Source organism: Clarias gariepinus, chromosome 23, assembly GCF_024256425.1.
Source record: "Clarias gariepinus isolate MV-2021 ecotype Netherlands chromosome 23, CGAR_prim_01v2, whole genome shotgun sequence".
NCBI lineage: Eukaryota > Metazoa > Chordata > Actinopteri > Siluriformes > Clariidae > Clarias > Clarias gariepinus.
In genome coordinates, this window is record NC_071122.1 from 6,776,707 (window position 1) to 6,848,795 (window position 72,089).

Genomic DNA, 72,089 nt, shown 5'->3' on the forward strand with positions numbered 1-72,089 from the left:
AATACCCTCGGTTAATTATAATTAACCATGGTCAACAGAATTCTGTGAAGGAAGGAAGCATAAGACGAACGGGATAAAACTGAGATTTTTATTTTATATTTAATAAAAACCCTGTTTTACACCAGCAGCAACTTACAAATGAGGTCTTAATTTGAAAAGATGTACAAAACATAAAACACAACAAATAAGTATTAATCATAGAAAAAAATATATACACCAACAGAAACGTTTTGTACTTTAACTGTACGTTATGACTTTTAAATATGACCGTTAGATACAGTTGGTCAGGAAACTCCTGAAGTCAGATGCAGACAGGACACTTTTCAGTCACAAACTGCTGTGAAAAAATATAGAGATAGATTTAATTAAAATTCATGATACTTAATTTATCAAATGAACAATATTTATACAACTCATGAGAACAGTCCGAAACCAGAACCGAACCACATATTAAGCACGTGCATATAACTGTCGGTATTTTAAGTGTGATTAAAAATACAAGAAATAGCTTAAACCAAAAAAACGTGACTAAACATCGCTAAACAGCAGTGACATTTATGTTCGGTATTTCCTTTTCCACACGCCCACTAAACGTTTGTCTTCTCAACAAACTGTTTTTCTTTTTCTTCTTTGGAGTTTAACGGCGGCTTGCATCCGTAAGTGTTGCACTACCGCCACCCTCTGGTTGATTCTCCTTTGGTGTTTCTCCACTCTTTTAACAGATTATTTAGAAATACAGTATACTGTATTTCCCGTCCACATACCAGCAAATTCCGGATGATAAAGATACGTCGTATAGACGTTGTATAGATGTAATAGACTGCATCATCTACAGACGATCAAAATACGACTATAAACGCTCTTTAGCAGATGACTCCGCGACGTACCTGTGCTATCTGGGCTAAGTCTCCTGGGATAGGCTTCAGGCACCTGACCCTGTATACAGAATAACACGGTATAGATGATGAGAGTGGGTAAGTGAGTAATATTTTGTTTTGTTTAATAGTTTATTAATTACATTTAATTTGATTAGAATAATTCAAATTTTAAACCTGTGTCTTGTGTTATACTTTAATATTTTGATTTTGTTATTTTAATTCTTATTAAGAAAAATCCACATATATCTTTATTTTTTAATTTATTATTACTTAACTCTTAAAAAAACAAACAATAAATGACCATTAAATGAATGAACTGAAAATTATTTTAAAAAATTCATGCTATGGTTCTTAGTGCTCAGCCCAAACCGAACCTGTGTATGGCTCACTCCGAAATGCTGGTATGCTTCAAAGCGTAGTCAACCTACATAGTGCAGTTTGAGTTATTCTAAACTTGTCCTCCGCAGAAAGCGCCTTACTACAAAATAAAGGTCCCGAATGCGTTTAGTTAATACCAGATAAAATAGGTAGCGAAACATTATCCTAACGTGGTTATATATGTACATGTGCAATGTGTATTATTTTTTTTGTAAAAGTTATAAACGCAAATACGAAATATATAAGTGAAGACGTTTTAGATTATGAAGCCTAGTATTAACTTTTATTTTGGAAAACAGACCTGCTTAGGCATGGCTGTACCATTCATATAGCGGGGTTATAGGTTTCCATTTTTAATATATATATTTTACATTTCACATTTCATTCACACAATAAGTTGCTCTGTGATAGCTCAGTTGGAAATGTAACTAGTTTAACTGGACTTTTGTGACGGGTCCATTTATTAAAGCTTAGGAACACGCTAGAATTTTGTTAGCATCTTTGCTAAGTGTTTAACCTTTTAGCTAGGTCAGTACAAGTTCCGGTTCAGAAACGGGTTTATTAAAAATAAAAAATACTGTATAATTGTATTACTATATTTAATTCAGAAATGAACTCTGCATGGAGTTTGAGACTCCTTATATTTAGCGTTCGTAAAGGTTTATATCGACGAGTGCGCGACTGCAACCAAGGCTACTGCTCAGCGCATGCGACTCCAACAGTTACCGCAACCGAGTTTAAAAGCAAACTGAGTTCCGGTCCGGGTTTAACACACTTTATTAAACATTCTGCTTCACACAAGAGTAAAGTTCCTGAGGTTTATGAACATGAAGAGCCGTATCTCCCAGTACACTCCGCTGATGAGTATCCACGTAAAGGTGAGAGACCTCACTCGCTAACACACGTGTCCACGGCCCTGACAGTGCTCCGCACTCGCCTACTAAGTGGTGTGAAAGAATAGTGCGCGTACGTTCGTTACCGTAAAAACCCGTGTACTTGTTTAGAGCGCAAATGCGCACGCGTGCGATACTGTAGAAAACTGTGTACTGTTTAAAACGCTAGTGCGGGTCAGAGCGGCTCTGTTTAAACTTTAAAGCTGCAGTATGTAACTCTGTACACTTTTGTCAAATTGTTTTTTAAAATCTGTTTTAATGATTTACAACAAAGTAGATGCCCCAGTGTTCTTTTCTCTTCTGATTTGCTGTCAAATAAATAATGCCTGATTGTTTTATAATAAAAAAAGATTAATGTTTCTTTAGCCTGAGAAACTGAAGTGTCTTTCTTGCTTATTTCTTTTAGCTTTTTTGTAAGTAAAGTGCAGTTTAAAACAGTTGTATGCTGTTTGAGACCTGCAGACTTTGTGCAAAAGTCTTTGACATACCCTGTTTATCATTATTATAAAAACTTTATTATATATGTTTATGTCATCATTATTAAGTGAGTGCAAAACAAAGAAAACATGATTATTTCAGAAAAAAAAAAAAATCTTTCGAGTGGGTATCAAAAGGTTTTAAGGCTAGTTTTGTAACATGCCTACTGATAGCAGTACAAGACTGCACGCACAGTCACAGGGAGTACCAAACTTACCCAATGTTTGTTAGTCCGCTGTAGATGCTCTTCAACGAGAGTATCCAAAAGACAAACTACAACACAAGTCTTCAAATACACCGAGCGCAAAATAGTCGAAAATTGCGTTTAACTTAAAGTGTTAAAACTTGACAGTGAACATCAGGCAGGCTTTTAACATGCAGTGCGCAGATCAGAAACTTTTAACATGCATTTGATATTGCCGTGAAAATGCGTTTTTATTGCACCACTCAACGGTCACGGGCAATCAAACTGAAAACTAGTTAGTTCTGGTCATTGGTTGATCGACCTCTGCATATTTATTAGAAATTTAAAAATAGTTTAGAAAAAAAAAATCTATTTTGGAGTCATTTTGATTTTTGTGGATTCATGTATTTTGCAATACACACAAAAGAATCATGATTGATAACTGAATAGTTTTTCCCCATTTCGACTAGATATTTCATCTGTTAGCTTCAGGGGCCGCTCAGTTACTCTAATTATTGCATACTTTGCCATTACACACAGACTAAATTTCATTGTCACTTTCATGCTTCTTATTGCACAATTACTTTGGTTTTTGCATACTTAATACTGTTTGCACTGTTGTCACTTTTCCACATATAAAATTGTGCATCATGTGTTAAACTGCAATTAACCTAATTTCTCTTATTCGTTTTTTTTGTTTTTTGTATATGCATTATTTATATACTCCTTATATATCTTGTAGTGCTTATTCTTAGATTTTCATTGCACTAGTAACTCACATTACCCTGTGTGCACTGACTATATGTAAGCGCATGTGAACGCTCACAAATCGGGTTATTTGCAATTCGAGGTTTCACTGTATTTATAATAGGGGTTCAGTTATTTCTGGTTTTATTTGTTTTGAAAAATGTGTAGGTGTAGTATCTAATACACAAGTTTATGATTTTGTAGAAGAGATGAGTAAAAGTGTGATAGAGCAAAGTGGCTTGCAATGTCATATGCATACCAGAGGTAATCCAAATCCCAGCAAGCTTAAAAGTTACCTACTGCAACCTTAAATGTGCTTCAAAAAATCAGTAGCACTTCTAAACACCGTCTGTCTTTTTCACTTTCCTTACAGTGTATTTTGAAACATATGGCTGTCAAATGAACGTGAATGACACAGAAATTGCATGGTCGATTCTCCAGAAAGGAGGTTATCAGAGGACAGCCGAGCTCTCAGAGGTACTCTCAGTCCTTTTAACTCTTTCTCATAAGTGTAAAGTGTGCTTCGGTTTAAATCATTTTTCATTTGTTTTTTATTTAAATTCTCTTAGGCCGATGTTGTGCTGCTTGTTACCTGCTCTGTAAGGTAAGATTTCAGCTACAGAAAAAAGAATTCAAATGTGTTATACATTTTTATATTTATACATTTATATGATTGCAATAATTGTTCTAAAATATGACAAAAAGCCGATAATACAGTATATTTTTTATTTAAAAATTTTTAAATCTAATTTTACTAGTTTCTTTATTTTTTTCCACTTTGGGATATATAAAAATGTAGCCATGAATTAAAAGTAACATCATGTTCAGTGCTAATGCAGTACTTCTGTTTTGTTGGCAGTACCAGTCAAAAGTTTGGACACACCTTCTAATGTTATGGTCTTTCCTGATTTTTATTTCTTTCTACATTGTAAATTAACCAGGGGAGCATCCAAAATAAGCAGTGATCTTTGAAAAGTTGATATTGTCTATGATGTATCTGCTACTTAAGCTATGTAAAGCCTTTATATCTACTTTAATCTGTGCTGTTAATTAGTGATATCCGAGGCTGGTGCCTCATTGTACCATTGCAGGTGAACTGCTCGTCTGCAGCAGAGGTACGTTTCAGTCTTGGTTTCATGGGGAGGTCTTCATGAGAGTCAGTTTCATCATAGAGCTTGATGGGTTTTTACAAATGCACTTGACAATAATTCTTGACAACTGACTGTTGCTGTTGCTTAATTATCTAATTTAATATGTGTGTTATTTTATAGTATTGTTCTGGAATGTAGAAAATAAATCCAAACTTGTGTCCAAACATTTGACTGGTACTGTATATTAGTACTTAGTCAGTCTTAATCCACAACATATCACAAGTGCACCATTTCGTTTTAGTATCTTACATTATCAGGATCAGAATGTATAGCTTTACACAGTCAATGTAACACAGTGATGTAACTTCAAAGATTGATTTACTATATAAGCACACAATAAATAAGACACATGTATCTATAAAAATGTTTTGTGCAGCCTGTACTTTAATATAGTAATTAGGCTCAACCTCAATTCCGTGACACTGAGATCACGTGACCTGAGACCTCAGTATAATTTTCTTCACAACAACCTTCATGCCGGACACAGAGCTAACTCGCAAAAAAAAGATGTAAGATTTTTACGGAATCTGCCAAAAAAATAATAACCCTGTTTTATTTGCATACTCAAGATGGGTTAGGGTTATTGTCACTTTTCAATTGCTATGGGGAACCACTTGGTGGTTCTAGTCTGAGAAGAACGAAATAGTACTTATTTACTCATAATAACATATTTAGGCTCATACATTTCATAATAAAAAAAGTCTCCGTTGTAGACATTTTCAAGTTTGTTTTATGCTTTTGGTAGATAGCATTTATTTCTAGAAATAACAAAACAAATAAGAAAATTCAAAGATTGAAAAAAGTAAAATATCTTACTGTATATTGCCTCCTAAAATATCTAAAATGTCCTGTTTTGCAGTTCAGAACTGTTCATCATGGATGCGTGATGACTCAGGAGCTTTAAATTTAGTTCTGTTTTACGCAGGGACAAAGCAGAGCAGACCATCTGGAACAGACTCAAACAGCTTGGAGTCCTCAGAAAGAAGCGGCCTAAGACCGATGTCCCTTTGAAAATCGGAGTGTTGGGTAAGTCTTGTGTGTTTTTCTGTTTGTGGATGATGGGTTTGAACTTCTTTTTAACTGTGTGGGTGTGTTCCACTTATCCAGGCTGCATGGCAGAGCGACTAAAAACCGAGCTGTTAGAAAGAGAGCAGCTGGTGGACGTCATAGCAGGACCAGACGCTTATAGAGACCTACCACGTCTCCTGTCTCTCGCTCACGGAGGACAGAGAGCCAGCAACGTCCTGCTTTCTCTGGAGGAGACCTACGCTGATGTCATGCCAGTCCATCATGCAGGACACAGTGCTTTTGTGTGAGAAGAGAACGTTCCTGTGCTTCAGTTTCTTTTAAGAAAGAAAGATCTTTCTTCTATTAAATGTGGCTCTATTTGTCATAGGAGCATTTAAAACTAATTTCTAGATGTTACTAACAGGTGTGAGGTGAAAAACATTAACACAGTGAGAGACCAGATTAGTAATGTTAGTCAGATGATGGGGTTTGATGACTTAGAAAGTCTTCAGCTAAACCTAAAAGAGTCACGATCCTTTGAAAGCACTGGCTGTATATTTTTTCTCCCATATTGTTAAAAGTCATAACATCTCCTCTTTTTGCTTGTCCCTCAGGTCCGTAATGCGTGGCTGTGACAACATGTGCAGCTACTGTATCGTCCCCTTTACTCGTGGAAGAGAGCGGAGCAGACCCGTGTCCTCCATACTGGAAGAAGTGCGCAGACTCTCTGACCAGGTGGCTTCTCATCCTGTGCACTATTTGTTGTGTTTTATTTTATAAAACTTTTACCTAACATTTGTATGTATAATTCCTCTATAAAGGGTGTAAAGGAGGTGACTCTGCTAGGGCAGAACGTGAACAGCTACAGGGACGTATCAGAGATGCAGATCAGCACCTCAGGGGTTGTTTCAGGTCTCAGTCGGGGTTTCAGCACGGTGTACCGTGAGAAGCAGGGAGGTCTACGCTTCGCTGACCTTCTGGACAGAGTCTCCGTGATCGATCCTGACATGAGGATACGCTTCACCTCTCCACATCCCAAGGATTTTCCAGATGAGGTACCACAGTTATTGATACTCTAGGACCTTATTGGACTGTAATTCCTGTTTTTATACATATATGTATAGTGTATGTTAATAAATAATTATATATATATATATATATATATATATATATTTTTTTTTTTTTTATGGGCGGTCATAAAATAGTTTTCATTGCTAAGAAAAAATAAGGTAATAAAAACGAATGTTGGTCGTGAGATTAGTCCTTCTCAACATATCTTTGACCTAAGGCGACACACTTTTTCAAATAATAGATGTACTTGTAATGGATGTAAAAAACATTCTTTTTTGCCTCTTGAGAAAAAGTTATACCTCGGTAATCCCCTTGTCAAACACCTGCCATCGTCAAACACCTGCCATAAAGTTGTTTCTTCTAGTGATGGAAGAGGAGAAAGTCACTGGGTCTGAGGTCAGGGGTGGGGGTTTGGGTAGGACGAATGAGGCAGAATTTCTCCAAGTATTCTCAGAAGTACTCCAAGTTTGAAATTTTTTTTAACCTGATTTACCATTTTAGTTTTGACGTTTAGCGGCATCGCACAGATTGTTTTTTCTTATGATAGAATTTTTTTTTTATGACCACCCCTTATGTGTAAACGAACCGAGTGGAAGCTGATGTTTTTCTGATAAATGAGAATAATTAATATACCAATGATCTAGTGCTTTTGCCCTGAAGATGGGCATGTTTATACGCGTCACCTAACAGAGCCAATCAACGTGATAGCTTACTGTGTATAAATATTCAGACATTTAAATTATTATACATTTATTGTTATACTTTAAGGGACAATAGAGTATCTGACCAAGCAGTTTAATTGGACAAGTGGCATTCCATGAGTGCTGATATAGAATATAACAGTACTGAGACGTTATATGTGAGACTATTTGTATCACAGTCATTAACCTCTAATCAAGGGCACCCCTGTGGTGTTTTAAACAAGGGATTCGCCACTCTACATAGCGCACTGCTGATATTCAGTACAACGGCACAGCCTTGAGTGTCGAATATAAGCTGCACACAGCTTTGACATCAAGTGAGAGAAATAAGGGAGGTTGCTGAGGGGTTTGAGAGTTTATAACTTCTATAACACATGTGATAACATGAACTAGATGTAACTAGAATTGTATTTCACTGAGGTATAAGAGAAGTAATGTTTTGAAGTAGGCTGAAATTTAATACAGTTGCGTCTTATTCTTCTGAAAGAGATTATGCCTTCCTTCACTCAAAAAACAAAAATGTTTTTACTTACTTAATACATTGTCCCATTGCCACAATATTTAGTTTTATGTCCAATTATGTCTCAGATTTACTTTTTTACATGGTACAAACCAGTTTGATTTCTATTTAGTCTTACTCTTTTTTTGTGTAACAATTTTTTTAACTTGCAGTTTTGCAGTGCCTGTACAGCATTCTCTGTTGATTCTCTTTTGTGTTAACAACAATAACATGTATTATGTATGATGTTTGATGAAGTAATAAAGCAACCATGAATTTGGAAATGTTGTTATATGAATAAATCTACAGAGACTGCAAATAAAGCAAATAAACAAACTTTTATTAAATTAAAACTGATTACTTAATTAAACTAATTATGATAAAAAACTTACTGTTTGACTAAAAGACTTGAGTATATTTTAAGCATGTGTCTGTGTATGTGTTTTATGTAGGTGTTGGATTTGATCCAGGAGAGGAATAACATCTGTAAGCAGATCCATCTCCCAGCTCAGAGTGGCAGCAGTCAGGTTTTACAATCCATGAGACGTGGGTAAGACTCCAAAAATAATTCTCAGTATTAACATAACCAGGAATGTGATGCCTTTACATTAAGACTTTCCGCTCTGTATTTTTACAGCTACACCCGGGAGGCGTACCTCGAGCTAGTGGAGAACATTCGAAGGATAATCCCAGGTCTTCCTCCTTTCATTGTTAACCAGTCCGAATGTAATCTAGTAATCCTCTATGATTTAAGTGCTATAGAGACACCTTGTTTCTACACTCAGGTGTCAGTCTGAGCAGCGACTTCATCACCGGCTTCTGTGGCGAGACGGAGGAGGACCACCAGCAGACGCTGTCTCTGATCAGGGAGGTTGGCTACAATGTAGGCTTCCTGTTCGCCTACAGCATGAGGAAGGTCAGCAGTCTCATCCCTCTTGCAACCGAGTTTTATTCTTAGTAAGCACTAAAACCTGATTTAATTTGTTTTTCTATAGAAAACGCATGCATACCACCGCCTCCAAGACGACGTCCCTGCTGAGGTGAAGCAGAGGCGCCTGGAGGAGCTCATATCTGTGTTCCGTGAGGAAGCCACTAAACTGAACTCGGGTCTCATCGGGAGCACGCAGCTCGTCCTAGTGGAGGGAGTGAGTACTGAACGGAAGAAAATTTTAAAGATTTGTTTTTGGCTCCTCTGAGATAGCTTGCTTTCTGTTCAAAAACCAAAAGCTTATGACCTAGCAACTATCTTGCCAGCTTATACAGCGATACCAATGATAGTTTTATATGTATTTTTACAGTGGAACCTTGGATTGCGAGTAACATGGTCTGCAAATGTGTTTGGCAAGATGAGCAAAAATTTAACTTAATGAATGAGCGATTGCTTGCTATACGAGTAGTACACAGAGTCTTTATTTACCAAGCGTCATGTGATCACAAATGAGCCAATGGTGTGTCATTAGAGGTTCCTTGTTAAATATCCAGACTCTCTCTCTGTCAGAAAGCAGTGATTCCGTCAGTGTGCACACAGGCGTGGGTATCATTAGTCAAGTCAAGTCAAATTTATTTTTAGAGCACAGGTTTAACACAACCGTAGTTGATCCAAAGTGCTTTACAATAGAAATAAACAGCAAAAAAATAAAACAAATATAAAAGGAATTAAAAAGAAAATTCACAAAACACAAATTTATTATGCAAAATACATGCACAACATCACCCAAACGCTAATGAGTAAAAATGTGTCTTTAAGCTTGATTTAAAAACGTCCAATGATGTAGAAGCTCTGATATGTAGTGGTACTACTGAAAAGGCCTGATCACCCTTCGTTTTACAACGTGAACGGGGGACGGATAATAGTAGCTGATCATTATATCTTAAAGACCTAGAAGCTACATAGGGTGTGATAAGATTGCAGATATAGGCTGGAGCAGAATTATGCAATGCCTTATATGCAAAAAGAAGAATCTTAAAATCAACTCTGAATTTTACAGGAAGCCAGTGCAATGAAGCAAGAATTGGGGTGATGTGATCCCTTTTCTTAGTACCTGTTAAGAATCTGGCTGCCGCATTTTAAACCATTTGTAACCGAGAGAGTGTAGATTGAGGTAGGCCAACATACAGAGAGTTACAGTAATCCAGAAATGAACGCATGAATTACAATTTCAAGGTCTTTACTGGATAAAAAGTGTTTCACCTTAGCCAATGATCTGTGATGAAAAAAAAAATACTCTTTACAACTGCATTTATATGCTTGTCAAAATGAAGAAAAGGATCAAGATGGACTCCAAGATTCTTTACGTAGTCATGTAGGTTGTTACTTAGAGAACCTAGCTGTGTTTTGATAGAGTTATTAATAACAGTAGGGCCCAATAGCAGCACCTCGGTTTTATTTTCATTAAATTGCAAAGAGTTTTTGGCCATCCAGGTCTTGACTTCACTAAGACATGACAAAAGATGATCAAATGAAGAGTCATTTCCTGATTTGAGTGGAAAATATAACTGGAGGTCATCAGCGTAAAAATGATAATTAATATTATATTTCCGAAGAATTGAACCCAGAGGAATCATATAAATGGAGAACAAAAGAGGCCCAAGAATGGATCCCTGTGGATCATCATTAGAGAGGTTCCTTGTTAAAAAAAGTTTGCCTACAGAGCTGTGTTTCCGTTAGTGTGTGTACATGTGCGCGCGTTTGAAAGTCGTCCGAGACAATAGCCCTCTGCTCTTCTCCTCTCGTCTTACTTGTGTGACAGATAAACACAAACACACACACTAATGGAAACACTGCTCTGTCAGGATTCTTTTCAAAGGTAAAGTGCAGGTTAATTTGTTTGATTTTTACTTTACATTTTGTATTAATTATTCTTACGTGAATATTTTTGGGTTTGTGTTTATTCTAGGGCTGGACAATAATTCGATATCAATATATATCGCGATATAGATTTCAGTTTAGTTTCAATAACGGTGATATGATTTTTAAACACATTTCCGATATTTTGATATACATTTGAATATATATGTATATATATATATATATATATATATATATATATAGTGGCGGAAGCGCCATCTGGGGTACCGGGAGTTTTCCCGGTACACACTCATATGGATGAGTGCGTCGATCGCACAGGCGCCGCCGACAAAGAGCGTGTTGTTGCGGGAGAGAGAGATTGATTTATGACAGCTGTTTACGGGAGTGTAGTCCAGTGCGGGAGATGCATTGTGGGTAATGAGGTCCGGTGTGTGAATAAACGCGAATGCGAGATGTAAGCTGGGATATAGAGCCTGAGTTTTGTTTTCTTTTCAGTAGTTTTTAGTTGGATTTAAGTGCAGGACCCACCCAAGAGGTTGTACTATAACCAGCAAATAAAAGAACGGACACCGACTAGTATGTCCATCTCATCAAAACACGAGCATGAATTAACGGGCTGTTACGCTGCCGCGAGCAACAAAAAAATATAGCAGAAAAACTAACAGTGTGTTTATGTTACGAATGTATCGCTCTCCCTCAATATTAATTAGACACCTTTACTCTTAATTTACGGAGGTAGGGATATTGATCCTTTCTCGATGCAGCGAATTTCTTTGAGCAAATTAATAATAATTTTAATGAATGAAAAGGAGGAAGAAGAAAAGGTGGAGCTGAAAGTTACATGAAAAGAAAAAAAATCTTTAGAGGTAAATGCTGTGAAATGCTTCAAATGAACAGATTCTGCCTTTGGTGTAAAGGAAAGTTACAGTTCCGCTCTGACACCTTTAACATTTGTCAGGGACAGCGAGGCTGGATCCAGCAGCTCACCACGTAAAGTGTATTAGTGTATCATAATACACTGGCTCATTAAAGTGGAGATTTATTTTTAAAATCACATACTAGTATAAAAATATAACAAACAAAAACGTAAATAAGAAAGTATCACTGAACATATATTGGGTCATATTTGTAAAACAAAAAAACAAAGGAAAAAACAATAAGTTTATTATTTAAAGTTATTTATATCAATGTAAAGTTAGTATGATTTTGAAAGTGCTATAACTCCACCTGGTACAGTTTCACCCCAGTGGAACAATCTGACTACATGTGCAGTGCCATGGAAAAGTATTTGCCTCTTTCTAGAAACCTCTAGAGCCTGTCATAGGTTGTCATTAACACTGTCCGGCCAAATCAATGTGTTTTTGTTGTTGCTCACTCTTTATTTATTTTATTATTTTTGTTTCTTTATCCTGGCTGAAGCAGTTTGTTTGTTGTTTCAATTTATATGAATAATCAGTCTGTTCTAGTTTAAATGGGAATATATTATTGTTAGAAAGCTGAGTCTGAGAGTTTTATTTATTGATAGTTAATTTCACATTTCTTGTTTGTAAAGGCTAAATACAAATAAAAAGTGAACCTTATTTTTTGTACTGTTTTTATAAAAACAAAATTATATAATTTTAATAGGATGAGCCTGGAGGTATTATGGACTTTGCAAATTCAGTTTGCAGACATCCATTGTGTGGGTCCTCGGCAGTTTTTTCCTTAGGCTTTTTAATAATGTCCATATCGATATCAGAATTATATTGTGTCAACCAAAATTAAGAAATATATCGTGATATAAATTTTTGCCATATCGTCCAGCCCTAGTTCATTCGATTATTTCTTATGGGGAAATTTGATTTGATATACAAGCACGCTTCCCAAATGAATTATGCTTGCAATCCAAGGTTTAACTGCACTTATTTATCAGTGAAAGTAGCTATGCTAATATCATGTTCATATGCTGAGGAATTGGAAGATGCTAATTTTTATCAAAATACAGTGTAAAAGTGAATGTAAGTTCATTACGTTGCAGTAAGCCTGATCTCTCTAATTATATTTTGAGCTTATAAGCTTTCCGTTCATAAATCTCCAAGATGTAGTGTGTTTGCTGTAAATATAAAAATCCCCAGTATTGATTTAACACTTTCAGAGGTTGTTTGCAACCCCAGTGTTGTTCAACACTCGTAACATTGCTGTGTGTTTTCTTTATGTTGCAGGAGAGTAAACGATCATCTGAGGATCTTTGTGGTCGGAGCGACGGTAATGTCAGAGTTATTTTTCCCAGAAAGGATTTGCACACCACAGACATTAACACTGCCCCTGTTAAAGCGGGAGACTATGTCCTAGTAGAGGTGAGGTTTTACATTGGGGTCTGGTCTTTTTTTTGGCTGTGTAAATTACACTATGTTGCTATAAAGCCTAATTTATGCTTCTGCGTCATCCAAGGCCATAGATCTCACATGGCCATGTGCAACAACTGTGATTGGTCCTTCTGGTAGCAACGCATATCTGGCTTCTTCTATGCTTCCATATCTGAGCTAAGTTAAGCGTACTACTCCCGATCTTCTCCGACTCCTTCCCTCTTTTTCTGTGTTTCAGGCATTCAGTAAAACTAACTGTTGTTTGTCATTTATTAGCTCCAACCCCCACTGCCAACTAGAGGTTTGGTATGAAAAAAGTTACACAGACACCTCAGTATACAAGTATAAATGCTCACAATGCCATAGGGCATCGGCGTACCCCTGTGTAGACTTGACGTAGAAGCATAAATCAGGCTTAATGCTGTTGTAATAATTTACATTTCTGTTTTTCCCCTTTATAGATAACTTCAGCAAACTCACAGAGCCTCCGAGGCCATGCCTTCAGTCACACCAGCCTGACTGCCAACCGACAATAAACCTGTGAGGAGCATCGTAATGAACAGGCGGCTGTACTTTAATAATGCCTTTTCCAAAAAAAGGATTTATGACCCCATGTGGGAGTCATTTGATTTACAAAAGAAGGTTATGATAAAAATCATTTTGTTGTTGTTTGTTTTTGTTAATTTATTTGACAAATTATTATTAAAATATTGCTGTAACTGTGAAGACAGATTTTGGGCTGCTATTTTGAAAGCGTTATGGAAGTCACATTTAAAAAAAGATACATAAATGAAAAGCATCTGTGCCTTTTTATTTATTCATTTTAATTTTTTATTTATCATCTTGGCATGCTGCACTAGCTTAGAAATTCAACGTCCACATTGATCCACCTCTATTAAAGAAGCAAGAATCTTAAACATCAAACTTATTTACATTTCAAGAGCATAAATTGAGTTTTGTATTACAGTTGTTTAAAAACTCTCAGCCCGCCTCCAAACCTACCAGAATGTCTGTTTTATATGCTTGTCATCTGTAATGGCTACATTGCTAAGTATTTTTTTATTTTATCATTTGTTTGTCACATTTGTTGTACAGTATGTTCTTCAGGCCTTCTTTTGGTCTTGTTTGCAGGACTCATAAAAATCTGTTAAATATAAAACAAGAATATAGATCTGACTAATGTATATATAATTACCTTATAAAAAGGCCTAAATTGTTATAAAGAAAGGACAGTGTTCATTGAAGAATGTTCAGTATCAGGAAATTAAAAAAAGAAAGTTGGTGTCACAGGACGTCAAATAAGTTCACTCCCACGAGCTGAACATCTGTCCCGATCAACACATAATCCTGAAATAACATTAGACATAGATTTAGTCAAAAAGATCATACAATATAAGCTGACTAAATAGATTTTTGATACCTTGAGGATTTGAAGCTGAGTGTTGAGCAGATTGATTTTTCCGATGGCAGGTAAAGGATAACCTTTCTGTAGGAGAGCTGCGGAAGTTAATTCAGAGAATTGAAGAAATTATTATTCTCAAAACAGCAACAAAAAAAAAACCCAGTTGATTAGATAATTTACTTACTGTTAACCTCAGGTATCAAAGCAACATTCAAGACAGTCTTAAAGGCATTGTCAAGTAATTCCACCTATTTAGAATATATTTATTATATAATTTAAAGCTGCATGAAAATTATTGAAATTTAAATATTAAATATGAAAAGAATTATTGATGTCTGTGTTCAGTAAACAAATTCAGTATCTAATCGGTCGAATTGTCCTTTACCTGAAATAGTCCCACATTGCTCTTCTTTAATGTCATGTCAATTCTATAGAAGTGATAAATATATTAAGATAAAATATACACACATTAAACATTTAATTTGGTTTTACTATTTTTAATAAAATGTTTATTACGTTCTAAGGCTTACTTGTTAAGAGTTACATTTCCAGACACTTTGAGGTCTTTGATGTAAATCGTTGCACTTACACTGGCATTCTGCAGCACAAAACAAAAGTGCATCATGTGTTAACAAATATTTAACTCCTCCCACAGAATCACATCACATCTGTTACTCACCAAGTTAAGAACGAAGAGAGGAGTCAGCGGGGCATTGGGTTAAACAGCGTAGGCTGTAACAGTGCTGCTTGCCTGCATTGTCACATTGTTAGGCTCGAATGAGAAGTGCGGCTCCTTCACAGGCTTCACGAGGAGCTTCATCTTCAGGCCAGGGTACTGTTTAGCAATCTGGAGGTATATATTAAATAGGTACTTCAAGAAAAAATGCTAAGGATAAATTGAGACCTTAAAATTATGAGATTGGGAAAAAATGTATCTTATCTGTGTTTGTCAGAGAGGAAGTAAGAAAAAAGTTTATTTTTCATACTTGTGGAATTAAGGTTCCAAAGGTTTTTGTATCGAGTCGAAACGGAGATCCAGAAGGGATCTGGAAGGAGAAAAGGTATTTGTAGAAGATCTTAGACCCTTTTAAAGCTCCATTTCAATTTGGTTTTAATTCTCATATTTGTGCAGGCCACTTTTCAAGGGCTTACTAACTATTGTTGCAAAACATTGACTTAGTCTCATGTAGTCATTCATTTTAGTGTGTTTGGGGTTTACAGTCTAAAGCCAAGATGCTTACCCCTTGCCAAGGAAATCAGGTCTTGAGCGCAATTTCAATTTAAATATTTCTGTGTAGCATCTTTTAAAATAGATTGCTTGTAACTCACCATGTTGTCTGTTACGTACTGACTGAGCACTCCGGCTCTGTTGTACACAAAGCTGGCTGAATTTAGGGTGAAAGCTGATAATGCCATATACAGCATTTTGCTGTCCTGATGGGGCAGTGAGAAGGGTGTTGGGGAGAACGGGGGCTCCATATGATTTCCAATGTTGTAGATCTTGCCCTGCAGAAAGAGAGAGAGAGAAAGTGAGTGATGTGATGAATTAAAAATATAAATAAAACAATTAAGTTTTTCAAAGAGACTTTATCTTCAGCTCACCTTTAAACCAAGATCAATTGCAGAAGAAGAAACAAGCGGCAACTCCACCATGGACAATTCAATTTCAGCGTACTCGTCAACTTGTGCAAGAACTAAAACAGGTCAGTATCAGACTTTATTCCTAATATAATTGTGGCTCTGTAGAAGTATAATTGATCTATTTTAACATATAGTGCCAAACCCCTTCCTAAATTTATGCATATTTGTCAGACTTAAATAATAACCCAAGTGAATTTAAAATGCAGTTTTTAAATCATGATTTTATTTATTAAGGGAAAAAAGCTGTCTGAACCTAACTGGCACCATGTGAAAAAGTAATGCCCCCTTCATGAAGAAACTGTGATTTTTGGAAAACTGAGTCAAATTTCACTTGCCACACCCATGCCTGATTACTGCCAGACTTGCTGAATCAAGAAATCAGTCGTATAGAGAGATAAGTGAAGCACACTAAAAGATCTAAAAAGCAGCATGACCTAAGGAAATTCAAGAACAGATGAGAAACAAAGTAATTGACATGTATAAGTCTGAAAAGGGGTACCAAACCATTTTAAAGGCTTTCTAAGGCTTAAAGCTCAAAACACACCAGCAAGTCCACCTCTAAATGGCTAAAAAAAATACTAATTTAAGGTTTTTGTAAAGGTCTAGTCAAAGTTGGGTTTCAATCATATTAAGATGAACTTAAACAGGGTGTTCATGCTTAAACCTTCCAATGTGGCTGTCAAGGGTGACACAACCATTATTATGTTATTAGATTTGGGGGCAATTACTTTTACACATTGGGCCAGGTAGGTTTCGACAGCGTTCTACCCTTTATAATAATAATAATAATAATAATAATAATAATATATATATATATATATATATATATATATATATATATACTTATTTATATTTGTATATATACAGTTCCATGAAAAAGTATATATATAAATACTTTTTCATGGAACTGTACTTCATAAGTACAGTGTGTGTGTGTGTGTGTGTTGATCGTACCACTTAGGGTATGTAGATGTGAATTCATATTATTTAGGGCTTGAGTCACCTGAGGACAGATCTGAAACAACGAGGACTTTTAGGGTAAAGTACATGATATTCTTTTTCCTTTAAATTTTTATTTGGGGTGTTGTAGGTACCTGTGACTGTAGGTCATTGCGCAGGTTTGACTCGATGAAGCCAACAAACATTTTATAAAACCAGCTAAGCACGCAAAGTACAGAAACAAAAACAAAAAAGTAAATTATTAAATTTAAACATATAATGAATAAATGTTTTTGTGCAGCTTAATACAAGCATTACCTCACAAACTGTCTCTTGGTTACAATACACAATGATCAGCCATAACATTAAAACCACAGACAGGGTACTGTACATATTAGGCATCAAGTGAACAGTCAGCGCCTGAGGCTGATGTGTTTAAGCCTGAAACAGGTGTTAGATTGTTATGTCTGGATGACTAGATCAGAGCATCTCCATAAACAGCAGGTCTTGTGGCGAGTTTCCAGGATGCATTTGGTTGTACCTACCAAAAGTGGTCCAGTGATCAGAACCGGTAAACTGGCACCAGGGTTATGGGTAACAAATGCTCATTAATAAGTGTGGGGAGTGAACCATAATCCATCTCTTCTGATCCCACAGAAGAGATACTGTAGCAAAAATTGCTCAAAAAGTAAGTGCTGGCTCTGGCTCAACTGTGATGATGGTAGCATTATGCTTTGGTGCTGTCAGGGACACTGGTGCACTGCTCAGAATGGTTAGAATAAATATTTAATGAGGAGGACTACCTGAGAATTTTTCAGTATGAACTCAAATCTCAGTTGTGTGTTCCAACAGGACAATGATCCCAAACACACTTTAACGTTGGTTGTGAAATTAAATAATAAATATTTAAATAAATAAATCTTTTAATTTAAAGCCTTTGGTGAACCCCATTCAGAAATTTGCCTAAACATCGGACATTACCAATTTAACACTACCAATTCTGACAAAAAATTTATTATCCAACCAGAATTCTGCCAGAACCTTGGTAATGGCTACCAAAAGCATTTAATAATGGTGAAATCTTTTAATGAAAATTGTTAGGTGTGCTGTGTGTATATTTTTGACCCAGTGTTGATTTCGGAAAACAACACTGGGTCAAAAAAAATAATAATTTAATTTGTTGTTTGCTCTAAATAAAGTTTATATTATAAAATCATTCTGCAGAAGAAAAAGAGCAGCTTAGAAGGATCACTGCAAGCTTTTTATTGCTGTCAAATTCATGATGAGTGCATGTAAATTTCCAACTAGAAGTAGAGCAAGGCAATACACCAAATTTGAACTGATATTTCTAAGAATATTCGCTGCCTAGCTTTATGGGTAGAAAAATTACCTCGAACCTCCATGAAGTGTGACATGAACTGGGCCAACAGAAGCTCCACAGGAGATGGTGCTGACCATCGGACGCCCTGTACCATCTTGGTGTATGCCGGCGGTGATACTGATGGTGAGTCCTCTAATATCCACTTCGAACCATCCGCCATTGTCTCTAGACAGTTTACACCCTTAAGTACTAATTTGTACCAATGTAAAAAGATTTAGATAATTGTTGGACTTTTGCTTACACAAATAAATATGAGATTTCCCAGTTGCCTGTCACGCGTATGTAGACATCACTGATGGACAGACTCACCCCTGTGCCAGGTACCAACCGCACAGATGAAAAGGGCACATTAACGTTTTGGATATGCATGCTGTCAGGAAGAGAAATGATACAATGTTATCAGCGTAAGCAATGTTTTTAATTCAACTATATTTCATATTATATCACAGCACTGTTGAATTATTTTTATTTATTATTATTAATAAATGCAAATCTGTATATATATGAGTTTATTCAACTATTTGGTAGCAGCCAAAACAAAACCCCCCACATAATCACATCTTTTTCCAACCAGGTTGGAAAACAAACACTTTTGTACAAGACTGAGAGTTGAGAGGCTTCATTCCTGGAACACTAAAATACAAATTGAGGTGACTATGCCATTATGTAGTGAGTAATGGTCTCCATTCTCTCGGTTCTCCTCATTCCTCTCACACCCTAAACAAAAATACAGAAAAACACAGATTTGCCATCTCACTTTCTCACTGCAAAGTAGATGTCCATAAAAAGAAGGTGCCCATTGCCGCTCCTGTTTGGGATGTGGATGGCTTTGAGCTTCTCCACTAGGGGTTTGATGTTAATCTGACGTTCTGAAGGTGAAATGAAAACTCAGAAATATGAGCATGAAAATGCGAGTAATAAACAATATAATTGTTGTACTTTAAATATTTGTCTTGATTATTTATAATGATGTAGCTTATACTATGCCTACTAACAGCCATTTCTCAGCTTCTTGTTTTCTCTTTTTCATGTGTTTCCATATTTTCTTTCTTTAACATGTTCACATTATGTGATACTCACGATACTCAAGCGCATTTTGAGTGATTCTTAGTTTAATTCCGGGATTAGTTCCTAAAGTCTCCAGAAAGAGGAAGGTGAACAAAGCCAACACACACCACAGAGACACCATGTTTACTCTGACCTGAAACACACACACAGGGTCAAAGCCAGGGATCAGATTATTCAATGTGATCATGCAATCTGCAAATCACTGGCACAGAGCAATTTTTCAGTTTTCCTGCTGCCCATTTGATTGCTGACCCAACTCTGACTGGCACAGAGCATCTCATCAGTTTGGTATTGTTTGATCATAGAGTAAAGGGCCTTGCCCAACAGTGTCAACCCAATGGTGGTGGAGCTCGACTCCCTGACCACTGTCAGCACTGCTAAGTTGAATTTATCAGTCTCACATTGTTTTGGAGAAATAAATCATTTATTCAAAAAAACGGAATTTTTTTGTAGACCTGCGAAGCTTAGGCAACTTGTAGAATCACTGTCCATCTTCCATCACATTTTCTTATTTTGTTTTCTTAAAAAAAGATCTGTCATATCCTGCATTATAAAACAGTGGAACGCAGATGCAGGGTGAAGTAGAACAGATTTATTGATCACTCAGTTCAAAGTTCAAAGTGTTTGGGGTGGGGGTTGGCAAAATCTGCTAACTCCTTCTAAGCCATCCATGACTTGCGCAGTACCTTTTTCAGAAAGCATAGTTGTATGTTGGTTGTTTAATCTAATGCCATCCAATATTTGGATACAGTCAGAGGTGTAGTAATGCTGTAATACCAAATAATGCCACAAGGTTACACTTCCTTTTTGTTGTGGTAGACAACAATGCTTACAGCTTAATGCGTATATGAAAGGAAAATGTTTTGCTATGATGCTCAGTTCATTGCTCATTTTTTTTTCTTTCTGAGATCACTTGCAACAATTACATACTTGCTCATTGCAAAAAAGTTGGATGTACATCTGACATTTGCTTGACAAGAAAATGTCCTGAAAATTTTTATTCACATTTTAGTTTTTTTTATTACATTTTTAAAATATATATGTTTATTAACGTAAGGAACAAAAACAAATACCCGCAAAATCCAGACAGAATAAATGTTCCACTGTTTTTTTGTCTTTAAAGACAAACAAATCAACCATCCAAATAAAACAACCGACAACAGATAAAGCAACAAACCTGTAAAAAAGGGAGAGAGGCAAAAGTATTTAACAAAAAAGGAAATAGAAAAAGTTCAAGACAATCTTACAGTCAATGGACTTCATGCTTGCAGCTCTGAACATAAAAAAAAAGACATAAGGTCTTTCTGCCAGGCAGATAATTGGGGTGGAGTAGTGTACTCACTTTTCCAGTAAATCAGGATTCTTCTGCTACCAGAGAGGGACAATCAGAAAGTCTCATTGTCTATCCCAAAAAACTGCCTGACATGGCTCCCCAAACCACCAATGACTTTGCAAGCTTTACACTGGACCTCAAGCAACTTTGATTCTGTGCCTCTCCTCTCTTCCTCCAGATTCTGGGACCTTGATTTCCAAATGAAATGCAAATGAAATGCAATTTTTTTTTTTCATTTGAAAAGAGAGCCCACTAAGTCAAGTCCTTTTTGTCCTTAGCCAAGGTTAGACACCTAAGATGTTGTCTCTGGTTCAAGTGTCGTTTGACACAAGGAATATAACTGTTGTAGCCCATGTCCTGGATACATTACTGACTCCAACTGCAGTCTACTCCTTCTGAATCTCCCCCTAATTCTTGAACTGGTTTTATTTCACAATCCTCTCAAAGCTTAGGTTATCTCTGTTGCTGCCACATTTTTGCCTACCATTTGCATTTCCTACTCCATGTGCAGGGTGTCAATGGTCAATGAAGGTAACAGTAGACAGCATGATCATCACCTTTTATGTCATACCTTGAGTGTAGCCGAGGGGTTCTTTGTTGACTGTAACGGTAGGCAGCGTTGTCCAATGACAAAAATGGGTACATCAGGTTGATGAGTGAAAGAAACCCTGGATCACACTCGACACATCTACAGCAACAGCGCGTATGATAGGTAGAAATAGATGCTGCCGAAACATTGGAGTAGTGTGAGGAACAAAAACAAGTTGACCACACACTTTATTTGTAGGAAAGGGGAGGACCCAGGCATGAGGATCTACGGGTAAACCTCATGTAGACTTGTCTAAGGAATAAATAATAAAGGGGTCTAATTTATAATGTAATCCAGATTTTAAGAGAGGCCATGACTATAGGATTGGAAGAATATCTGGTCAGGCAAGACCTCAGGGGGATACAGACAAAGCAATACAGCAAAGAGTCACACAATTGAGCCTCAATTAAACACTCGTCTGTGTTTGGGAATATATGTACACCATAGATTATGATCATGATCACGTATGATAAATTTTTTTGAAATATTTGATGTCCAGTAATAAAATCCAAAAATTAGGCATTGCCAGATCTTTTTTTTACTGCATTGAAGGATAGCTTTCTGAGCTCCTGGCACCTTACCTGCCCAAATAAAAGATGACATGAGCTTGCCTAAAATTGAAAAAAAATAAAAAGGATTAAGGTAGAAAGATTAGAAGACACTAAAAAAAAACTTAAGAAAAGAGGTAAACTGAATTCTGTTTGAATTTTGGAATCAGTACACCAGCAGGTGAAAGTTTCTTAAAGAGCATCATTACAAGTGATGATACATGATTCGACACTTTGACCCAAAGAGTAAATGGCAACGTATGTAACGGAAACATCCTTAATTGCCGATTTAGGAAAAGTTATTTAAAATACATTTCTAATAAAAAAAAGTTAATTCAAATCATAGTGTGGATAATTTTTGACTCACCTTCATACAAAAGCAAGTTATCTGTGTACAGAGAAACCTTATTTTCAATACCACTTTATGCACAGAAAACGGTAAGGGACTTAAGTGCAATAGACAATGGCTCTATAGCGAAAACAAATAAGAGAAAAGAAATTGGGCAGAGAATTAAGCATTAAGAAGAGACTTGACCCATCCTCATTCACAAAATAATGGCAGAGTAAAGAAGGCGTTTCCAGGATATAAAATTTGGAGCTTACCCAAATCTGTCTAAAACCGAAAGTACATTATTCAACTCTACCCTTTTAAAGGTGTTCACTGTATCCAGTGCGGCAACCAGATTAGCGACTATGTAACTGAGCACTCTATATAACAGTATATTTATGTAGGTTGATGGGCAAGTAGAAGGGGTAGCTCAGTGGCAAGGCATTGGATTACGGTTCGGAAGATCCCAGGTTCAAACCCCACAACCACCAAGTTGCCACTGTTGAGTCCTTGAGCAAGGCCCTTAACCCTCAACTGCTCAGATGTATAATGAGATAAAAATGTCTCATTAATAGAAAAAATAAAGTCGCTCTGGATAAAAGCATCTGCCGAATGCCTAAATGTAAGTAGAAGACGAGTCTTAATCTCATAAGTCCCATAATCAGTAGAAAGGAAATTACATTCTATAATTTAAGCTCATCTGCATACAATTCTGTGCTGGGTGTCACTGAGTACTGTACCTTAATCAATATCTAGAACAGAATTTAAGGTCTCAATTTCTCTCTGCTTCCAACGTTTTATGATCTGGAAACTATGTGAAATAAATTATACAAAATTAACTCGACCTATAGATGTGAGTGTCTTCAATAACTCCACATCTGAAATTTTCCACAGAAGATATAGAAAATGTAAAGTGATCATTTTTGAGCATTTGTTTCCAGAAACATATTTATATTGGAAGAAATATATTCACAAAAATGATTATTCACATTTTATATATGTAATGTGGAAACTGCAAGACGTGAAGTTATCAGTAAGACTTAACTATAGGTCGAAATAACTCAGGTATTAAGTCAAGATAATGTGGTGCACAAAATCATACTCACCAACCAATAGCAGGACCTTTTCTCTTGGGATCAACACAGGAAAATTTTAACAAACATTTAAAAACGAAAGTAAAAAGAACCAGAAGTACTGGTACTTTCCACACAGTGGGAGGTTTTAAGGACAATACCAGTATTTAAATAATAATGGCAAAACCATTCACCAGGTTCATCAAATAAAAATGCTGGGACAACAATAATACTTTTTTTTTTTTTACTTCCTCTCATTAAGGTACACACCTGACAGTTCCACCTTTGCACCTGTTCCACAGTTCCTCATCTAAACCCATAAATTAATAATACTAATGACTGCAAAATATATTCATGTATTTATTAATTCAAATTATTAAATAATCACAAAAGAAATAACATCTTAAATTCTTTCCCCTCTTTAGAATGTCCTCATTTAATCTGCAATGATCTGCAAAAAATTAAGTCCCATCTACAGTGAAAAAATAAAAGAAAAAGAAAGAAAAGAAAATACCAGAGAGTCTGCGTGCATGAAATAACTGAAGGGGAAAATAACTTTCAATTTTTATTATTATTTTTTAAAAACAAGAATAAATATGGAAATGACCAAAACATGGTATTGGACAAAAATGTATTTTTAGATAAACTTAATGTTTCTTATCTTTCGACCTATGCTTTGTTTTTTTTGGTAAATATGCATAAAAGAATACACAAGATAAAAGAAAACACATTTGCTAAATACAATTTTATGCTCTTTTATGTAGGGTTTGTAACTTTTTAAAATTCAAATCTTTCAATGATTTTAATTCCCAAATTTAGAGAATCACATAAAAAGACAATTTAATGCAAAATTAATAAAATATTGCAGCATGAATTTGACATGGTTATGGATATTTTGCACATTTTTGAGTGCTTTAATGTAAGCCATTTGCTTCTAAAAGCTTACACTTATTTTTAGTATCAATACTCATAAAGAAATATGAATAATTTAGATTTAAAATTATTATTGTTTGAAGCGGGACAGTGGAATGCTGAAAGATGGCAATGGCAGGTTTTGGGGCACATATAAAATCATCTCTGTAAGTTAGCATCTTGTAAGTTTTTGGGAAGCAGGATTGGTTACTTTCATGTTCCAACTCATTCATTCATCTTCTATACCGCTTTAGCTGCACATAGCCTAACTTAAGGACTGTTTCAACCCCACCCACTGGGACTTATTTAAGCTAAAAACATTGGTGCGTATACCTTCCCTGTCTTGTTCTACATCAGGACCCGCAGTAAAGTCAAGAAAGTCCAAATCCTGCTGAGAAATCAGACCCAAAATGAGGCATCAAGAATTCTAGGACTGTCTACAAACATAACACCCTTAAGTTAATGAAGTAGCCAGTGAGTGTATGGGTGTATGTGCATGTTTTTCGTATTGTGTTTTTACCATGCGTGTTGTACAATATATTTCTATTGCATAGCCTCAGCTTACAACGACAGGCTGTTGCGGCACAAGTTTAGAAAATCATAGATTTTTTTTTTATTTGTCTTTAAATTGCACATTTATGTCTGCACCCTCATCCACATCCTAAAACCACCTATTACATTCTATTACAACCAACATGTTTTCCCTTGTTTCTGTCTTTCCCATCTCCATGCCACTTTTGGAAAGTTACTACATTACAGCCTGGAGAGTTTATTTATAAATAATGTACAATTTTCAAGTAATTAGCAAATGCTATAAACAGACTAGTGCAATAATTGTTAATAATATGGATGTATGTGCTTATGTGACTGTGTGTGTAATCTGACAGACACATTTTCTCCCTGCAGTTACAAACGCCATATACAGTTCCCAAGTATGACCACCAGAGGGCCACCTCCCTTATTTTGTCTACCTGACTTCTTTTGTATTTCCTTTTCTAAAATGCTTAGCATTAGTTGCTGTAAGTGACTATTATCTGTTGTCTTCTGGTCTTTTTGATTTTTTTGTTTAGTCTGTACTTTTTAAAAATAATTTTTTAAGTCTGCAACTTTCATTTAGCTATTTGAATTGTTATAACCAACATGACTCATCACATTTTCAACTTTAGGTAAGCTGGATGCAACAGGAGTATACTTGAATTTTTATTTCAGTTTATACAATCCAGAAAAGTTTTGTTTGTACATTGGTTAGAACTAGCTCTTTCAGTGAGATCTTTACGTTTCATACAGTAGAGGACCGGAAACGAGTCTCAGAAAAAATTCTGTATGTCTCTATGTTTGTCCAGCCAGATTACAGTATGTCACAGCATCATCTAAAATTTAATGAAACTTCGGCACTACTGAGATATCTGCCTGAAGTTTAACCTGCACCATAAGTGAAATCAACATATAAAAACGTATGTAAAAGCGTAAGTAAAAGCGATGTTATTAACAGTTTTTAGATCTACTTTTAATATTTCTCATCTGGTTCACTCTCTATGTGTATTTAGCTGAGTGTATGTACAACTTTACGTGAGCATGGAGTAGGTCACTAAACATTAAATTGTTTTTATTTCTTTATATGTTCTGCATATAAAGAAATAATAGTAAATTTCCCTGACCCATATGACCTCAAAGGGTCTTTGCCACTTTGCAGGTAATTAGGAGCTCGATATGGATAGTAATACAAGCGCAACCCCCTTAACCAGAGCACTCCTGTTGCACACATGCGATTGATGTTCTTGCAGTTCTAGAAGTTCCTCCTCTGTTCATTGACTCAGTGATTGATTCAGTTTTATTCTTACGTAAAGAAATGCACTGGAGTTTACTCTTGCTGCAAAAAGGTGCCTTCTCCAATTGTCCCTAATGATGTTTAGGACATCCATGTGGGTTCCATAGAAGGGGCATTCAAGACAAAACCAAACATATCATTAGGATCTTTCATATACTTTCATACACATGGCATCCAAAAAGAACAATAATCGCCTTCGAACAGACGTGTCTGCTACTTATGCTTTGTAAAGCCTTCATAACGGCTATACATTGGCGATTTTTGAGGCTGGTGACTCTAAATGAATTTTTCCTCTGCAGCAGAGGTAAGTTTTGGCCTTGCTTTTCTTTATGAGAGCCAGTTTCATTACTGTGCTTGATGGGTTTTGCAAATGCATTTGACAATACTGTTCTTGCAAGAAATGTTCTAGAATAGCTGACCTTCATGTCTTAGAATAACAACTAATTGTTATTAATGTAATTATTGTTGTTATTATTTATTTACCAAATTCCATATAGATTATAGTTGTGAAATATCCAGTATTGTTCAAGAATGTAGAAAATAAATCACAAAAAAAACATCAAATTAAAATGTGTATAAAGGTGTCTTTTGACTCATACTAATGTGTGTGGTGTGTGTGTGTGTGTGTGTGTGTGTTTGTGTAAAAGATTGTGATCTCTTTGTGTAGTGCTAATTAATACCCACAAACCTTCAGTTAATATTCAAAAGTAAATGATCTCCCGATCTCTGCAGTTGGAATAATAGCAACATCAATGTGATTTAATTTTTTTATTTTATTTCAAAGAGTATTTGCCTTCTGAACCCACAGGTACTAATACTGCTTCTGTTAATGTAGGAGACTGTGTACTGTTGAAGGTGAGTTTTAAAATCAAACACTTAAATTTTCTTTGCATATCTGTTCAGATCAAGGTTACAATCGGATGCACTGTTACATCCGTAAAACTGTCCATAATCAGTGCATTATTACTGTTTCTGTCATCTGCTAGTAAGAGACTGTGCAACGGTCTGAGCCACACCTCTTCCTATGTGACAACAGAGAATGGACACAAAGCGAGAACGTAAGTTATCCCAGGCCTTGGAAAGAATATATGGAACAGATATGGAAATATGAATATGAAGAGGTTAAAGATCCTGGAAGCAAGCGGTTTTGTTTGAAAAAGGAATTCACTGACTTCAGTAAAGCTCATTCGGTGAACTGGACGTCTGTCCCAATCAACACATAATCCTGGAATAATGTTTAGAATCAGGGATTAGATGCAGTTAAAAAAAAAGGGAATCTTTTATAGCATTGAATTTACTTCTCATACCTTTAGAATTTGAAGCTGAGTGTTGACGAGGTTCATTTTTCCAATTGCAGGGAGGGGATACCCTTGCTTTAAGTAAGCTGTCAAAAGCATTTCAGATATTAAAAAAGAAGAAAAAATAAGTTTCTCAAACAATAATATATGAGGGGAGTTCAAGTCGAAATGTGACTTTTTGCCTGAGAGTAAAAACTCCATTTATTATTATTATTTTTCTATATAATGCCCTGCTACACTAATGCACGTATCCCAGTGTTTTACTAGTGTCTGGATACCATCAAGGTAAAACGTTTTCTCAGTACACTGGAGCCATGATTGGACTGCCTGCATTATGTCTATGTGAGATCGCTTTTCACAGAGGTACAGTATGGCCTTAATACGGCAAAGAGTCTCATCGCCATACCGTCTTTGAAGTCTTGTGTAAAAGTCAATCGGTTTTACACCTTCATTTACAATATAATTCATCATTAGTTTCACTCTAACACCCTTCGTATATCACAATGGAACGAATCATGCACTCACCGTTAACTGCCGGTATCACAACACCTTTCAAGACTAGCGTAAGAACATTGCCAAGTGTTTTCACCTGTTGGACATGAAATTGATCACTTAGCTAGAGTATGTGCTTCAGCAGATGGCATAAAATTGGTCTGTTTGTTGTTGTACCTGAAAAGGTCCCACGAAACTTTTCCCTAATGTCAAGTCCATTCTAAAAAACAATATCAATAAATATATTTCAATAAAGTATGTTCAGAGAGAATAGTTACAGCTTATAACATTTTGTAACTTACTCATTCAGACTTAAAACTCCAGCCACGTTGAGGCCTGTGATGTAAATCTGAGCACTCACGCTGGTATTCTGCAACACAAATCATGTACATTATGTATCAACAAATATTGTTGTTCCTCGCACAAAATCACATCACGTCTGCATTACAAACCACATTGAGGATGAAGAGGGGAGTCAGCGTGGCATTGGGCTGAATAGCGTAAGCGGTAATGGTGCTGTTCGCCTCCATCATCACGTTGTTAGGCTTAAATGAGACGTGCGGCTCCTTTACAGGCTTCACCAGGAGCTTCATCATCAGGCCAGGGTACTGCTTAGCAATCTGAAATAGCACATTAAAGACATACTTTAAGGGAAAACTATTTTTAAAATTATAAAACAATCTAAGATTTTTTTTGTAAAATCTTGTGATTTTAAGGTGGCCCCATTAAAAGGTAAATATTTTTTTATTCTAAATACTGCTCCATGTAGGGATACTTCGAACAAAAATCTCTTTGTGTTAAAAAAATAATATTTACCTGAATATACCACTGCAAAGTATTGGTTATTAACATTATTAGACTTGTTAACATTATTGAATGTTTGCCTAAAAAAATCCTGCAGCCTAAACACTGTAACTAATTCATACTGTCTAATCAAAAATGCCCATTTTAAATCTTTCCAAGAAAATATTTCACCTCGACATGCAGATAATGGCCAGTAAGATTATACTGGTTTATTATATCTGTCGTCTTGAAGTTGTTATTTATTCTTAACTATTATTCTATTAATATATATAGCTTTTGGTCTTTGTAAACCACTTTGAAAGCACAAGATGAGTGGGGTGTCTTTGATGAGGTACAATGAAAAGAGTAAGATGGCAAATCTTCTTACTTCTGGAATAAATGTCCCAAATGTCTTTGTGTTCAGTCGAAAAGGGAAACTAGATGGGATCTGTAAGGAATAAATTGTAGAAGTCACAAACAGTTAACAGTCAGTTAATCTTTGAACATAATTCAGTAATTCAATTCAGTTTTATTTATATATTGGTCACTGTCGCAAAGCAGCTTTAGAGAGTCAAAAGAAAAAAATGGGGAAATGTAATATGTGAATAAATATGTATAAATCAAAACTATCAACTTATCCCTGATAGAAAAAGCAGAGGGCAAAGAAAAATTAAACTTTTTTCATTATATAAGTGGTGTGTTTTTCATTTATTTACCACATTTACCACATGACAGAAACTTAGATGGAGTTATTGCCACAATAGTCCTGAACTGTATAGTTACCAGGCAATCTGATCACAGCTCAGTGTACGAAAAAAACTTTCAACTTTGCTGGTATCTAAACACTAGTGAAACAGCAGGATGAAATGTCCCGGTTTGACTTGAACGCCCCTTGTAGAACCTAAAGTTAAATTTAGCAATAGTGGTACACTTTATAAAGTGAATCCTAATTAGGGACATTTGATGAAGGTCATGTTTTAGGTATAAAAAAAATAAAGCTCCATTTTGTTTTCACGTTTGTGAATGCAGATGATTTCTTCAAGTCAGAAGAGGAAGATTTAAACGAAGCCAGGAGTCAAAAAGAGCAAAAAATTGACCAAGCTCTCTCCGTGAAAGGGAACATATTTAATACACATACTTCCTGTCAATGACAGTGACACTAGCCAATCATAGGCATTTCTGAGCTTATGAATAAAAAAGAGAGTGGACAGCACTCAGACACACAGTCATGTGACTTTTGTTTCATGTTTCATGAGTTCAAAAAGATGGACATTTACTAGGCTGATCGCTGATGGTTGGAATTAAATAGAAAAGAAGGGGAAGAACGCCAGAGATCATTACGAAACAGTTCATTTGGTGTCATGTTCTTTAGTTGACGTGCTCTGGGTTATAAGCTCTTGGCAAAGAAGCAGGTTTTGAGCTCAAATTGGCAATTTCTAAAGGGTGCCAATTTTTTTTTAGTTGTATTATTAATGCTATGGTATACATTTTTTATAAGAATCATCCAGCGGTGGTTGTAACTCACCATGTCGTCTGTTACATAGAGGCCGAGCACTCCGGCGTTGTCGTACACGAAGCCGGCTGAGTTCAGGGTGAAGGCTGATAATGCCATATACAGCATGTTGCTGTCCTGAGGGGGAAGAGAGAAGGGGGCTGGGGAGAACGGGGGCTCTGTATGATGTCCGATGTTATAGAACTCACCCTGCAGAGAGAGAGAGAGAAAGAGAGAGACAGAGAGATGTGAAAAGATAAATACTACATATTTTTTTTCCAAAGAGAATACAAGTTCAGCTCACCTTTAAACTGAGATCAATGCTGGAATTACAAATGAGCGGAGACTCCACCATGGAATACTCAATTTCAGCGTACTTGTCGACTTGCGCAAGAACTAAAAGAGACTAAATAATTTCATGTTTTTGCCAAAGAGTAGCCTTTTTATTTAAATATATATCGTGTTTGCATGTGGATCGTACTGTACCATTTAGAGTTTTTAGATGGGGATTCATCTCTTGTATGGCTTCACAAACCAGAGAACAGATCTGAAATAACAAGCAGTTTTAAGGAAATAAAATGTATCAGATTTCATTTCACCTTTTTAGTTACTTGGTGCGTTGATAATACCTGTTTCTGTAGAGTTTTGCGCAGAGCCTTATCGACAGAGCTCTTAAACAGATTATACAGCCAGCTGAGTCGATCAGGAAGCAGAACAAAATATATTAATGCAATTAGCAGTCTCTCTGTGCCGGTTCATAAAAACATAATACAAACAATATATATTAAGCGTTTAAAGTGAATATTCATCTTTCCTATTCATAGGTGCACCTTTACGCTTAGATTCCTGTTCTTTGCTTACAGGAATGAAACTCAGTGAGGTCTGTTGTAGCTCAAGGTTTCATGTGTTATGGGTTCTGAGATGCTTTTCTGCTTACCACGGTTGTAAAGAGTGTCTGTTCGAGTTATTAACTCAATTTAATTTGGCTGTTCTCCTCTGATCTCTCAACTCGTCAACAAGTCATCTCCGCCAGCAGAGATTCTGCTCACTATACATTATGTTTTTTGTTTTATGCACCATTCCGTAACCTCAAAGCAGGAGTACTAAATTCAAATTTAAGAAGGTCCGGTCAATCAAATCTACTTTGAGCCAATGTCCATAATGTGTTATGGTTTAGATCTTTATATATGCATACATTGTAAGTTTATAAAAAATACGCAATCGAAAATTTCCATAGCATTTCAATAATATTTTGCAATTTTCAGTAACCGTGCTAAACATGTGGATAACATATTACAGATAATACAGATAACAATTTTAAATGAATCTTTAGTGAATCTTCATTTGCACGCTGCTGGACTGTAAATGAATGTAAAAAGACTCTGGTTGCTCCGTCATACCCGGCTCTCAGCTTGGGTATTTTACACTTGCACTGCTGCGGATATTTTTGCTCAAATAACCCATGTTTTGTCTCATAGTGGAGCTTTCCATTACTGCTTTTTCCTTTTTTTTTTTTACTTAACGTTTACGGAACATAAGAGACAAATTGGTTTTAAACTTCCTGTAGAAAAAATAAAAATATTCATCTGTCTTTAAAAAAAATCACAAAGCCTGTAGCTTCTTATTGAAGCTACAGTATATCGTGTACTTCTTCAACTCATGATTTGGCATCACTCCACATCAGGATCACTGTCTGCTTCCTTTTAGCTATATACAACATTATTCTTGTAGAACAAGTGTAAAATCAAAGAAGCAATCCTTAGCCATGTTTTATAAAATATTAGGTTTGAAACATGGTTTAAATATTGAAGGTTATAGCCATTACTAAAAAACTCTCAGTTATAGACATAATTGCCATCTAGCTCGGTGTATAAGAGATGTGACAGATTACCTGGCACCTCCATGAAACTTGACCCTGACGTGACCAACAGAGGCTTTACAGGCCGCACAGCTGACCATCGGACGCCCTGCACCATCATCTTTAACACCGATGGTGGCACTGATGCTGAGTCTGCTAACAGACACGTCGAAAGAGCCGTGATCCTTTCTACAAAATGTACGCCTTGTTCAGTAAAAATATCTTACAATACACAATAAAAAGATAATAATGAGACATGGTCGTACATGATTTTCATGTATTTGACTCTCCAGTTGCCGTGCAGGTTAATGTAGGCATCGCTGATGGACAGACTCACCCCAGTGCCAGGTACCAACCCCACGGCCGACTTGGGCAACCCTAGATTTACAATCTTCATGCTGTAAGTAAAAGACATAATAAAATATAATCAGAATTATCGGGATCAGTCCTCAAGTAATGCATCGTATTTCATCATCTTTCAACAGTTCGTCAGAAGGTCGATTTGCCGTCTCACCCTTTCAGACTATACGAGACTTTGCCGACGAGATGCACTTTCTTTGAACCGCTTATGTCTGGGATTTTAATTTCTTTGAGCTTCTTTTGAAGGGCAATGAGGCCAATCTGACGGCCTACAGGAGAAACAAAAACAGAAAAATAATATTTTTAAAATGTTTCCACCATTCAAATTCAATTCAATTCAATTCAATTTTATTTGTATAGCGCTTTTAGCAATTTTTCATTGCCGCAAAGCAGCTTTACACAGACAAAAGAATTATTTAAGTTTGTATGAAATGTGAATTTGTATGAATCAAAATGGTCAGTTTGTCCCTGGTGAGCAAGCCGAGGGCGACAGTGGCAAGGAAAAACTCCCTGAGATGGTAATAGGAAGAAACCTTGAGAGGAACCAGACTCAACAGGGAACCCATCCTCATTTGGGTGAAACAGAAAGCAGTAAATGATCTGCATTTATACAGTGTGTAGGGTGGGAGGCAGTTCAGCTATAATAGCTGATGTTAATTGATGTTAATATGGAGTCCAGGTGGTTACTGAAGACCCAGGTAGACTTGTAAGAAGTTCCAGTCATGAACTATCGGACTGTCAAGTCCCCAGAGAAACAGTTGCCAACACCAGTCAAGGCCAGAACCATTTTCTAGGTAGAGAGAACCATCCCCAGACACCAGACGCATCCCGGAGAGACACACGGGGCATCCATGTGACGAGATCTTCAGCCAGAAGCGGGGCACCAGGATGGGTCAGACAGTTCCGGAGGGCAGAGGGAGTCTGGATCACTGGCAGCTCAGGAACGACATGTGTAGCTCGACAGAGAGAGAGAGAAAGAGTGAAAGGGGGAGACAGGAGGAGAGAGGAAAGAGAAAGAGGGGGGGAAAGAGAAGAAGAGGAGAGATGGCAGTTAGGTATGGTCACAGTCACACAATGTATAATGTGAATGTATATTAACTGTAGAGTGCAAGCAGAGACTCCGGCAGGACTAACTATGACAGCATAACTAAAAGGGAGAGCCAGAAGGAAACACAAACATGAGGGCTTCCTGAGATTTACATTTACATTTAGGCATTTGGCAGACGCTCTTATCCAGAGCGACTTACAAAAAGTGCTTTAATGTTTACATAATTGGATACATACTTACACTGGGTTAACTAGGTTAATAACTAAGTGCCATTAGTCCAACACAACTAAGTTTTTTTTTTTTTTTTTTTTTTCCCGAGGGGGGTTAGTCCAAGTACTGGAGAAACAGATGAGTCTTGAGTCGTCGTTTAAAGATAGTCAAAGTCTCTGATGTACGGACATCTAGAGGAAGTTCATTCCACCACCTAGGTGCCAGAACAGAAAAGAGCCTGGATGAATGCCGCCCTCGATTCCTGAGAGATGGTGGGATGAGGCGAGCAGTGCTGGAGACTTAAACACTGAGACTGTGTTTGAGTCCCGAACACTGTTTGGAAGACTATTCCATTATTTTGGGGCTTTGTAAGAAAAAGCTCTGCCCCCAGCTGTATTTTTCATAATGCGCGGTACTGACAAGCAGCCTGCATCCTTTGATCGAAGTAGGCGTGGCGGATCGTAAGACACTAGCAGTTCGCTCAGGTACTGCGGCGCGAGACCGTTTAATGCTTTATATGTCAAGAGTAGTATTTTAAAATCAATGCGAAATTTCACAGGGAGCCAATGCAGTGAAGATAAGATAGGGGTGATGTGCTCATATCTTCTGGTTCTAGTGAGGACTCTCGCTGCTGCATTCTGGACTAGCTGAAGCTTATTTATGCATCTAGCTGAACAACCAGACAGTAAGGCATTACAATAGTCCAACCTAGAGGTGATAAAAGCATGAACTAGTTTTTCTGCATCGTTTAGTGACAATAAATTTCTTATCCTGGCAATATTTCTGAGGTGAAAGAATGCTATCCTGGTAATATTATCTACATGTGCTTCAAATGAAAGGCTGGAATCAATAATCACACCAAGGTCTTTCACTGTTGCATTTGATGGAACAGAAAGGGCATTTAAAGTTACGGTGTGATCTAAAATTTTACTCCTAGCTGTATGCGGTCCTATGACTAGAACTTCTGTCTTATCCGGATTTAACAGAAGGAAGTTAATTAGCATCCAATTTCTTATGTCCTGCACACATTGCTCAATTTTATTAAGCTGTTTTTTCTCATCAGGTTTTGCTGAGACATATAACTGTGTATCGTCAGCATAACAATGAAAACTAATGCCATGCTTACGGATTATGTTGCCCAGAGGAAGCATGTAAAGGGAATGTGTTCTGCCTGTGTAAAAGCCTTCTGTAAATGTCAATTTCTTTTACGTCTTCAATCATGAGAAAGTTCATCACAAGTCCTGATTTGACTTGAACGTATAAAACTGCACAAAAATGAAGTGAGAAATCACATCTGTATATTTATAATAATGCAGCTGTACTAGGACAGCATAAAATTCCTGAATGCAATTAGAGTGATTTTATTAAGATCTTGATGTTTCTCTTTTATAGACAATTATACATACTGTATATATTACTGTATTTCTGTTGGCTTTATGAACTATTCATACTTCTCTACAGCGCAGTACTCACCATACTCAAGCCCCTTTTCAGTTAGTCTCACTTTTACTCCGGGGTTAGTTCCTGAAGCCTCCGGAAAGAGAAAGGTTAGCAGAGCTAACACACACCACAGAGACACCATGTTTAGTCTGACCTGAGACACACACACAGGCATTCCTTAATCCCGTGATGATATGAAAACAAAGATTAAAATTGCTTTTAAGGAGCACTATTTTGCAGGCTGGTATTTAGAGCCAATTGTAATAACTTGAATAATTCGATAATTTCTTACATTGTTTTGTCCTCAGCTGTGTGTGTGTGTGCGCATAGTGAAATAGGTCAAAATGTTGGGCAAATGTTACTGCAATTGTTTTTGACAAAATTACAAGCCTTTCAATCATTCGGCTATTTGGCAGTGTAAATGTTCAGCATTACGAATAATGACAAATTAACAAAGTTGAAAAAAGGTTGCTTATGTCTTACAGTTGCTTTAATAGCAATCACAGATTTAGCAAGACATTTAAGTGTATTTTTTTTAAAGTTACATTATCCATGTCAGCCTGTGATTAAGAGGAAATTCGTGAACTTCCTTGTACATTTTAATGCAACTTCGGAGAACAATGACCTTTACACAGACAAATGAACTTGCATCTACAGTTTATTCGTTTACATTATTGAACAGATTGTGTATGTGTACTGTGTTTTGCAAAGGTCTTGAGTCTCCTCCCATTTCCTCATATTAAATAAAATTAAATGATATAGATTAAATTAAAGATGGATGCTTTATTGTGGCGCCTGCAAAGTGTCTAAAATTACAATTAAAAAACTTCAGGAACTAGTAGAAGAAAGAAGAAAGTCTGGTTATTTGGAGGTAAAAAATGAAGAAATAAGATGTCGTCCAAGACTTTTGTGCAAATCATTCCCACATGCAATGTGATGTTTAATATGGTCGTTCTTTAGTAATGTTTGATATAATTTGCCTTGATTTATTGTGAAAGAGCTGTGTGTCTGTTAAGAGCTCACATGACTAGGATCATATCCTGAATTAAATTACGCCTGGACTTAAACAAATTAAACAAATCTATGAATGAGGCATGGGCATGACCTGTAAGTTCTTTGTATGATGACTGCTAGAACATTGATCAAAAACCTATGATTTCCTTTTCAAAGCATCACTACCAAAGTCCAAACTGTATTTATATGCATTTCAAGTAGTTAAGTGGTTTCCTTTAAATGTAGCAAATGCCTATACAGTATATAAAATTGCACAATTGTTCAGTTTCACGTAGATACAAGCAAAATTCATTTATAAAAGTACATAGAAATATTTATTACTCAAACCTGTATATAATAATAATAATAATAATAATAATAATAATAATAATATTACAGAAAAAGGTTTGCCTGCAGATATACTGTACTTAGCAGCGTTGCCGTAACACCTTCGCTCTCTGTCTCCGCTTCTCTGTTTGTCAGGAAAGGAGCAGCTCCCGAGCGTGAGTAACAGAGGGAAGTGAAACATGGCAGCTAATTCAACAGCAAAAGATTGTTCTGATAAAGCCCTCTTGTTCCGACCAAGTAACCACTTGCAGAACACTCTATATTAAAAGGCTTGTTTTTCCCTACACTCGAAAATCCTGGGATTAGATATTTGTAGTGTTGAAATCCTGGTATTAGAACACATGTGCAAAAACAAACTATATACAAACAGCTGATATTATATATATATATATATATATATATATATATATATATATATATAGTAATATATATATATATATATATATATATATATATATATATATATACACACACACACACAGTTACTACATTAATTCCCAGTAACTTGCAGAACACAAGTGTTGTGATTCCACCAAAAGCAGGCAGTCTTCAGGATTTTTAATGGTATATAATGGTGTTATTGTTGTTACTCAATTCTTACAGTTGGCAACTGTAGATCATCCCCTCATTTTTGGAACAGGGTTTATGCCAGATGTCTTTTCTGATGCAAAGGCCCATGTTTATCTGGGCTTGGGACCAACACTAAGGGTGCCCTGCAACTCCAGTGGCTTTGTGTAGGGTATTGGCTCAGACACAACACCAGTGGTCTGCCACTGAGCTCCTAATGATTTACTTGAATACACAGTATACAGTATACACCACACAGGTCTCTAAAATGTCTCTGTTAATTTTTCCTGCTAAAATACAACTTAGATTCTGCATTCTGGAATTTCTTTCTGTTTCACTCCTTTTCCAAATGTGCTGTTTCAGTGTCTGTTTTCAGCTTTAACTGGGGGCAGGTGTACCTCAATGTTTAAGACATCCTTGAGTGTTTAAGACATCTCTACCCTCAACTGCCCAGACATACAATGCAATAAAAATGCAAGTCACTCTGGAGTGTCTGCCAAACTCCAATAAATGTAATGTTCAATTCAATTCAATTCAATTCAATTTTATTTGTATAGCACTTTTAGCAATTTTTCATTGCCGCAAAGCAGCTCAGTCAAAAGAATTATTTAAGTTTGTATGAAATGTGAATTTGTATGAATCAAAATGGTCAGTTTGTCCCTGGTGAGCAAGCCGAGGGCGACAGTGGCAAGGAAAAACTCCCTGAGATGGTAATAGGAAGAAACCTTGAGAGGAACCTGACTCAACAGGGAACCCATCCTCATTTGGGTGAAACAGAAAGCAGTAAATGATCTGCATTTATACAGTGTGTAGGGTGGGAGGCAGTTCAGCTATAATAGCTGATGTTAATTGATGTTAATATGGAGTCCAGGTAGTTATTGAAGACCCAGGTAGACTTGTAAGAAGTTCCAGTCATGAACTATCGAACTGTCAAGTCCCCAGAGAAACAGTTGCCAACACCAGTCAAGGCCAGAACCATTTTCTAGGTAAAGAGAATCATTCCCAGACACCAGACGCATCCCAGAGAGACACATGGGGGCATCCATGTGACGAGATCTTCAGCCAGAAGCGGGGCACCAGGATGGGTCAGACAGTTCCGGAGGGCAGAGGGAGTCTGGATCACTGGCAGCTCAGGAACGACATGTGTAGCTCGACAGAGAGAGAGAGAAAGAGTGAAAGGGGGAGACAGGAGGAGAGAGGAAAGAGAAAGAGGAGGGGAAAGAGAAGAAGAGGAGAGATGGCAGTTAGGTATGGTTACAGTCACACAATGTATAATGTGAATGTATATTAACTGTAGAGTGCAAGCAGAGACTCCGGCAGGACTAACTATAACAGCATAACTAAAAGGGAGAGCCAGAAGGAAACACAAACATGAGGGCTCCCTGAAATGTAAAGCAAACAATCCCCTCACCGTCAGCAAACCTGAGTGATCAATGAGAGTGAGGAAGACAGCATCCAAACATACCAGTTCACCATAATACTCTACGTCCATGAGTCCCCCAGATCTGCTCCTTTACCTAAGGCAAATCTATTTATAAAAATGCTTGGCTGAATAAATAGGTTTTTAGCCTAGACTTAAACACTGAGACTGTGTCTGAGTCCCGAATACTATTTGGAAGACTATTCCATTATTTTGGGGCTTTGTAAGAAAAAGCTCTGCCCCCAGCTGTATTTTTCATAATACGCGGTACTGACAAGCAGCCTGCATCCATTGATTGAAGTAGGCGTGGCGGATCGTAAGACACTAGCAGTTCGCTCAGGTACTGCGGCGCGAGACCATTTAATGCTTTATATGTCAAGAGTAGTATTTTAAAATCAATGCGAAATTTCACAGGGAGCCAATGGAGTGAAGATAAGATAGGGGTGATGTGCTCATATCTTCTGGTTCTAGTGAGGACTCGCTGCTACATTCTGGACTAGCTGAAGCCATGTAAAGAAGAAAAGCTGTAATGTAAAGCCAATCAGAAGACAGGGAACAGAAATGTGTATAGGACCTTATCAAGCATTTCCCACCCCATATCAAGAATTTCACTCCCCCCAGGGTCATGGGTGGCCTGGAGCTTATCCCAGCGGACTTGGGGCACTAGGCAGGTTACACACTGGATGGGGTGCCAATCTATTACAGGGCACACAAGCACATGAGATCATTCAGTAAGGGCATTTTGGAAACAATAATTAGCCTTATCTGCCTGTGTTTGAACTGTGGGAGGAAACTAAAGTTCCAGGAGGAAACCCACCAAGCATGGGGAGAACATGCAAACTCTATGCATACAGACCTGAGGTGGGTCACTTTGCTAACCACTACGCCACGGCACTCACTAGCTTATGTGAAATCCTCAACATTTAGTGATATAAATGTTATACAACATGAGCTAAAAAAGGCTCTTAGCCATAGCTAAAGATTAGCTACTAGCTGCTAACAGCTAACTCAGCTCCTTCTTATAGCCCAAGTCTTAAGCTCAAGAAGGCTAGGTTATTGAATAGCAGTTAGATGCTACCTGCTAACCTTTTTTTTTTCATCTTTTGAGTGTTTAAACAGACTGAAAACATCTAAAGTGTGTCTAAAAAAATCACTCCAAAGTCAATTTCTCATAATAGGTTTAGGCTTTTCATAGTACTATTAAAATCACAGAATATTGGTAAACAAAATTCTGTTTTTTAAGGTTACTGTAGCTTAATCTCATGAAAGGAAACAAACTATTAATAATAATAATTGTAACAATAATATGATAATTATTTCAGTTTAAAATAATTAATGGCGGCATGGTGGTGTTGTGGTTAACACTGTCGCTTCGCACCACCATGGTCTGAATTTGATTCCCGCCTTGGGTCTGTGTGCATGGAGTTTGCATGCTCAACCCGTGCCTGGTGGGTTTCCTCCGGTTGCTCCTGTTAGCTCCCACAAAAGAATATTCAGATTAGGCTAAAAGGATAGTAATCTAAGATTTTTACGGAATCTGCCAAAAAAAATCTTCACTTGTTTGGGTTTCCGACATCTTGTTTGTTTTCACCTTGTCAAATTAACCCGTTGTATTTGCATACTCAAGATGGGCAGGTACACAGAATCATCCTTGCCCATGTGTTGTTTGTTTATCACACATGATTCCCGTTTATTTGGGAATCATGTGTGCTCTGTGTCAGTCTTTTATTTTATTTTAAATGCTCATGGACCTGACCCCAATCACTTTATTTATTTATTTATTTATTTGAATGTCTTACCTAAAACTCTAGCTTAAATTTGAGTTTGCTATGCCCAAAGTGAAGTTAAAATTATTTTTAGCTGCTGTTTTGAGTCTCACCATACCACCCTGTAACACAATGACATAGGAGCAAGTAATACCATTTTCAATATAGTTTAAATACTTTCCTATTATATAATTAAAATAAACTACCTAAGCAGATATCCAAAATGTATATGGACACTGAATGTTTTGTGATAGAATTTATGCACCAAAATGTAAGGTTTAGCTGTTGATACAGTTTAGCTGTTTCTTAACATTTCATAGACTTTCTTTTATTGGCTTTAAGAGCAACAACTCATGAGAGGGATGTTCATCAGCATGAAAATGTCTTTTAGAAGGCCAAGGTCAGCTAGGTCATGACTCTGTTACTGTTTTCACATTTCTTCATATGGAATGATACTGATAATGCTGTTAATGGAACAAAGGGGAATTTCAACATTCTTAGTTGTCTCCCTCTGGGAAACTCCATCTTCAGATTGACCAACCCTCCTGTCTGTTTAAAAATCAGACATTTTATTTATAGTTATTAATTGAAATTGTCACTTTTTAATTGCTATAGGGAACCACATGGTGGTTCTAGTCTGAGAAGAACGAAATAGTACTTATTTACTCCATTTTCACGTTTGTTTTATGCTTTTGGTAGATAGCGTTTATTTCTAGAAATAACAAAACAAATAAGAAAATTCGAAGATTGAAGTAAAATATCTTACTGTATATTGGCTTTTAAAATATCTAAAATGTCCTGTTTTGCAGTTCAAAACTGTTCATCATGGATGCGTGATGGCTCAGGAGCTTTAAATTTAGTTCTGTTTTATGCAGGGACAAAGCAGAGCAGACCATCTGGAACAGACTCAAACAGCTTGGAGTCCTCAGAAAGAAGCGGCCTAAGACCGATGTCCCTTTGGAAATCGGAGCGTTGGGTAAGTCTTGTGTGTTTTTCTGTTTGTGGATGATGAGTTTGGACTTCTTTTTAACTGTGTGGGTGTGTTCCACTTATCCAGGCTGCATGGCAGAGCGACTAAAAACCGAGCTGTTAGAAAGAGAGCAGCTGGTGGACGTCATAGCAGGACCAGACGCTTATAGAGACCTACCACGTCTCCTGTCTCTCGCTCACGGAGGACAGAGAGCCAGCAATGTCCTACTTTCTCTGGAGGAGACCTACGCTGATGTCATGCCAGTCCATCATGCAGGACACAGTGCTTTTGTGTGAGAAGAGAACGTTCCTGTGCTTCAGTTTCTTTTAAGAAAGAAAGATCTTTCTTCTATTAAAAGTGGCTCTATTTGTCATAGAAGCATTTAAAACTAATTTCTAGATGTTACTAACAGGTGTGAGGTGAAAAACATTAACACAGTGAGAGACCAGATTAATGTTACTCAGATGATGGGGTTTGATGACTTAGAAAGTCTTCAGCTAAACCTAAAAGAGTCACGATCCTTTGAAAGCACTGGCTGTATATTTTTTCTCCCATATTGTTAGAAGTCATAACATCTCCTCTTTTTGCTTGTCCCTCAGGTCCGTAATGCGTGGCTGTGACAACATGTGCAGCTACTGTATCGTCCCCTTTACTCGTGGAAGAGAGCGGAGCAGACCCGTGTCCTCCATACTGGAAGAAGTGCGCAGACTCTTTGACCAGGTGGCTTCTCGTCCTGTACACTATTTGTTGTGTTTTATTTTATAAAACTTTTACCTAACATTTGTATGTATAATTCCTCTATAAAGGGTGTAAAGGAGGTGACTCTGCTAGGGCAGAACGTGAACAGCTACAGGGACGTATCAGAGATGCAGATCAGCACCTCAGGGGTTGTTTCAGGTCTCAGTCGGGGTTTCAGCACGGTGTACCGTGAGAAGCAGGGAGGTCTACGCTTCGCTGACCTTCTGGACAGAGTCTCCGTGATCGATCCTGACATGAGGATACGCTTCACCTCTCCACATCCCAAGGATTTTCCAGATGAGGTACCAGAGTTATTGATACTCTAGGACCTTATTGGACTGTAGTTCCTGTTTATATATATATATATATATATATACTGTATATATATACTGTATATGTGTATAGTGTATGTTAATAAATAATTATATATATATATATATATATATATATATATATAAAATATATATATATATATATATATATATATATATATATAATATATATATATATATATATATATATATATAGAGAGAGAGAGAGAGAGAGAGAGAACATATGATTTTTATTATGGGTGGTCCTAAAATAGTTTTTATTGCTAAGAAAAAATAAGGTAATGAAAACGAATGTTGGTCGTGAGATTAGTCCTTCTCAACATATCTTTGACCTAAGGCGACACACTTCTTCAAATGATGGATGTACTTGTAATGGATGTAAAAAACATTTTTTTTTGGCTCTTGAGAAAAAGTTATACCTCAGTAATCCCCTTGTCAAACACCTGCCATCATCAAACACCTGCCATGAACTTGTTTCTTCTAGTAATGGAAGAGGAGAAAGTCACTGGGTCTGAGGTCAGAGGTGGGGGTTTGGGTAGGACGAATGAGGCAGAATTTCTTCAAATATTCTCAGAAGTACTCCAAGTTTGAATTTTTTTTTAACCAGATTCACCATTTTGGTTTTGACGCTCTAGCGGCATCGCACAGATTGTTTTTTCTTATGATAGAAATTTTTTTTATCACCACCCCTTATGTGTAAACATGTATCCGAACCGAGTGACAGTTCTATCTGGAAGCTGATGTTTTTCTGATAAATGAGAATAATTAATATACCAATGATCTAGTGCTTTTGCCCTCAAGATGGGCATGTTTATACGCGTCACCTAACAGAGCCAATCAACGCTTACTGTGTATAAATATTCAGACATTTAAATTATTATACATTTATTGTTATACTTTGAGGCACAATAGAGTATTTGACCAAGCTGTTTAATTGGACAAGTGGCATTCCATGAGTGCTGATATAGAATATAACAGTACTGAGACGTTATATGTCAGACTATTTGTATCACAGTCATTAACTCCTAATCAAGGGATTTGCCATTCTACATAGCGCACTGCTGATATTCAGTACAACGGCACAGCCTTGAGTGTCGAATATAAGCTGCACACAGCTTTGACATCAAGTGAGAGAAATAAGGGAGGTTGCTGAGGGGTTTGAGAGTTTATAACTTCTATAACATATGTGACAACATTAACTAGATGTAACTAGAATTTCACTGAGGTATAAGAGAAGTAATGTTTTGAAGTAAGCTGAAATTGAATACAGTTGCGTCTTTGATTATTCTCATGAAAGAGATTATGCCCTCCTAAACTCAAAAAAACTGTTTTTACTTACTTAATACATTGTCCCATTGCCACAATGTTTAGTTTTATGTCCAATTATGTCTCAGATTTACTTTTTTACATGGTACAAACCAGTTTGCTTTCTATTTAGTCTTACTCTTTTTTTTGTGTAACCATTTTTTTAACTTGCAGTTTTGCAGTCCCTGTACAGCATTCTCTGTTGATTCCCTGTTGGGTTAACAACAATAACATGTATTACAGTATGTATGATGTTTGATGAAGTAATAAAGCAACCATGAACTTGGAAATGTTTTTATATGAATAAATCTACAGAGACTGTAAATAAACAAAATTACGATAAAAACTGATGACTTAATTAAACTATTATAATAAAAAAAACTTACTGTTTGACTAAAAGACTTGAGTATATGTTAAGCATGTGTCTGTGTATGTGTTTTATGTAGGTGTTGGATTTGATTCAGTAGAGGAATAACATCTGTAAGCAGATCCATCTCCCAGCTCAGAGTGGCAGCAGTCGGGTTTTACAATCCATGAGACGTGGGTAAGACTTCAATAATACTTCTCAGTATTAACATAACCAAGAATGTGATGCCTTTACATTAAGCCTTTCCGCTCTGTATTTTTACAGCTACACCCGGGAGGCGTACCTCGAACTAGTGGAGAACATTCGAAGGATAATCCCAGGTCTTCCTCCTTTCATTGTTAACCAGTCCGAATGTAATCTAGTAATCCTCTATGATTTATGAGTGCTATACAGACACCTTGTTTCTACACTCAGGTGTCAGTCTGAGCAGCGACTTCATCACCGGCTTCTGTGGCGAGACGGAGGAGGACCACCAGCAGACACTGTCTCTGATCAGGGAGGTTGGCTACAATGTAGGCTTCCTGTTCGCCTACAGCATAAGGAAGGTCAGCAGTCTCATCTCCATTGCAACTGAGTTTTATTCTTAGTAAGCAGTAAAACCTGATTTAATTTGTTTTTTTATAGAAAACGCATGCATACCACCGCCTCCAAGACGACGTCCCTGCTGAGGTGAAGCAGAGGCGCCTGGAGGAGCTCATATCTGTGTTCCGTGAGGAAGCCACTAAACTGAACTCGGGTCTCATCGGGAGCACGCAGCTCGTCCTAGTGGAGGGAGTGAGTACTGAACGGAAGAAATTTTTAAAGATTTGCTTTTGGCTCCTCTGAGATAGCTTGCTCTCTGTTCAAAAACCAAAAGCTTATGACCTAGCAACTATCTTGCCAGCTTATACAGCGATAACAATGATAGTTTGATATGTATTTTTACAGTGGAACCTTGGATTGCGAGTGTTTTGCAAGACGAGCAAAAATTTGACTTAATAAACGAGCGATTGCTTGATATACGAGTAGTACACATGCGCTTTATTTGCCAAGCGTCATGTGATCACAAATGAGCCAATAGTGTGTCATTAGAGGTTCCTTGTTAAATATCCAGACTCTCTCTCTGTCAGAAAGCAGTGATTCCGTTAGTGTGCACACGTGCGTGGGTATCATTAGAGAGGTTCCTTGTTAAAAAAAGTTTGCTTACAGAGCAGTGTTTCTGTTAGTGTGTGCACATGTGCGCGCGTTTGAAAGTCGTCCGACACAATAGCCCTCTGCTCTTCTCCTCTCGTCTTACTTGTGCGCGCACAAACACACACACAAATAAACACAAACACACACACTAATGGAAACACTGCTCTGTCAGGATTTTTTTCAAAGGTAAAGTGCAGGTTAATTTGTTTGATTTTTACTTTACATTTTGTATTAATTATTCTTACATGAATATTTTTGGGTTTGTGTTTATTCTATGGCTGGACAATAACCCGATATCAATATATATCGCGATATAGATATAGAATTTGAATATATATATATATATATATATATATATATATATATATATATATATATATATATATACACAGTGGAACCTCGGATTACGAGCTTAATTCGTTCCGGAAGCGGGCTCGTATTCCAAAACACTCGTAAACCAAATTTAATTTACCCATAGGAAATAATAAAAACTTCAATTATTCGTTCTACAGCCCAAAAAAATAAATACATAAATATAATTAATACAGAATATAAAGTAAAAATAAAACAAATTACCTGTACTTTACCTTAAATTTTTTAAAAAATAAATCCCGACAGATAAGGGTTTTCATTTGTGCATGCAGGGTGTACAGTATGTGTGTAAAATGTGCATGCACACACACACACACACACACACAAACATTAACGGATAGACCGTTTTTAAAACCGTTAGTTTTTAAAAAAAAAACAATTTAGCAAGGAACATTCCTAGTCACACTTACGTGAGGGCATACTAACAGGATCACCGCTGTAAAGTAAAACAACAACAACAACAACAAAAAACAAATTAAACAGAGGTCCGTTCTTCGTACGTCGCTAACTCAGTTAGCTGGATTTGATTGTTGTGGATTTGTCCTGATCTTGGATTGTTTCGTTCTTCGATGCGCTTCTAGCATTTGTTGTCATAGCAACATATCCGTAAGCTTGAACCTGCTCGGGAGCAGGTTTATTTCATGTAAACAGGATTTAGCCTGCGCTCCTGCCAGGTTATGATTGGTTGAAATGGCGAGGTCACATCTGATTGGTTAAAGAGCATGACTGACTCACGTGGAAAAAGAAAAGTATATGCCCCCTGCCATGGACTCCCCCCCACTCACACACACACACACACACACACACACACAATCGCTATCAAATATTATATATGAACATAAATTCATAGGTTTAGTATTATCAAATATGATATTACTTTTATAATAAACCCTAGGCATGAGACAGCCGTCGAGACCATTATTACAAACTCTTGTATAATGTTTATTTTGTAACATTTATTTTTCAGGGGTTTGTCATAAAAATATGCTAATAAATATTTATATATATTAAAAATTAATATTTTATAATGATAAATTGGACGAAACTAATTTTATTATAAAATAAACAATATAAAAGTATACATAATATTCCTATTTTTTCATATACAACATATTTATTTTCATATTGCTTATTTTATTTTATTGTCTCATGTAATTTGTAATTTGTAAACCATTAACCTATGAATTTATGTTCTAATATAATATTTGATAGCGATTATGTAGGGGGGGCAATCCATGGCAGGGGGGCATTTCAGCGCATAACATGTGTTATAAAAAATTTTTATTTTTGTAAAATAAAAAATAAAATTAAAATGGTTCTTTTTAAAATAAAAAATAAAATGGTTCTTTGAGCTCAGGTGAGCTCAAAGAACCAACTTAGCCGGATCGTAATTAGCACGATGATCTCATCTTAGATGTGTCAGTTTATCTCGGATGTGTCAAGCGACGTACGAAGAACGGACCTCAGCTCCTCACCTTTGAAAACAATCGCGACATAGAGAAGTTTGTGTGTTTATTTGGCAACCTGAGAGAAGGGGAGCTGAAGGTGGGCTCGCTCGCGTTTACGGCCCTTCTCTCTCATGTTGCCAAACAAACACACAAACTCTCTGCCTTACACAGACACAAACACAAGCGCACTCAAAAACACTGCAGGCACTAAGACCCAGCAGGGGAGACGATAGGTCTCGGCTTTACAGAGGTCCGTTTTTCGTACGTCGCTTGACACATCCGAGATGAATTGACACATCTAAGATGAGATCATCGTGCTAATTACGATCCGGCTAATTCAGTTCTTCGAGCTCACCTGTTGTTGATGATTAGTATAGCTGGACTGAGTTGTCTAGGATTATTGCGCGCTCGTGCGTTGGTGTAAAAGGCGATATGCATCGACAGTAGAAACACTGATCACAAGCCCTCCGATTGGTTGACGAAATGGAAAAAGACCAGCTCAACTTTTTTTTGTAACACGTGTTATGCTCTGAAATGCCCCCCCTGCCATGGATTGCCCCCCCTACATAATCGCTATCAAATATTATTGTGGCGTGGGCGGGGCGGCGGCTGACGACCAGCATGCTTTGCGTATTTTCCGAGCTCCGCCAGACTGACCAATTTTTCTACTTTTTCGTCCCCTCACGAAGAGTAAACATATAACAGATAAGTATTTCATACTACCTTATAATATATTCACTCGAAACGCGTGTTATATCGTTTTCGTATAAGTTTATATCGTATAAGTTTTAATAGTTTTGCAGCACACCGCTTCTAGCCGGCTTTTCATTAGCATCGCTAGCCCGTTAGCCCGGCTATCACAAGTTTGTTTACGCTCTTTCGCACCGGTTATTTCTATTTTTAGACACCATGTCGGTTGGGTCTCTGCCCCTGTGTGCAGGTGAGGAGACATTGGAGCTGCACTCGGTGGACTTGGAGATGGAGGCCGTGGAGAAGCTGATCCGCGACCTACAGGTGAAGCTGGCCCGGCTACAGCAGCGGAAAGCCACGCTGGAATCGTCGCGGACCGACGCTCACCTGTCCCAGGTAAATTCTCGGCATGAGAATTCTCCGACAACCTCTACTCCGCGTGCTTCTCTGCCCAGGTCCAACGCACCGAGAACGCAGCCTGCCCAGCTTTCCTTCACCCCGGCGCCGGGATACCACGAGGCCTGGAAACTTCAGCAGCGGAAGACGCGCGCCAAGCCCCGGGCGAGGACCTCTCCTCCTCCGCCACCACCCGTCTTCGAGATCTCAACCCGAAACCGCTTCGCTCCTCTCCGTGAGACGGCACACGACGCGCTGGTCATCGGAGACTCCATTGTCCGGCACGTGCGTGCTACCACAGCTAAAGGTAAGGCGTACACGCGCTGTTTACCTGGTGCACGTGTTCTTGATGTTGCTGCACAGGTGCCTGCGGCCCTGAGGAAGAACATTCGAGCTGTGGTTCTCCATGCTGGCACCAACGACATCAGGCTGAGGCAGACGGAGATCCTAAAGAAGGACTTCAGGAGCCTGGTTGAGAAGGTCCGCAGCACATCACCCACGACAAAGATCGTCGTATCTGGACCACTTCCGACATTTCAGAGAGGAATCGAGAGGTTCAGTAGATTATTTGCCTTCAATGAATGGTTACAATCTTGGTGTCAACAACAGAGATTACCCTTTGTTGATAACTGGAATGTTTTCTGGGAGCGTCCTAGGCTCTACCGCACAGATGGCCTGCACCCTAGCAGAGCTGGAGCAGCGGTCCTCTCTGACAACATCTCCAGGACATTACGAACCATCTGACTTGCGGTAAGTCATACCTCAGATTCTTTAGATATCAGCCACAATACAACTCACCATACTAATAGACGCACACACATAGCTTGTACTATAGAAACTGTGTCTATTCCCCGATTAGTGAGAAAAAAGAATAAATTCGTTAAATCCAGCCGAAACAATCTGGTAACCATTAAACCAGAAAAAGGCCAAATAAGTAATCGAAGTCTACCTCTAAAGTTTGGACTTCTCAACATTAGATCCCTTACGCCTAAAGCACTTATTGTTAATGAAATTATATCAGATCATTGCCTTGACGCACTCTGCCTCACTGAAACCTGGCTTAAACCAAATGAATATATTGGTCTGAATGAGTCTACTCCGTCTGGATATTTTTATAAGCACGAGCCCCGTCTAATTGGTCGCGGTGGTGGTGTTGCCACTATCTACAAAGATGTACTCACTGTTACTCAGAAAATAAGGCCCAGGTTTAACTCATTTGAAGTGCTCGTCATTAATGTTGCACTTAATGAAATACATAATAAACCCGCGCTATATTTTACTCTGGCCACCGTGTACAGACCCCCAGGGCCATATGCCGATTTTCTAAAAGAATTTGGACATCTGCTATCAGACCTAATTGTTAACTCTGACAAAGTGTTGATAGTAGGTGACTTTAACATTCATGTAGATGATGCTAATGACACTTTAGCCCTCGCATTTATGGACTTACTAAATTCCTTTGGGGTTAAACAAAATATAAATAGATCAACTTACCGCTGTAATCATACACTAGATTTAATTATATCTCATGGTATAGATGTCACTAATATAGAGATTTTAACTCAAAGTGATATCACAGATCATCACCTCCTGATATATACTCTACCCGTAGAACAGATTAGCTGTGTCTCTCCACGTTATCGATTTGTTAGAAATATGAATCCGACTACTAAAGACAGATTCACAAGTAATCTACCGGATCTGTCCCAAATTCTTATTAGACCCCTAAATGCAGACGATCTAGACGAAGTGACCAGCAGCATGGGTACTATTTTTACCAGTACATTAGACACTGTTGCTCCCATCAGATTAAAAAAAGTCAGAGATAAAACACTTGCTCCTTGGTACAATAGTCATACTCGCGCCCTAAAGAGAGCAACCCGTAACCTTGAGCGAAAATGGAGAAAAACTAAATTAGAAGTTTTTCGAATTGCGTTTAAAGACAGTATGTGCAGCTATAGACGGGCTCTAAAAACCGCTAGGACCGAGCATCTTAGCCAACTGATAGCAAGAAACCAAAACAATCCCAAGTTCTTATTTAGTACAGTAGCCTGCCTAACAAAACCTAAGATGCCTGCAGAGAGTACTCCACAACATTTTAGTAGTGAAGATTTTATGGACTTCTTTAATGAAAAAATCGATAGCATAAGGAAGAAAATAACAGAGGTTCAACCTCTAATAGCATCTCATGATCTAGTTCAGCCAAGAGCTTCACATTTAGATTTTCAGTGCTTTACAGGTATAGGACAGGAAGAGCTGTATAAACTTATCACCTCAGCTAAATCAACAACGTGCCTGTTAGACCCAATACCAACCAGATTTTTAAAAGAAGTGATGCTTACAGTTGGAGAGCCAATTCTAAACATTATTAATTCTTCATTATATCTAGGTCACGTCCCTAAACCTTTGAAGCTGGCAGTTATTAAGCCGCTTCTTAAAAAATCTAATTTGGACGCGAATGAAATAACAAATTATAGACCAATTTCAAACCTTCCGTTCATATAAAAAATATTAGAAAAAGTAGTATCAGCTCAAATATGCACATTCTTGCAGGAAAACAACATCCTAGAAGAATTTCAGTCAGGTTTCAGGCCACATCATAGTACAGAAACTGCACTAGTTAAGATTGCAAACGACTTGTTTTTAGCTTCAGACCAAGGCTGCATCTCAATATTAGTCTTACTTGATCTAAGTGCTGCATTCGACACCATAGATCATAATATTCTCATAGACCGCCTACAAAATCATATAGGTATTCAGGGGCAGGCATTAAAATGGTTTAGATCATACCTGTCTGATCGATACCATTTTGTAGATCTAAATGGAGTACCGTCTGATGTAATGCCAGTGAAATATGGTGTCCCACAAGGGTCAGTTTTAGGACCTCTCCTGTTCTCAATTTACATGCTTCCCCTGGGAAACATCATTAGAAGGCATGGGATTAGTTTCCATTGTTATGCTGATGATACCCAATTATACATCTCAACAAAACCAGATAAAATACCCAAGTTGTCTAGATTAACAGAGTGTGTCCAGGACATAAAAGATTGGATGACCAATAACTTTCTTTTACTAAATTCAGATAAGACAGAGATATTGCTCATCGGCCCAAAAACCAGCACACAACAGCTTTCACAATTCAGCCTGCGTTTAGAAGGATGTACTGTTACTACTAGCTCAACAGTGAAGACCTGGGCGTGATATTAGACAGCAACTTGTCTTTTGAAAATCATATTTCCAATATCACAAAAACAGCCTTTTTCCATCTTAGAAATATTGCCAAACTTAGGAGTATCCTATCCGTATCTGATGCAGAAAAGCTAGTTCATGCATTCATGACCTCCAGACTGGACTATTGTAATGCATTACTAGGTGGTTGTCCTGCATCCTCAATAAACAAGCTACAGTTAGTCCAAAATGCAGCCGCCAGGGTTCTCACTAGATCCAGAAAATATGATCATATAACACCTATATTATCATCCCTGCACTGGCTACCTGTTCAATTTAGAATTAATTACAAAATAGTACTACTTACATACAAGGCTTTAAATGGTTTAGCTCCCTCATACCTAACCAGTCTTTTGATACGCTATAATCCACCACGTCCCTTAAGATCACAAAACTCCGGACTTCTGGTAATTCCCAGAATTTTAAAATCTACAAAAGGGGGCAGGGCATTTTCATATTTGGCTCCAAAGCTTTGGAATAGCCTTCCAGACACTGTTCGGGGAGCAGACACGGTTTCCCAATTCAAAAGTAGGCTCAAGACGCATCTCTTTAATCTGGCATACGCGTAACTCAACCCATAACCTCATACTCCATTACACTTATCCTGAATGGCAACTACGCTAATTCTCTCCATCTTTTCTGTATTCTTCTACCCATCCTGAGACATCTGGAGATTGTGCCAGCTTCAGTAGACAAAGGCCAACCCTGCGAGGTTTCTAAAGCATCTTGAGAAGGATCTGCTCCAGCTAGATTCTGCTTTATGATGGCTGGAGCTACACATCCTGCTCCTGTGCTTCCAGTGATCTGACCCCATCTGCCCTCTGCACCTACTGCTGAACTGAATCTACACAACTTCTGATATATTGAACTTTCACCTGCACAACACACTTGATGTTATTTCTATCTGTTATCACCCAGATGAGGATGGGTTCCCTGTTGAGTCTGGTTCCTCTCAAGGTTTCTTCCTATTGCCATCTCAGGGAGTTTTTCCTTGCCACTGTCGCCGTCACCCTTGGCTTGCTCATCAGAGACATTTCATTCATCATTCATTCATTTAATTATTATCTAGACACATTTTTCTCACACATACACACTTCCAAATATTTTCTTTTCTTTTCTTTCTTAAAAAAAAAAAAAAAAAAAAATCTTTCATTTTTTTCTTGTGAAGCTGCTTTGGGACAATGACCATTGTTAAAAGCGCTATATAAATAAAATTGAATTGAATTGAATTGAATGTCGGTGTGTTCACCATGATGGGGAAAGGTGTTTGGGTTAGGGACTTCGGCCCTGTTGTGTGTGTGTTGAGGTGTGTAACGTGTGAAATGTGCTCTAGTTCAGGCTGACGCTGAATTAGAGGTAGGCTCCTGAGTGAAGGTGCTGCTCATGCCATACCGGCTGTATGCTAAATAAAGTACTCCCAGCCATTGCATTGGGCAGCAAATAAGCTCGCTCGTCTCTCCACCATCCTTTCCGGCGAAAAACGCTACATTGGTGTCAGAAGTGGGATGGAGAGTAACGGGTTCGAGCGCACAACGGAGGACCTTCTGAAAATCCAAGCGGGCCGCCGAGTAGCGGAGCGACTACTCGCGAAGAAGCGCTTTCCCGACGGCGCTAAAGCGAGCACACCACGGCGACCGGCGCGGTGCGGCGAGGTGAAAATCCCGGCGCTGGATCTCGGGGCGGAGGCTGGCACAGCGCAAGCGCCGGAGCAAGAGACAGCTCCGCGCGCCGTTAGCCGGCAAAGCGACCTGCCGCTGCGCGAGGCCGAGCGCGCTGAGCCCATATCGGCGGTACATCACGGCGGAAGAGCCGAGCGACCGCCTGCAGCTCAGTGGCGCTCGGTTCGTGAACCTAGCCGGGGACAGGGCTACCCGTCGCGGCTAGGCAACGAGCAACTCTCCGACGTTTCGCGGCGAGGCCGAGGCACGGGACAGCGTACACCAGCAGCCGCTAGACTAGCGCCGGGAGGACGCGTGGTAAGCCGCGCTGGGCTTTACATTAACTGTGTGCTGGATGGCGTTTTACTGCGGGCGCTCGTGGACACCGGCTCCACTGTTTCGCTGCTGCGCTCTGGATTACTGGGGCAAAGCAAGCGTGTTTGCGGACGGCCTGATCCTGCCTTCAGCATCTGCACCGTTGCTGGGGGCTACGTGAAGGTAAGGGCGTGTCGCACGGTGCGAGTCCAGGTGAGTGGACGGACTTATTCCCACGGGTTCGTTGTGGGAAATGTCAAGGAGGACTGCATTTTGGGGTTGGACATTTTGGAGAGATGGGGTGCGGTGCTGAACTTGTCCAGCAGAACTCTGCGTGGTAACTTCGGAGTAGCCAGGTTGCTCGGACCCAAACCACAGCCGGACAGGTTAGCAGCACACACCCGGGGGGCGGAACCTCCGGTACAGACCGAGTGGGAAATCTGCGCGCTAACACCGGCGCTTTACCTCGCCGGCCGGGCAGCAAAGCGCGTGGCCGGTACTGCGAGCAAGTGGAGCGCCGTCGCGACGTAGAACCCTCGACGCAGGACGTTCCCCCCGTGCAGTCCTCCAGGCCCTCATGTGGTGATCAGCCGTCCGAGCCAGCGTGCAGCCGCGTTACTGTGTCACCCACAGTCGCTCCGCCGGTCTCACAGAACTGTGAACCGCTCATCGCCAGGCAGAAGGGCCCCACCCAGCGCTCGCGGGCACCGCTGCAAGACTTTCGGGTGGGGGCATCCATGGAGCGAATGGGCGTGGACACTCACAGCCAGGGGCGAGATTTTGCTGCTGGCGAGCAGGTGTGGGTGTGTTCCTCCGGAAGGAGAAGGAGGGGGCTCTCGGCCGGGCGTGTGTCTCACTGGGTGGGCCCCTGTACAGTAATAGCTCGGCTCTCCGATGTCATCTACCGGGTGCGGTTGGCGGGGCGGGCACGAGTTTTGCTCCACCGGGACCGTCTTGCGCCTTGCCAGCCGCACGCCGGGGAAACATTGAACTCTGTGGAGGCCGAACCGCCTCAGGACTACGTTTGCGTTCATCCCTCACCTGCCAAAGGACGCCGGCGTTCCCACCGCCAGCGCCGACCGCCTCCACGCTTCCGAAACAAAGTTCTTCATGGTGACCAGGGACGGTCACAGCTCGGGTGGGGGCAGTGTGGCGTGGGCGGGGCGGCGGCTGACGACCAGCATGCTTTGCGGGAATGTCGGTGTGTTCACCATGATGGGGAAAGGTGTTTGGGTTAGGGACTTCGGCCCTGTTGTGTGTGTGTTGAGGTGTGTAACGTGTGAAATGTGCTCTAGTTCAGGCTGACGCTGAATTAGAGGTAGGCTCCTGAGTGAAGGTGCTGCTCATGCCATACCGGCTGTATGCTAAATAAAGTACTCCCAGCCATTGCATTGGGCAGCAAATAAGCTCGCTCGTCTCTCCACCATCCTTTTCGGCGTAAAAACGCTACATTATATTAGAACATAAATTTATAGGTTAATGGTTTACAAATTGAAAAATTACATGAGACAATAAAATAAAATAAGCAATATGAAAATAAATATGTTGTATATGAAAAAATTGAAATATTATGTATAGTTTTAAATTGTTTATTTTATAATAAAATTAGTTTCGTCCAATTTATCATTATAAAATATTAATTTTTAATATATATAAATATTTATTAGCATATTTTTATGACAAACCCCTGAAAAATAAATGTTACAAAATAAACATTATACAAGAATTTGTAATAATGGTCTTGATGGCTGTCTCATGCCTAGGGTTTATTATAAAAGTAATATCATATTTGATAATACTAAACCTATGAATTTATGTTCATATATAATATTTGATAGCGATTATGTGTGTGTGTGTGTGTGTGGGTGGGGGGGAGTCCATGGCAGGGGGCATATACTTTTCTTTTTCCACGTGAGTCAGTCGTGCTCTTTAACCAATCAGATGTGACCTCGCCATTTCAACCAATCATAACCCGGCAGGAGCGCAGGCTAAATCCTGTTTACATGAAATAAACCTGCTCACGAGCAGGTTCAAGCTTACGGATATGTTGCTATGACAACAAATGCTAGAAGCGCATCGAAGAACGAAACAATCCAAGATCAGGACAAATCCACAACAATCAAATCCAGCTAACTAAGTTAGCGACGTACGAAGAACGGACCCCAGCTCCCCTTCGAATGTGTTTTTGTTGTTGCTCACTCTTTATTTATTTTATTATTTTTGTTTCTTTTTCCTGGCTGAAGCAGTTTGTTTGTTGTTTCAATTTATATGAATAATTAGCCTGTTCTAGTTTAATTGGGAATATATTATTGTTAATAAGCTGAGTCTGAGAGTTTTATTTATTGATAGTTAATTTCACATTTCTTGTTTGTAAAGGCTAAATACAAATAAAAAGTGAACCTTATTTTTTGTACTGTTTTTATAAAAACAAAATTATATAATTTTAATAGGAGGAGCCTGGCGGTATTATAGACTTTGCAAATTCAGTTTGCAGACATCCATTGTGTGTGTCCTCTGCATTTTTTTCCTGAGGCTTTTTAATAATGTCCATATCGATATCGGAATTATATCGTATCGACCAAAATTAAGAAATATATCGTGATATAAATTTTTGCCATATCGTCCAGCCCTAGTTTATTTGATTATTTCTTATGGGGAAATTTGATTTGATATACAAGCACGCTTCCCGAACAAATTATGCTTGCAATCCAAGGTTTAACTGCACTTATTTATCAGTGAAAGTAGCTATGCTAATATCATGTTCATATGCTGAGGAATTGGAAGGTGCTAATTTTTTTTATCAAAATACAGTGTAAAAGTGAATGTAAGCCTGATCTCTCTAATTATATTTTGAGCTCATAAGCTTTCCGTTCATAAATCTCCAATAATTTATATTTCTGTAAATATAAAAATCCCCAGTATTGATTTAACACTTTCAGAGGTTGTTTGGATTTATGACCCCATGTGGGATTTATGACCCCATGTTTGTTGTCTTTTTGTTGTTTGTTTTTGTTAATTTATTTGACAAATTATTATTAAAATATTGCTGTAACTGTGAAGACAGATTTTGGGCTGCTATTTTGAAAGCGTAATGGAAGTCACATTTAAAGAAGCATAAATAAATGAGGAGCGTCTGTCCCTTTTTATTTATTAATTTTTAGGAATTCAATGTCCATATTGATTCAACTCCATTAAAAAAGCAAGAATCTTAAACATCAATCTTATTTACAATTTCAGAGCATAAATAGAGTTTTGTATTACAGTTGTTTAAAAACTCTCAGTCCGCCTCCAAACCTACCAGAATGTCTGTTTAATATGCTTGCCATCTGTAATGGCTACATCACTAGGTTTTTAAATTTTTTTATTATGTCACATTTGTAGTATGTTCTTCAGGCCTTCTTTTGGTCTTGTTTGCAGGACTCATAAAAATCAGTTGAATATAAAACAAGAATATAGATGTGACTAATTTATTTATTATTAACTTATAAGAAGGCCATAAATTGTTATAAAGAAAGGACAGTGTTCATTAAAGAATGTTCAGTATCAGGAAATTAAAAAAAGAAAGTTGGTGTCACAGGACGTCAAATAAGTTCACTCCCACAAGCTGAACATCTGTCCCGATCAACACGTAATCCTGAAATAACATTAGACATAGATTTAGTCAAAAAGATCATACAATATTAAGCTGACTAAATAAATTTTTGAGAATCTAAAAATAATTATTGAGGTCTGTCTTCATTAAGCAAATTCAGTATCTAATCGGTCTAATTGTCCTCTACCTGAAATGGTCCCACATTGCTCGTCATGTCAATTCTATAGAAGTGATAAATATATTAAGACCAAATATCCACACAATAAACATTTAATTTGGTTTTACTATTTTTAATAAATTGTTTATTACATTCTAAGGCTTTTTTGTTAAGAATTACATTTCCAGACACTTTGAGGTCTTTAATGTAAATCGTTGCTCTTACACGGGCATTCTGCAGCACAAAACAAGTGCATCATGTGTTAACAAATATTTAACTCCTCGGAACAGAATCACATCACATCTGTTACTTACCGAGTTAAGAATGACGAGAAGAGTCAGCGGGGCATTGGGTTGAACAGCGTAGGCTGTAACGGTGCTGCTTGGCTGCATCGTCACATTGTTGGGCTCGAATGAGAAGTGCTGCTCCTTCACAAGCTTCACCAGGAGCTTCATCTTTAGGCTAGGGTACTACTTAGCAATCTGGAGGTATATGTTAAAAAGGTACTTCAAGCAAACATGCTAGTGATAAACTGAGATTTTAGATTAGGAGAAATTTATTTTATTTGTGTTTGTCAGACATTTTTTTTCATACTTGTAGAATTAAGGTCCCAAAGGTTTTTGTATCTAGTCGAAACGGTGAACCAGAAAGGATCTGGAAGGAGAAACAGTATTTGTAGAGGATCTTAGACCATTTTAAAGCTCCATTTCATATTTGTGCAGGCCACTTTCCAAGGGCTTACAAACTACGTGTCATGCAGTCATTCCTTTGTTAATTTTAGTGTGTTACGTTCCAAGACGTAATTATTTTTATTTGTAATATTGTGTGTATATGTAATCTGAGTTTTGCCGTGTTTTGGTTTTCTCTCTCATTCTCTTTTCTCTCGTCCACCTTACTGCAAAGCTTAATGAAGTTCAGCTGTTGGTAATTGCCATCATCCACCATTGGCTTGTCCTGATTCCTGATTGGCTACTGAAGAAGAGACTTTGGAAATAAAGCTGGAGACTTTGTGTGAAGCGCTCTCTCCTGCCTACTCTGTGCCGCCCCGCCACCAGAGACTGTTTCTTCTCCTGAGCTTAGTGTGCGTGCTATTGGTTGGTTTGCGGTTTGTGTGTTCCCTGCGTTGGGACTTCTAGAGGTGTTGCAGTGTCCTTGTTTTAATTTCACTCTGTGTGACTTTACCAAAGATTGCCAAAAATCTAAGACTTCTCTTTATAATATTAAACTGGTTTACTTTGTTGGAGCAGTAGGGAGGTGGACGGCATTTGTTTTTGACCCAAGTATTCTCCTGTTTTTGGTTAGAAAGGGAGTAAGGTAAGACTTCTGTTGTTTGTTTTAATTTCTTTGTGAGACTAGATAGTGTCCCTCTCTTAAGTTAGGTCTGTTATGTTTGTTATTTTGGCCTGGTTCCCCTCCTGAAGTATGATTCGCTCCCCTTCATCATTGAACTTCTTAAATAAAACTCTCTTTTGTTAATTACCAAGATAGTGTGGTCTTTTTCTGGAGTGCTGGGACAGGGGAGAAACAGTTAATTTGTTTGATATTGTTTTTTTTTTTTTTCCCTAAGAGTTTGCTTTTGTCGATTTCTTTGTTACCTCCTCTCTGACCCTATGCCAGAGATAAGTGTAACAACTGGGGGCTCGTCCGCTTTGTGATTTATTATTATTTTTCTTTATTACAAAATCACAGAGAGTTTTTCCCTTATTGTTTAGAATACAAAGTTTGTTTGGCTGCTTTAAACTTTGGTAGGTAAGGTATTCCTATATTAGTGAAAATATGGACTTCGACTTATTAAAGTTTACTCTCTTCTTCTTTTGAAGAATTTAATAATTGTCGAAAAGTAGATCTCCTGTTAATAGCAGATTTTTACAACATTTCAGTTTCTAGAAGTGCACGGAAACACGCAATTAAAGATGAGATGTATATTAAGTTGGTAGAGGCTGGCATCTTTCCAGAACAAACATTAGAGCAAAGGGATGAGGCAGATGTTGGCGCAGAAAGTGACTTAAATTCGGTTACTAGCGGTAAAAGTGTAGCTTCTGTAGATCTTCAGGTAGCTTTGAAATTAAAAGAGCTTGATCTTGCATTAAAGAAGCAGGAGTATGAGACACAAGTGCTTCGGCTGAAAGCTCTTGAAATTCAAGCTGATCGTGATATTAAATTGCGCAAGCTTGAGTTAGAGGTGCAAACGCTGCGTAGTCGCCCAATTCCGGTGCCTCGTGTGAGGCTGCCCTCTTCTGGTGATGGTGTGGTATCAGGGTCTGAGTTTGATGCTAGCAAATATGTCAAGTTAGTGCCACCCTTTCGTGAGTCTGAGGTAGACTCCTATTTTGTTGCTTTTGAGCGTGTTGCCGCAAAATTAAATTGGCCAAAGGACATGTGGGCCTTATTGCTGCAGTGTAACCTTGTTGGCAAGGCACAGGAGGTATGTGCTGCCTTACCAATTGAGGAGTCATTGGACTATGATGCTGTGAAAGCAGTCGTGTTGAGGGCATACGAGTTAGTCCCAGAAGCCTATCGACAAAAGTTTCGAGCGTGTTTAAAGCAAGCCAAACAAACACATGTGGAGTTCGCAAGAGAAAAAAAAACTCTCTTTGAGAAATGGTGTCTTGCTAGTAAGGTTACCACGTATGAAGAATTGCAGGAGTTAATTTTACTTGAAGATTTTAAAACTTGCTTACCGGAAAACATTGTTGTCCATCTAAATGAACAAAAAGTATTAAAGCTTACTGATGCGGCAGTGCTTGCAGACGAAATTGCACTTACTCACCGAACCGTCTTCTCCTCTGTGCGTCCGTCTAAAACTCCTTTCGTTACAGAAACTGTCGCTCGCATTGTGCCTAAAGCTAATGTCAGTATGTCTGGTGGTGGTGGGAAGTCTGTTTTGAAGGGCACAGAGAAAAGGAGGATTTGTTTCTACTGCCTTGATCCTGGTCATATGATTTCTGATAGTAAGGCGTGGAAGCAAAAGGCCACGTACACAAAACCTAAAAGCGTTGCGGCTGTACAAGCTGTTCTTGATTCGTTCACGGTTGACACTTCCTCCTATAGTCCTTTTCTACTATCAGGTTATGTGTCACTGGCAGGAGACTCTGCAGATAGGTGCGTACAGATTTTAAGGGACACTGGGTCGGCCCAGTCCCTCGTGTTGGAGGGTGTTTTGCCTTTTTCTGATGCATCATATGCAGGAGCAAATGCTCTGGTACGGTATTGAGATGGGCTGCATTAGCATTCCACTACACACTCTCAAAATAAAGTCAGACCTGGTTACAGGCCTAGTCCAAATGGGTGTCTGTAAGAAATTGCCCGATGATAATGTCAGCATAATACTGGGAAATGACCTTGCTGGTGGTGCAGTTTTTCCCAGTCCGTTAGTGGTAAGCAAGCCTGTAGCCTTCGATGTCCCTGATCTCTGTCATGTTTCCTCTAGCTTTTCCAGCCTGTGCTGTTACACGGTCGCAGTCAAAGTTTTCAAGATGTTGTTGATTTGTCTGATTCTTTTCTGAATGTGCCACTTAAGCAGGTAGAGTGCAGACTGTCTATTGAGAATGATGTGGTCCCTGAGGAGAATTCCATGCTTCCTTTTAAAAGTGAGTCCCTTGTGGGTAAGGAACATCTGGGTGCTGCCCAGAAGTTAGACCCAACACTGACAAACTGTCGTAATGCTGCTGAGGCCAGTCGTAACCATTCGTTGGCAAAGGTGGGATATTTTTGGGACGATGGAATTCTGATGCGCAAGTGGCAGCCAAAAGAAGGTGATGACTGGCAAACCGTATTTCAAATTGTTTTGCCTTCCAGTTACCGATCTCAAGTGTTGAAGTTGGCACACGAAAATGTTCTTGCTGGACACCTGGGTGTCACAAAAACGTTTCAACGAATTGTAAAACATTTCTTCTGGCCTGAAGTAAAAACTGAGGTTTCCCGGTTTTGTCGATCATGTGCCCCGCTTCGCCCGATTCCAGTTATTGGGGAGCCTTTTGAAAGGCTGGTGATTGACTGTGTAGGTCCCCTCCCTAAGTCGAAACATGGGCACCAGTATATCTTGACAATTATGTGTGCTGCTACCCGTTACCCTGAAGCCATACCACTCCGCACATTAAAAGCACAGGTAGTACTAAAGGAGATTGTGAAGTTTTGCACCACATTTGGCCTGCCCAGAGTTATTCAAACCGACCAGGGGTCAAATTTCACCTCTAAGGTGTTTGGGCAAATGTTAAAAGAGTTGGGAGTATCGCACAAGATATCTAGTGCCTACCATCCAGAGTCGCAGGGCGTACTGGAGCGCTTTCATCAGACCTTAAACTTTGCTTCGCACCTTCTGTAGTGAGACTGGAAGAGACTGCGTAGATGGTTTGCCATTACTTATGTTTGCCGTCAGAGAATCTGTACAAGAGTCACTTGGGTTTAGTCCTGCTGAGCTTGTTTTTGCTCACACAGTTTGTGGCCCCTTGAAGTTGTTAAAGGAGCAGTTAAAGGGTAAAGAGAGTGCACCCATTTCTGTTCTAGACTATGTAAGTTCTTTCCGTGAACGTTTACATAATGCTTGCAGTCTGGCTAGGTCTCATCTTTCTGTGTCACAGTCTAAAATGAAAACACGCTTCGACAGAAAAGCAGTGCAGCGCAGTTTTCAGCCGGGTGAATCTGTTCTTGTCCTTCTCCCTGTTCCTGGCTCACCACTACAAGCTAAATTTTCAGGGCCTTATGTTATTGAACAGAAGCCTGATTCCTTTCCCTTACCCAGAATTAAAGATTGCGTGGATAAGGTTGGTGCTTCAAAGTTTGTGACAAAGTTAGACCTATTAAAAGGTTATTGGCAGGTCCCTCTAACTGCACGTGCGTGTGAAATCTCTGCATTTGTCACCCCTGATAACTTCCTCCAATACAACTGTATGGCGTTTGGGATGCGGAATGCCCCAGCGACCTTCCAAAGGCTTATGCAGAAAGTTTTGTCCGGGTTGGGTGGCTGTGACGCTTATTTGGATGACATTGTGGTCTACTCGCATGATTGGGAAGGCCACCTAAACAACTTAGAGAGGGTATTTGACAGACTGAGCAATGCTAATTTAATTCTCAATCTAGCGAAGTGTGAGTTTGCTAAAGCTGTAGTAACTTACCTTGGAAAAAAGGTGGGCCAAGGCTGTATAAGGCCTGTGACAGCCAAGGTGGCTGCTGTTGTTGAATTCCCAACTCCCCTTACCAAACGTCAGTTGCGCCGGTTTTTGGGAATGGCGGGGTACTATCGGAGTTTTTGTAAAAACTTTGCAACAGTAGTGTCTACCTTAACTGACCTCCTTAGCACTGTGAAAAAATTTGTCTGGAGCCCTCAGTGAGAGTGCTTTTCTTGCTGCCAAAGACCTTCTCTGCAATGCTCCAGTTCTCTCTGCCCCTAACTTTTCTTCTCCATTTAAGCTACAAGTAGATGCAAGTGCTGTAGGAGCGCGTGCTGTCCTGTTACAGGAGGATTGTGCAGGAATGGACCATCCTGTCTGTTACTTCTCCAAGAAGTTCTCCAAGAATCAACGGAACTACAGTACAATTGAAAAAGAGGCTCTTGCCTTGGTGTTGGCTCTCAAACATTTTGAGGTTTATGTGGGTGGAAGTTGTATGCCTCTTGTTGTCTATACTGACCATAACCCTCTGATTTTTCTCTCTCGTATGTGCAACCTTAATCAGCGTTTGATGCGCTGGTCACTTTTCCTACAAGAATATAACATAGACATTCAACACAAGAAGGGTTCAGAGAATGTGGTGGCGGATGCACTCTCTAGGGCCTGTGAGTGTGATGGTGATTGAGAAGTTACTTTGCATTACGATACACTGAAAAGTATTTACAAGCCATAAGTTGTAAATTTGGTGATGGGGGTGTTACGTTCCAAGACGTAATTATTTTTATTTGTAATATTGTGTGTATATGTAATCTGAGTTTTGCAGTGTTTTGGTTTTCTCTCTCATTCTCTTTTCTCTCGTCCACCTTACTGCAAAGCTTAATGAAGTTCAGCTGTTGGTAATTGCCATCATCCACCATTGGCTTGTCCTGATTCCTGATTGGCTACTGAAGAAGAGACTTTGGAAATAAAGCTGGAGACTTTGTGTGAAGCGCTCTCTCCTGCCTACTCTGTGCCGCCCCGCCACCAGAGACTGTTTCTTCTCCTGCCCCTGAGCTTAGTGTGCGTGCTAGTGGTTGGTTTGTTGTGTGTGTGTGTGTTCCCCTGCGTTGGGATTTCTAGAGGTGTTGCAGTGTCCTTGTTTTAATTTCACTCTGTGTGACCTTACCAAAGATTGCCAAAAATCTAAGACTTCTCTTTATAATATTTTTAACTGGTTTACTTTGTTGGAGCAGTAGGGAGGTGGACGCTATTTGTTTTTGACCCAAGTTTTCTCCTGTTTTTGGTTAGAAAGGGAGTAAGGTAAGACTTCTGTTGTTTGTTTTAATTTCTTTGTGAGACTAGATAGTGTCCCTCTCTTAAGTTAGGTCTGTTATGTTTGTTATTTTGGCCTGGTTCCCCTCCTGAAGTATGATTCGCTCCCCTTCATCATTGAACTTCTTAAATAAAACTCTCTTTTGTTAATTACCAAGATAGTGTGGTCTTTTTCTGGAGTGCTGGGACAGGGGAGAAACAGTTAATTTGTTTGATATTGTTTTTGTTTTTTTTCCCTAAGAGTTTGCTTTTGTCGATTTCTTTGTTACCTCCTCTCTGACCCTAGGCCAGAGATAAGTGTAACACGCAGTGTGTTTGGGGTTTACAGTCTAAGGCCAAGATGTTCACCCCTTGTCAAGGTAACCAGGTCTTGAGCTCAATTTCAATATTTTCACGTAGCATATTTTTTAATAGATTGCTTGTAACTCACCATGTTTGTTATAGGTGACAAATGCTCATTAATAAGTGTGGGGAGTGAACCATAATCCATCTGTTTTGATCCCACAAAAGAGATACTGTAGCACAAATTGCTTAAAAAGTGGATGCTGGCTCTGGCTCAACTGTGGTGATGCTTTGGGGCTGTCAGGGGAACTGGTGCACAGCTCAGAATGGTTAGAATAATTATGTAAGGAGGTGGACTACCTGAGAATTCTTTAGTGTAAACTCAAATCATTAACTAGTTGGTTGAAGCTTGGATGAAATTGTGTGTTCCAACAGGACAATGATGGCAAACATACTTTGGTTTTGGAATTAAATAATAAATATTTCAATAAATAAATCTGGCGCCTTTGGTGCCTGAACTCAATCAAAAATTGAACACTAAATTAATAAAAAGTTCTGACAAAAAAAAGTCAAATATCCAACCAGAATTCTGCCAGAACCTTGGTAATGGCTACCAAAAGCATTTTCTAATGGAATTTGTTAGGTGTGCTGTGTGTATATTTTTGACCCAGTGCTGATTTCAGAAAAATCACATTAGATTAAAATTTGGTGTTTTCTTTGAGTAAAGAGGGATCACTACAAGCTCAATATTGTCATCACATTCATGATGAGTGTATGTAAATTTCCAACTGGAAGTGTAGCAATAGCAATGTAAACTCATATTTCTAAGGATAATTGCTGCCTAGCTTGGTGAGTAAAAATATTACCATGAAACTCCATGAAGCGTGACATAAACTTGGCCAACAGAAGCTCTACAGGAAACGGTGCTGACCATTGGACGCCCTGTACCATCTTTGTGTATGCTGATGGTGGTACTGATGGTGAGTCCTTTAATAGCCAATTCGAACCTTCCGCCATTGTCTCTAGACAGTTTACACCCTTTAGTACTATTTGTACCAATGTAAAAAATATATATAATTGTTGGACATTTGTTTACACAAATAAATTTGAGACTTCCTAGTTGCCTGTCACGTAAATGTAGACATCACTGATGGACAGACTCACCCCGGTGCCAGGTACCAACCCCATAGATGAAAAGGGCACATTAACATTTTGGATATGCATGCTGTCAGGAAGAGAAATGATGGAATGTAATCAGTGCAGTTTTTAAGTCAATCATTTTCATATTTCCATAACTATCAGTTCATACTGTTGAATTCTTAAATTTGATTAATCAGAAACTGTTAATTTTTGGTGTCAATGTGTGCAAGAAACAGATCAGTAGTACAGTTATCAGTGCTCTTGTTGTAAACCATAGGTTTTATAGTAACAGCTTGTACAGGGTATGAGGATATTTTACATAGCAGCATTCCCTGTCTTTTATTATAATATAATAATAAAATAATAAGTGGATAATATTTTAGCGGCTGTTAATCTTGCTATACAGTTCTGTAAAAAAAATATTTGCTGATTTATTAATTTATTACGTATTTGTCTGGCAAAAATGACATTCATGGTAGAGTTCCAAGGCAAAAGCCACTGCTGACCGAAAAGAACACAAAGGCTTTTCTCAGTATTGCCAGAAAATGCCTTGATTATTTCTAACACTTTTGAGCAAAGAGTCTGTGGCCAGTTTCATTGCCAGTTATCATGAACGCTTATGGACAGCTTTTTTTCCTTAATAACTAAAATCATCATTTTAAAACTGCATTTTGTATTAACTCGGGTTATCTTTGTGTAATGTTAAAATTAGTTTGATGATTACTATCATTTACTAAGTGTGCAATAACCAGCTTCCAACCAGGAAAGCAAACCCTTAATTGTACAAGACTGAGAGTTGAGAGGCCCCATTCCTGTAACACATCAAACCAAACTGAGGTGACTATGCCATGACCTAGTGAGTGGGGGAAAGAGGGGCAGGTTTGCCCAAACACAACATTTTGGAGTCCTGCACTGAGGCTGTAGATCAGATCCTTTTACGCATGTCTCTCAAACCAGACTTTCATGAATAACCTACAATACCAGTTACAAAATGATCTTGCTGTGTTATATGCTCAGGAGATATTTAAGGAAAAAATCTTTATCAACCTACACCACTATGGGGCAGGTTGGCAAACCCAATAGGGCAGATTGGCACAAGTGACAAAATGTAGTTAAAACAATATTGTAGATCTAAAACCCCGTCTTGTACCTTAGGTCTCCTGGAATAGGTCCCCCTGGAGATGAGAAGATGAGTGAGTGAGAGTGAGTGTAAAACTGGAACTGCATTTATTTCACACTTCTATTATGCAAAATAGACAACACGGTCAGAAATCCAAGCAGTCTACACCTGTTGTGTCACCATTTTTTGCTTCCATAACAAATTCAAATTCAAATTTTATTTGTCACATACACAGTCATACACAGTACGAAATGTAGTGAAATGCTTACACGACCGCCAGTGACCTTAAAAAGTAAGTAATAAATATCAATAGAAGAAATATGATAGAAAATTTAAATAAAAATTTAACTAAAAAAAATAGAACCTGAAAATAGAAATATACTGTACACATAGAACTATAATGGTGTGCAAGTATGCATAGAAAAAGTGACTTTGTTCAATGGTTATTAAAGTGACTTTGTGCAATGGTCCAGAATGTAAACGTAAACATAAACATGTAGTGTAGATGTGATGTGCGTGGAGTTGTCCATAGTGTCCATGGATGTATAAAGATTGATTGATTGATTGTGAGAATTGTGAAAATATTGTGTTATAACTGGAATATTGTAATATAACCGGAATGTAACATGCTAAGTTCGATACGTAAGTTATTTTTCTGGAAAATCCTCCTTTGGGTATAAAGGTCATTTACTCTTACGCATGTAATTGCAAATCATTTGAAAAAAGGTGTTAATATCATCTGGTACAGTATGCGTATTGTGCAGTATAATTGTGTTAAATGTTAATAATAATACTTATACTGGGCATGTCTATTAAGCACAGAGTTCTACATTTGAGCTGAATATGTGATAATATGTCATGAAACACTGCATTTCTATGATCTGGGGCAGTGAGGTTGGCACAGTGTGACAATCACACCCATCACTGTGCCAACCTGCCTTAACCTGTCTTTGGCTCATGTTTTCCAAATTGCAGTAAAGCAAGACCAGGCATGTGCTTTCACACCTAGCACCCTTAAACTTAATATATTTCCTTTCCCTGTGATGTATAAATGAACTAGATAAGGTTGTAAATTGTAAGCACAAATAATTTTTTCTTGCTACACTGAAACAACTTAAGGAATCTTGAAAATCATGCTATTGGCCCACTGCAGCAGAAATTATGCAGATACAGTTGCAAGAAAAAGTATGTGAACCCTTTGGGATTACGTGGAGTTTTGCATGAATTTGTCATAAAATGTTAATAATTTTTTTTTTTTTTTGGCTTTACATCATCCATTCCAAACACTAGTCTTTTTTTTTTTCTAAGCTGGATCACTTTACACTTTCATTCTTTTTACAACTCTTTCTAAAGCATTCATGAGAATTTGACCAAAACATCAAACAACCTTTATTAGGCAGCACAGATGTGCACTAGCATTTTTTAAATTTATTTATTTTTTTCACATGTAGAAAAGACATAAAGTCCTCCAGCAAGGCAGACAAATAGGTGGAGTAGTGTACTCACTTTTCCAGTGTATCAGGATTCTTCTGCTAGCTACCAGAGAGTGACAATCACAAAGCCTCAATGTCTATTACAAAAAACTGTCAGCAACGGACAAGGCTGTAGATGTACATTCATGGCTGCCTTGAATGTTGTATAAAAGAAATGGAACCAATAACTGGAAAGCCTAAAGCAGGTGTAGAACTTATGAGTATGGTTGGCACATGAAAGCAGACATAGGTTGCAAACATCATTAGTGCCCGGGAAATATATATATATATATATATATATATATATATATATAAAATAGATTTTAAATAATGACATCTATAAAACATCTTAAACTGAGACAGTGTAAAGTGGGCGCATGATAAAATAAAACTTATGCATTCAAGCACACCTTCTCCAAACTTATCACAGATATTTATCCTGAGCTTGTCTTCCCAGTTCTGTGTGTAGTAATTATAAACAACAAGCTCACAAAATAATTTCTCTCTCTCTCTCTCTCTCTCTAGGTACATCTAAAAAAAATAGAATAGAATCGAAAAGTTAATTTATTTCAGTAATTCAATTTCAAAAGTAAAACTCATATTTTATAGATACACACAGAGTGATATATTTTTAAATGTTTATTTCTTTAGTTTTGATGATTATGCCTTACAGTTAATAAAAGCCCAAAATTTTGTATTTTAGAAGATTATAATATTACCTAAGACCAGTAATAGAAACTAATTAACAAGAAATGTTGGACTGAAAAGTATAAACATTTTAAACATACAGCACTCAATACTTTCTCAGGCCCCCTTTGCATAAATTGCAGCGTGGTATGGAGGTGATCAGTCTGTGGCACTGCTGAGGTGTTATGGAAGCCCAGGCTTTTTCAATCAAGAAAAACAGAGATACCATTTTTTTTAAACCAGATATTAGTACTTTTGGCAATGTGGGCAAGTGCAAGTCCTGCTGGAAAATGAAATCAGCATCTCCATAAAGCTGGTCAGCAGAGGAAAGCAGTAAGTGCCCTAAAACTCCTGGTAGACCTTGGACCTGATAAAAAACCACAACTGTCTGTGCAAACTTTTTACTGGACCTAAAAAAACTTTTTGCGCTTCTTCCAGACTCTGGGACCTTGATTTGCAAATGAAATTCAAAATTTACTTTTATCCAAAAAGAGGACTTGTGACAAGTAATGCCACAGGTAGCCCATGTCCTGGATATGTCTGTGTGTGGTGGGTCTTGAAGCACTGACTCCAGCTGCATTCTTTAATTACACCCGTAATGGAAGGCAGCATTGTCCATGGTGAAAACGGGTGCATCAGGTTGATGAGCGAATGAAACCCCGGATCAGACTGCGACGCATTTACAGCGACAGTGAATGCAAGGCAGAAGTTGGAGTAGCGTGAGAAGCAGAAACGAGTTGTGCACTTCATTTGCAGGTAAGGGAAGCACACAGGGATGAGAATCTGCATGTAAACCCCATGTAGGGTTCTCTATGGTATAAATAGACAAGGGGTTTAATTTGTAATGTAATGCAGATTTTAAGAGAGGATGAAATAAGAAGAATATCTGGTCTGGCAAGGAGGGACACAGACCAAGTAACACAGTGAAGAGTTGCGAAACGATTGAGCCCTCACTTTTTTTTTTTTTATTTGATGACCAGTAATAAAGAATAAAATTGGGCAGTGCCAGACTTTCATTCTTTTTTACTCAATTGAAAGAAAGTTTCTTAAAGAGAATCATTACTAATGATGATACATGATTCGACACTATGAGCGGAGTGTGAACGGCAAGGTATGGAACGAGAACATCCTTAATCGCCAATCAAGAAGAAGTTAAAAAGTCAACCATCAGTTGGAAAATTCATCAGTGCTTACAGTTTTCTGGAATTCTCAAGGTCCAGGATTTGATCATTATCAGGAAAAGGTTTAAAAATCACCAGTGCTTGTTACATTGAGATGCTTATTTAAGAGCTGAAGCCTAAACTTTGGATTAAATGCAGAAAACTGCATATTCGTTTTTTTTTTTTCTAAAAGTTAATTAAAATAAATTCCACAACCAGAGTGTGAATAATTTTGACTCATCCTCATACAAAAGCAAGTTATCTGTGTACAGAGAAACCTTATTTTTAATACCACTCTACCACCAGAGAAAGGACTTTTGGACAGCAAAGGACTTAAGTGCAATAGACAATGGCTCTATAGCAAAAGCAAATAAAAGAAGAGAAATTGGGTAAAAAATTGAAAAGTACTGAGAAGAGACCTGACCTGTCCTAATGCACACAGTAGTGGCAGAGTAAAGAAGGCGTATCCAAGATATAAAGTTTGGATCTAACCTAAACCTGTCTAAAACCAAAAGTAAATAATCCAACCCTACCCTTTTAAAAGTGTTCACTGTATCCAGTGCGGCAACCAGATTGGCGAGTTTGTAACTGCGGACAGTATTTAACAGTATGTTTATGTCAGTTGATACTGTAGGCAAGTAGAAGATGAGCCTTGTTACCGTACTCATAATATAGCTCTCTTGTTCTGCTTGCTCAGTATAAAGTAGATTACACTCTATAATTTAAGATTAACTGCATAAAATTCTGAAGTGGGTGTCACTGAGTACTTTTGACCAATATCTAGAACGAAATTTAAATTATACTCACTGACCAAGAGCAGGATCTTTTCTCTCGGGATCAACGCAGGATAATTTAAACAGAAATTTAAAAAAGAAAGTAAAAAGAATCAGAAATGCTGGTGCTTTCCTCACAATGGGATTTAGTCCTTAAGGATTGCCTTCCATTTTAAGGACAATACCAGTATTTAAATAATAATGGCAGAAAAGTTCACCAAATAAAAATGCTGGGACAACCCCATCAGGCACTTCTCTTCTTCTTTATTACTTGTCTTCTCCTCCTGACACACCAAACAACAGCAGCAGAACGGCACATTTTTTTTTCTTTTCCTCATCAAGGTACAGTACACTCCTGACAGTTCCACAGTTCCACCTGTTCCACAGTTCCTCATCTGCATACATAAACTTATAATACTTACGATCGCAATAAATATTTATATACTTACTAATTTAAATTATACAAATCCAAATAAATAAATAAAATAATCACAAAAGAAAGCACATCTTACATTCTTCTCTTTCTTTAGAATTTAATTTCCTTATTAAATCTGCTATGATTATTTATACAGTATTTAAGAATAAATATGGAAATGACCAAAACATGGTATTGGAGCTAGGTGAACTTTTCATAATATTTAATGCCTCTTATCTTTTGACTTCGTTTTTTGTTAATATGCATACACATTTATATCTTTATCAGATAAACTATATTTTGCTAAATACAGTTTCATGCTCTTTTATGTATCATTTGTAACTTTTTAAAATGATCTCAATTTTAATTTAGATAAAACTTGGACAATTTAGATTACACATAAAAAGACATAAACCTGAAAAAGTGTATTATTCCAAAATGCTAAATTGTTAAGATATTGCAACATGAATTTGACATGGTTATGGATATGTTGCGCATTTTTGAGAGCTTTAATTTAAGCCATTTTTTACAGGTCATATGCTTCTAGAAGTACACAAATTTTTAGTATTAATATTCATAAAGAAATATGAATAATTTGGATTTAAAATTATTATTGTTTGAAGCAAGACAGTATAACGCTGAAAGATGGCAATGGCAGGCTTTGGCGCACATATAAAATCATCTCTGTAAGTAAGCATCTTGAATTTTTTTAGGAAAAGCAAGATTGGTTACTTTCATGTAGCATACTTTTCAGAAGTAGTTACTTTGGCTCGACATTTTCACTATTATATGTATAACAGAGAAAAAACTAAAAATAGAATCAATACTGTGTTTCCTCCCAATTTGAGTCCTCCAACCAGCTGTGTCCGGAAAACCTTCTCTGATGTTGTGTGCAATTTAGTGAGCTCTTTCCTCAATGTCTCCACAGCAGGGCAACAGAAGCCTGCCAGTTAAGAGAAGATGGGTAGTGACCCAGATAGCACCATATACTGAGGGAGAGTCTCCTTCACCACAGGTGGTACAAGTTGACTCACTGGAGTTGCGTCCCCTGCGGATCATTAAGGTTTCAGACGATCATAGTTAATGACTTTTGGGCCATCCTGAGGAAGTCTCAGGTCAGACAGGTTGTATGTGAGCCCATTTTCATCAAGACATCAAGAGTTCTAGGTCTACAAACATAACACCCTCAATTAAGTGAATTAAATTAATGAAGTAGCCAGTGAGTGTATGGGTGTATGTGCATGTTTTTTCTATTGTGTTTTCCACCATGCGTGTTGTACAATATTGTGTACATGCATGTTGTACAATCTATTGCATTTTTAAAAAACATATATAGTTTTTTAAACAAGGATACCAACCAACCGGTGTCGAGGGAACTTCAACCACTTCCTGTTCCCCGCCAGCCCAGCACGCACATTGCCATCGACTTCATCACGGGCCTGCCGGTCACAGAGGGAAGGAACACCATCCTGAACATCATTGATCGGTTCTCCAAAGCCGTGCACCTGGTGGCTCTCGCCAGAAACCCGTTAGCTAAAGAGACAGCTGAGCTGATATTAGAACACGTAGTCCACTTGCATGGGTTCCCAAAAGACATCGTCTTGGACAGGGGGCCCCAGTTC

At 38.1% G+C, this 72,089-nt stretch overlaps 3 protein-coding genes, 1 long non-coding RNA gene and 1 pseudogene across 5 annotated transcripts; 2 read left to right on the forward strand and 3 right to left on the reverse strand.

The window, feature by feature from the left end:
• Nucleotides 1–1,786: 1,786 nt before the first annotated feature.
• Nucleotides 1,787–13,795, forward strand: cdk5rap1 (CDK5 regulatory subunit associated protein 1). Its single transcript, XM_053483648.1, has 13 exons — nt 1,787–2,134; nt 3,931–4,034; nt 4,127–4,161; nt 5,634–5,734; nt 5,816–6,020; nt 6,331–6,451; nt 6,538–6,771; nt 8,440–8,537; nt 8,625–8,680; nt 8,773–8,903; nt 8,983–9,132; nt 12,998–13,132; nt 13,603–13,795. The coding sequence occupies exons 1-13, from the start codon at nt 1,867–1,869 to the stop codon at nt 13,675–13,677; spliced, it is 1,713 nt and encodes a 570-aa protein (XP_053339623.1). The 5' UTR covers nt 1,787–1,866; the 3' UTR covers nt 13,678–13,795.
• Nucleotides 13,796–13,815: 20 nt separating this feature from the next.
• Nucleotides 13,816–20,443, reverse strand: LOC128511029 (bactericidal permeability-increasing protein-like; annotated as a pseudogene).
• Nucleotides 20,444–26,936: 6,493 nt separating this feature from the next.
• LOC128511027 (bactericidal permeability-increasing protein-like) lies at nt 26,937–36,745 on the reverse strand. 2 transcript variants are annotated; one of them, XM_053483647.1, is made up of 17 exons: nt 36,555–36,745; nt 35,198–35,318; nt 32,621–32,735; nt 32,373–32,504; nt 32,140–32,295; nt 30,878–30,941; nt 30,735–30,795; nt 30,553–30,644; nt 30,282–30,458; nt 29,145–29,204; nt 28,426–28,593; nt 28,276–28,343; nt 28,151–28,193; nt 28,007–28,070; nt 27,491–27,567; nt 27,356–27,408; nt 26,937–27,205 (listed from the first exon to the last, which is right to left on the reverse strand). In XM_053483647.1, exons 1-16 carry the CDS (start codon nt 36,684–36,686, stop codon nt 27,367–27,369), a joined length of 1,572 nt encoding a protein of 523 aa, XP_053339622.1. In that variant the 5' UTR covers nt 36,687–36,745; the 3' UTR covers nt 26,937–27,205; nt 27,356–27,366. The 2 variants fall into 2 exon arrangements, with proteins under 2 accessions (XP_053339622.1, XP_053339621.1); XM_053483646.1 differs by having other exon boundaries at nt 26,937–27,408; nt 36,555–36,738.
• A 3,862-nt stretch (nt 36,746–40,607) lies between these two features.
• LOC128510911 (mitochondrial tRNA methylthiotransferase CDK5RAP1-like) lies at nt 40,608–44,795 on the forward strand. The gene is given in 9 exon segments (XM_053483452.1): nt 40,608–40,658; nt 41,134–41,234; nt 41,316–41,520; nt 41,828–41,975; nt 42,026–42,268; nt 44,050–44,147; nt 44,235–44,290; nt 44,385–44,515; nt 44,595–44,795. Coding segments are annotated over 9 exon segments (1,230 nt in total). The 5' UTR covers nt 40,608–40,611.
• Nucleotides 44,796–56,240: 11,445 nt separating this feature from the next.
• Nucleotides 56,241–57,482, reverse strand: LOC128511704 (uncharacterized). The gene is made up of 3 exons (XR_008356192.1): nt 57,314–57,482; nt 57,030–57,063; nt 56,241–56,884 (listed from the first exon to the last, which is right to left on the reverse strand). It is a non-coding gene; the product is annotated as an uncharacterized LOC128511704 (long non-coding RNA).
• Between the last annotated feature and the right edge of the window lie 14,607 nt (nt 57,483–72,089).

Coding starts and splice junctions, on each gene's coding strand:
- LOC128511027 (XM_053483647.1), bottom strand. CDS start 36,686: ATGTTTCACTTCCCTCTGTTACTCACGCTCGGGAGCTGCTCCTTTCCT. Junction 30,942..32,139: donor AAGTTTCATGGAGGTGCCAG/GTAATCTGTCAC, acceptor TGATCGACTCAG/CTGGCTGTATAATCTGTTTA. Junction 28,344..28,425: donor CCCTCTTCATCCTCAATGTG/GTTTGTAATGCA, acceptor TTTGTGTTGCAG/AATACCAGCGTGAGTGCTCA.
- cdk5rap1 (XM_053483648.1), top strand. CDS start 1,867: ATGAACTCTGCATGGAGTTTGAGACTCCTTATATTTAGCGTTCGTAAA. Junction 4,035..4,126: donor GGACAGCCGAGCTCTCAGAG/GTACTCTCAGTC, acceptor AAATTCTCTTAG/GCCGATGTTGTGCTGCTTGT. Junction 6,452..6,537: donor TGCGCAGACTCTCTGACCAG/GTGGCTTCTCAT, acceptor TCCTCTATAAAG/GGTGTAAAGGAGGTGACTCT.